The 60,948-nt window shown below is 34.0% G+C and overlaps 5 protein-coding genes, 2 long non-coding RNA genes, 1 other non-coding gene and 2 pseudogenes across 26 annotated transcripts; 7 read left to right on the forward strand and 3 right to left on the reverse strand.

Annotated features, from left to right (window-relative positions):
• Window positions 1-2,348: 2,348 nt before the first annotated feature.
• Window positions 2,349-5,586, reverse strand: LOC146910621 (protein RGF1 INDUCIBLE TRANSCRIPTION FACTOR 1-like). Of its 2 annotated transcripts, none has more exons than XM_085725611.1 (5): window positions 5,398-5,586; window positions 5,104-5,289; window positions 4,614-4,829; window positions 3,432-3,609; window positions 2,349-2,773 (listed from the first exon to the last, which is right to left on the reverse strand). In XM_085725611.1, the coding sequence occupies exons 1-5, from the start codon at window positions 5,398-5,400 to the stop codon at window positions 2,703-2,705; spliced, it is 654 nt and encodes a 217-aa protein (XP_085581737.1). In that variant the 5' UTR covers window positions 5,401-5,586; the 3' UTR covers window positions 2,349-2,702. The 2 variants fall into 2 exon arrangements, with proteins under 2 accessions (XP_085581737.1, XP_085581738.1); XM_085725612.1 differs by having other exon boundaries at window positions 2,497-2,768.
• A 757-nt stretch (window positions 5,587-6,343) lies between these two features.
• LOC146910622 (uncharacterized) lies at window positions 6,344-12,708 on the forward strand. 16 transcript variants are annotated; one of them, XR_015018575.1, is made up of 16 exons: window positions 6,344-6,702; window positions 6,799-6,868; window positions 7,213-7,341; window positions 7,905-8,071; window positions 8,187-8,280; window positions 8,431-8,562; window positions 9,327-9,410; window positions 9,860-9,893; window positions 9,987-10,042; window positions 10,271-10,309; window positions 10,622-10,776; window positions 10,918-11,013; window positions 11,415-11,463; window positions 11,909-11,981; window positions 12,143-12,231; window positions 12,319-12,708. It is a non-coding gene; the product is annotated as an uncharacterized LOC146910622 (long non-coding RNA). The 16 variants fall into 16 exon arrangements; XR_015018569.1 differs by having other exon boundaries at window positions 10,933-11,013; XR_015018577.1 differs by lacking the exon at window positions 11,909-11,981 and adding an exon at window positions 8,370-8,430 and having other exon boundaries at window positions 6,344-6,685; window positions 8,503-8,562; window positions 9,155-9,410; window positions 10,933-11,013.
• A 3,830-nt stretch (window positions 12,709-16,538) lies between these two features.
• On the forward strand, window positions 16,539-20,535 carry VPS37-1 (Modifier of rudimentary (Mod(r)) protein). Its single transcript, XM_085725610.1, has 7 exons — window positions 16,539-16,683; window positions 16,828-17,016; window positions 17,110-17,197; window positions 19,537-19,576; window positions 19,672-19,718; window positions 19,981-20,101; window positions 20,210-20,535. The coding sequence occupies exons 1-7, from the start codon at window positions 16,667-16,669 to the stop codon at window positions 20,368-20,370; spliced, it is 663 nt and encodes a 220-aa protein (XP_085581736.1). The 5' UTR covers window positions 16,539-16,666; the 3' UTR covers window positions 20,371-20,535.
• A 1,529-nt stretch (window positions 20,536-22,064) lies between these two features.
• On the reverse strand, window positions 22,065-22,965 carry LOC146910624 (Pollen Ole e 1 allergen and extensin family protein). The gene is made up of 2 exons (XM_085725614.1): window positions 22,754-22,965; window positions 22,065-22,591 (listed from the first exon to the last, which is right to left on the reverse strand). Exons 1-2 carry the CDS (start codon window positions 22,929-22,931, stop codon window positions 22,221-22,223), a joined length of 549 nt encoding a protein of 182 aa, XP_085581740.1. The 5' UTR covers window positions 22,932-22,965; the 3' UTR covers window positions 22,065-22,220.
• A 1,340-nt stretch (window positions 22,966-24,305) lies between these two features.
• On the forward strand, window positions 24,306-25,759 carry LOC146910625 (protein PELOTA 1 pseudogene; annotated as a pseudogene).
• Window positions 25,760-38,115: 12,356 nt separating this feature from the next.
• LOC146910626 (small nucleolar RNA R71) lies at window positions 38,116-38,222 on the forward strand. Its single transcript, XR_015020812.1, has one exon. It is a non-coding gene; the product is annotated as a small nucleolar RNA R71 (small nucleolar RNA).
• Window positions 38,223-42,122: 3,900 nt separating this feature from the next.
• Window positions 42,123-47,380, forward strand: LOC146910627 (aspartic proteinase 36-like). 2 transcript variants are annotated; one of them, XM_085725605.1, is made up of 10 exons: window positions 42,123-42,416; window positions 42,509-42,638; window positions 42,933-43,183; window positions 43,435-43,662; window positions 44,646-44,808; window positions 45,848-45,921; window positions 46,014-46,110; window positions 46,224-46,287; window positions 46,603-46,674; window positions 46,754-47,380. In XM_085725605.1, the coding sequence occupies exons 1-10, from the start codon at window positions 42,178-42,180 to the stop codon at window positions 46,927-46,929; spliced, it is 1,494 nt and encodes a 497-aa protein (XP_085581731.1). In that variant the 5' UTR covers window positions 42,123-42,177; the 3' UTR covers window positions 46,930-47,380. The 2 variants fall into 2 exon arrangements, with proteins under 2 accessions (XP_085581731.1, XP_085581733.1); XM_085725607.1 differs by lacking the exons at window positions 45,848-45,921; window positions 46,014-46,110.
• A 2,684-nt stretch (window positions 47,381-50,064) lies between these two features.
• On the forward strand, window positions 50,065-54,498 carry LOC146910628 (polyadenylate-binding protein 7-like). The gene is made up of 10 exons (XM_085725603.1): window positions 50,065-50,399; window positions 50,625-50,743; window positions 50,842-51,035; window positions 51,192-51,451; window positions 51,552-51,658; window positions 51,739-51,928; window positions 52,833-53,122; window positions 53,347-53,502; window positions 53,821-54,006; window positions 54,096-54,498. Exons 1-10 carry the CDS (start codon window positions 50,210-50,212, stop codon window positions 54,291-54,293), a joined length of 1,890 nt encoding a protein of 629 aa, XP_085581729.1. The 5' UTR covers window positions 50,065-50,209; the 3' UTR covers window positions 54,294-54,498.
• Window positions 54,499-55,003: 505 nt separating this feature from the next.
• Window positions 55,004-56,413, reverse strand: LOC146910629 (feruloyl CoA ortho-hydroxylase F6H1-3-like; annotated as a pseudogene). Its single transcript, XR_015018565.1, has 2 exons — window positions 55,879-56,413; window positions 55,004-55,730 (listed from the first exon to the last, which is right to left on the reverse strand). The product of XR_015018565.1 is annotated as a feruloyl CoA ortho-hydroxylase F6H1-3-like (transcript).
• A 952-nt stretch (window positions 56,414-57,365) lies between these two features.
• LOC146910630 (uncharacterized) lies at window positions 57,366-59,583 on the forward strand. Its single transcript, XR_015018850.1, has 2 exons — window positions 57,366-58,123; window positions 58,851-59,583. It is a non-coding gene; the product is annotated as an uncharacterized LOC146910630 (long non-coding RNA).
• Window positions 59,584-60,948: the final 1,365 nt, after the last annotated feature.

The following is a 60,948-nucleotide window of genomic DNA, read 5'->3' on the forward strand; positions in this document are numbered from 1 at the left end:
TATGCAGAGGACCACAAGCACTTAGTGTGAGATTTACTCATTATTATGATTTTGAATTATCAAGGGACTTCGATCCATTGTTGTAGGTTGCAACAATTTTGTATGCTTTTCCGGTCTTAAGATTATAATTGTCAGAATTGTGAAATGTTTGATTCAAGACATTTGTGTTTACTTGTATATGGGTTTTTTTCATCGCATATAAATTAAAGATCAGATTTCTCACTTTTGGAAAAGGCATGTAGTAATATTTATCACTATCATTTTGAAGAGCACTGGAGGCAGCTCCAAAACACACACATATATATCATTGCTACCTACGTACGGTTTATTGTTCTGTCATTTTCCAACTGACAATGTAGCACTTGAGGTCCTCTCGAAAAATAAATAGAGCACTTGAGGCAGCTCCTATAGTAATAGATAGAGTTTGGCCAATAAAAGTTTGGTTTTTATCTATGTTTTCTTAAATTATGAGTTCATTTTTTTTTCAAGCTCTCCTAATTTTTAATTAATAGTTGATTGCACGTAACTTTAACTGTTGCCACTGAATTAAGCTACTTTTGTAATCTTCAACTTGAGTTGCATATTTAGTAAACAACAAAAAAACTTGACTTGCATATTTTAGTTGCAATAAGACTTATTGCTTAAATTTTTAATTCAATTGTTGACAGGAGTTGGAATTTCTAATTCATTTGTTGACGGGAGTTGGAAAACAAGAGAAAAGAAAGTGCTGTTATAATATTCTATAGAACTCGTAACTGGGAGAAAGGTATAGAAAACTAACGAACAGATAAATATTATTGATGATTTGATCAATTTGAATTACAATGAATGCAATGGAACATATTTGTACATATAAGTCCATATGAAAAAGAGGACAAGATATATAACAACTACTTAAGATAAGTAACTTAACTAACTATGAACAACTGTTAACAAACTTATCTCTCTCTAATAAGAACCATTAGCGTATGAGAGAAAGAAGCATTTTACTAAACTTAAGGTGATAATTTATTGGAAAATTCAAAATAAGGCAAATAACTTATCAATCAAGTGATAATTTTTCTGTTTTTTTTACCAATTGTTTACAAATAAACTTGTTTAAGATAGTTAAATATGAGCATGTTTGTTATAGACTAAAAAAAGGGGTTTTTACTTTATACTTCTAAAAATGGTTTTTACGAAAACTTATTTAAAAATAGTATAAGTTATTTTGAACTCATTTTTTATAAAAAAATTTTGAAGCGGCCAATTTTAATTAATTAAAAGAGTAATTTTGACATTTGGTAACTTGGCTAAATTTTACACAACCCCTCACTTTTTTTTTTTACCAAAACAAAGTTAACTATTATCATTAATCATCCAATGTTCAATACAAGAAGGATAAGAATCAAAAATACGGTGACTACCCCAAGAACAGGCCGCCCTAGCTAAACACAACTCCTCACTTAAACACATCGGAAAAGCGTTATATGCTAATGAAATACTTACCAAACATAAGCAAATACCCTTAAGATTAAATTACTTTTAAAAAAAAAATATTTTATACCTTTTGTTAGAGATAAAGAAATACTATTAACTAGTGCCATTAAGAAAGGGCTTAAAAATAATGTGTTTGATTAGGTATGCCAATGTAGTGGGGGCAGATGTTGTCTTTGATTTGGTATGACAATGTTGTCTTTGGCCAAACATTGTTTGAGTATAAATTTTTTATTTTTATATATTGAAGGGAAAATTTTATCGTACAACCATAAGACTTGCAATGTTGTGTGTGAGGGGGTGTTGAACAATGAAGAACACAAGGTAAAACTAGTGTGGCGGAGATGAGTTCGTAAAGAAACACTAAGCACGAATGCTAATACAAAATAAATCATATTTCAAAAAGCAAACATTGTCTTATATAGCCAATTTTGGATAATTTTGTTCAGTATTATGTAAAAACTTAAGTATTTTCTTTTATGAACATATCTTTGACAATTTTCATATACAACCATGGAAATTTTAAAAAAAATTAATTAGTTTCTTTCGTTTCTCCTCAAAAAAAAAAAAAAAATTCTTTCGTTGGACTTACTTAAGTTACTCGCACTATTTATTGCTTACAAAAAAGAAAAAGTATCGGATATGGTGGAAAGCAATCCTCCTCTAATTTGATATATTCATTGTTGTATAACCAAAGCCACTTGATGCAGATTCTTCTTTTGTATTCAATCACTTGTTTATTTGAATAAATTTCTTGAATTAAGGTTAAAGGGAGATGCATCATGCATTGGTTAAGCCTGTATATTTTAAGCACTTGTGCCTAATTGCTAATTGGCTGATTGGTTCAACAAGTACATAAAGACACCAAACAATTCTGAAGTATCCACCGAATAATCACTTATTCACGTAAATTTGTTATCCCAGTTATGTTACTTGAACATGAACTAATCACTTATTCTCTTAAATTTGGTATCTCAGTTATATCATTTGAACATAAATACAGATACCATACTTGTTGACTTAAAAAGATTGATGTTCAAAATCATATATCTTAAGAGTCGTGCTATTTAGAGCGAAAAAACCTCAATAGGCAATTTCCTCGCATGTCGTTGAGTTGGGCTTCACAACAAACGGTATTTCTCTAAAAGAAATTATCACAAACCGATGTAGAGATAGATGGCGATGGTTCTACAGCCCCCCATATTGCTCAAAATGCTGTAAAACACCTATCGGAAGACGAGTTCGGTGGATAGGGCGCTAACAGAGTATAGTGATACAAGAGGCCGGATGAACTGCACTAGAAAGAGATAGGACGAACTCAAAACCATAAATGGCAAACATAGAGACAATGTGACCAATCGTCCAATCCATTGAGATCTCCAAAATTGGTAACGATAAAATAGGATAAATTGAAAGTTGATTTGTCCTCATTATTAGTTTTACATGCACACGTATTAATAAAATTAAAAATATATTTAAAAAGGTGTGGTTACCTTTATGTAAACGGCCCATGTGAATGGTGGGACAATGAAAACTATAAAACGGACTCCACAAAGACTTGCTTTTTAATTAATTAATTTCTTAATAATGAAATGTACACCCCCCAACTATTAGATAATAATTAAACAAATACTATGCATTATTGATTCTTGGACAAGGGAGGATTTGTTTTTTTTAGGGACCCAAACCGGAAAAGAAGGAGTTTTCTTTCCTATATACCCTTTCCTTTACTTTTCCAAATCAAGAAGTACCTTGGACAAAACCCCCTCCAAAGGCTCCTAATCTTTTTCACCTTTATTATTGTAAAAAGAATTATATAATGACTAGGTTTTTCCCACCAAATAGGGTTGTATTGTATTCCAAGGGAAAAAATTGAATATTGAATATGTACCAATTTTGAGTTTAGAAGGAATCCCATTAGAATGAGGAACCAAAAGGTGCCCTATGAGGTATACCTTTTCTTCTCCTTGCATTTAAAGGAGGTGGAGGAGGCGTGAGAGGATACATATCTTGTGTTGAGCCTTCACGCAATTCTTCTTCTGATCTACTACTTGACACTCCTTCCATTGTCAATCCTTCATTCTTACCCTCCAAAGCAAAGCTTGCATCTCCATTTTTCTTTATTCTTTCAAGCTAATTAAATTATTCAACATCAAATTAAATAAATAATTAATAAACTGCATGATCCAATTATTTGTATATGACATGCCATGTTCCCCTGTCAATGCAGCAGAATATATATCTATGTGTGTGAGTGAATTTAATTTATATACCACGTTGGTGTAAAGGCTTTTAAAACGGTCAATGATAATTATGTAAAAATTGTCTAACTTTAATCATAACTACTTTTTTGTTTGACAGAATCATAACTACTTCTAAAGTCGCGTGTATGAATAGTTATGATTTGTTGACAATGTAAAGTTTTTAATATGACAATGTATAAAAAATTAAACTATATTTAGATAAAGGGATTAATATACCGACTTTGTAAATCATTTTTACACTTTCATCCAAGCAAATATTATATATTATCCACATCATCATATTATTTTTCAAAATAATTTAACTAATAATTAGATCAGAAACTATGAGATTTGATTGGATGATAATGTACAAAATTTATTGGATGTTGAATGACAATGTGAATTTAATGTTAAAAATCACAATGCGTCAATTAGGAAGCCAAATGTCCTAATTATGATAGATAAACAAAGAAAGAAAAAGAAAACTCAAAATGTAGGTGCATTTCAATTAACCCCATGTTTATAAAAACTCATAATATTACAAGATTCCGTAAAAAAGAGAATATTATTATAAGATTAAAAACATGAATTTGAGTAATTAATCGAAATGTGAATGGTAAATGTACTAATTATGAAGGCATGATGAATAATTAAAAGCGGTGGGAATATAATTATGATGTTGAATGATGGAGATGGGCTTTCAAATGTAGGTGATGATGTATGGGTGGTGGGTGTTATACCCATATGATGAGTATAATTGAGTTGTGAATGATGTGCATGTTGATAATGATATGGACATTGGACAATATTGTAAGAGCATCATAGAGATTAAAAATAATAATAATGAAAATGAAAATGAAAATGAAAATGAAAATAATAAAATATCTTCTTTACCTTACAACCCAAAGAACAGAACCGAAATGAATCCAACAAGCTCCTTCCACAAATCTCACAAATGTGAGCTACTCCTTTCCCAGATTTTGGTTGAGGCCTAACATTCAAGAACAAGACTCTAGCACTGTTTATCACATATGTTTGCACTCCACTAATGTCCAACACTTTCTGAATCTCTGACACACGAACTACATCATGATATGAAGATCTTCTTATCTAATTCACCAACAAAAACAACAAACAAATCTTTGTTAAACAAGAAAAAAAAAATACAAAAATGCAAAATGTAGATGAATGAGAATGACCACCCTTACATTACATTATACATCAAACATTGTAAAATCAGCTAACCCATTTCACCAAATACATTAATAAATAAAAAAAAACCCAGAAAATTAAACATTCATATATGAAATGGGTACCCATTTTTTGAATCTGCAATGCCTATATTTTGCCGTTAGGTTTTCAATAAAGAAAAGCACTTTACTACCTGAATGACTTGATGGTCTTTGTGTCTTGAAGAACGACAATAAAAGCAAAAAGCACCATCACCATTGTTGCAATCTAAGCAATACATGTTACACTCATTTCTAGCTGCATCAGCGTGAATCCGACAAATGTTGAAAAACGGTGTTTTCAACAATGGTTCAAGCCAAGGAGGCACCAACACTGTGTCCTGTTTCAAACATTTGACCCATTATTCTTAAAAACATCAAATAAATCTGAAACCATAGTATACCACAAAAAAATGAAGAAAAAAATATATAAATAAATACTTAAATACCATTGTGGTTGATAATGTGGCTCAATGCGGTGGGATTTGGATTCAATGGACGGAGATTTGGAGAGGAAGATGAAAATGTAGAGAGAGAGAGAGAGAGAGAGAGAGAGAGAGAGAGAGAGAGAGTAAACGGCCTTCAACTTAGAATTCAACGACAAAACAACGCAAAAGAGAGTGTAGTGTAATAGGGACGAAAAAGGGTACTCCCTCCGTCCTAAAATATAAGCAAAAAAATCTCATTTTCTTTGTATCAAAATATAAGCAAAAAACACCAACTTTTATGTTATTATTGTGTTTTTTCAAACAAATCATCTTTTCCAATATAAAATTAAATGCATGTTGCATTCAATTTGTTTCTCTTTTTATTTTCTCCATAATTTTTAACCAATGAGAATTATTTTTACATCTTTCCATGAAACTTATTCCAAGGAGAACACAAAAAATTATACATCAAATCACTAAGTATTGGTTTTCTTAATAAGTGTGAATTAGTGTTTTTTGCTTATAAAAAAAGACGGAGGGAGTATTAAATTAAAGAAGTAAAGGGAATGGACGGATGAGATTGAAAGTGGTGGCTGAGGGGGAATTATGGACGTTGGATGAAGGAAGATGAGATTGGCGCTTACGCTACTTTGGATCTGTGTTTGAGTTTATAGGGTGTTGCAAATTGCAACATAAATCCGTGGTTCGGTTCACTATTTGTTGGATACGTGGCACCATTGATTGGCTACATCATAGCTTGGTGGCTACCTACGTGGCATAGCATCACAAAGTAAAGAATCTTGCGTCACCTATGTATCTACTAAACTAAATAAGAAAATTAATGTCCGTGGAAATTACCATTTTGCCCTTCTGAGGGCATTTTGGTAATCCTGTAATTTTTGAGAAGGGCATTTTGGTAAAATTAACGGGCATGGCATATATATCTGGGTTTGCTCACACCGTACACAGTTCTCTTCTTCCTTCAAAATTTCCACCCGTTTTCTTATTCCTCACACCGCGACCTCGCCGTCTCCGCCGTTTCTTTTTTGACAAAATTTCTGCAGCATGCAATTCAAAGATCATGACCCATGCAGCCTCAATTATCTTATGCAAGTTTTATTTTTTTAATCTTCCACTCTCTTGTCCCTAACTGAACCTCACCACCATTCTCACCATTATTGAGATTTAATCAAATTCAAGCTTCAAGAGTTATGCATGGGTGATTTTGGAACTGTTTGTGTGTTGTGTTGGTGACCAAAACCAATTAATTGGAGGATGGTACAAAGTAGAGGTTTGGCTGTTAAGGGAGGTAAGGGATTAGGAAAGGTACTTGCTTATTCATTTTCTTCTTCCATTTTCTTGATTATCAATGGTGATTTTTTTACTTTTTTTGGATTTGGGTTGTTGTTTGGTTTTGTGCAGGAAAATTGATGTAGGGATTTCGTAGAATTCAACTTTTGGTGAATTGATTGGTGAAAATAGAGAATGTCAGGTATGTGGCCTTTTTAATTGATTTTTCTGAAGATTAAATTTTTATATCTGGGTTGGAAGTATTTATTGAATTTGATGATGGGTTTCTTCTATTTTGGTGATTGATGAATTTTTATTTTTCTGTGAAAAAAAATGATTTTGAAGTGTCAGAATTTTTTTATGGGAATTTTTTTATGTGGGTCAGAATTATTTGTTGAATTGAATAATGGATTTCTTCTGTTTTGATGATTGGTGATTTTTTTTTTGTTACGAAAAATTCAGTTGTTTTGATGATTTTGGTGTTTTTATGAAAATTTTAGTTGTTGATGATTTTGATTTTTGATTTTTTGTTGTTGAAAACTTCAGTTGATCGACCCTGCTGATAGGACAGTAGATAGAGACTTATCACTCATTCAAGAATTGGGTTTGAAGTTTGTGTATGCTATGAATACACATGTACATGCTGATCATGTTACTGGAACTGGCCTCATCAAGGTATGTAGTATGAACCTGATGGTAAATTGTGAAATGAAGTTGTCATAATAGGTGCTTTTGTATATACAAAAACAGTTTCACAGAAATTGCGAAAAATCTTAATTTTATCAAAATACATACCTTGATGATTACATTGGTCGTTAAGTTGTCATAATAGGTGTTAAAAATAGCTTATATTGTGAAAAAACTTAAATTGTGTATGCTATAAGCTATTTTGATGACATTGGCTAGGATAGGTCCTTAAATCTAAATTGTGAAAAATCTTAATTTTATCTAAATAGCTTATAGAAATGGTGTTTTTATATATGCTATAAGCTATTTTTATAAGTTATATTGTAGAACTTATGAAAATAAACCAAAAAAAGCTTGTGAATATTTTCATAAGCTTTTTTCCACAAGTTCTCCCAAACAGTCTCACAAAACATATCTCAGCAGATAAGCTACAATAAGTCAATCCAAACTAGCCCTAAATAAATCAAGGGTGTATATATGCTTAGTGTTTGATGTTATGTGTTGTTTCTTTATTTTAATTAACAATTCATCTCTAAATTTCACTGTTTCAGAACAAAGTATTGCAGTGGGCTGCATAATGGCGACACGGTGAGATGGCTTTGCAAGACGGCGAACAAGCGGCAAGACAGAATAACGATTTGGGTTCTGACCATTAGAAGGGTTGTTATAAATTGGTTCAGCAGCGTTTCAAGGAAGAGAGACAAAAACGTGCAAGGAAGTGAATCGCCCTCAATCTTTCTCTCCATCTTTTTCGTTGAATTTGAAATCTTTGAATCAAATATTTCTTGCAATCTGATGCTCAATCAGTCGTTGAACTCGAATCTCTGAAACAGGATTCGCTAGCCGCCGTAAACTTCCGGTGATGATCATCCTCAATGTCGCCTTCCTTTCATTCGTCATGACCGGCTTGAAATTGAGTTGATGTAGGTAAGCTTTATCTTCCGGTGACTTCTGCCGATGTTTAAAAATAAGAATGTATGTAAGCTTTAACATGTGTGTCTGTTATCATTGATCAGTTGTGATCATATCTGTTATGTAACATATTTGGAGGGTATGCGTTATCCCTAGCAACTTCAGGTTTATCCCCTCAGAGGTCTTTCTTAATGGCATTTGTTGAGGTTATTGCTGCTGGAATAATGTGTATTGCAGCACTATGTTTCCAGTGGAACTGGTATGGAAGTATAGAGAAGTGGCACAAGCAAAGGAAGTGTAAGTGTCTGTTTAATTTTTAAAAACATTTTGTTTTCATTTTCTAAAATTTGTTGTCAGTTTATGTTGATAAAAATAAGATGGAAGACTCCTGTAATTGTAATGAAAATTCAGGCTGGTTATAGATAGGGTAGTAAATATCCAGTTTGCTCCCTTATTTTTATAGGGTGTGTCAATTTGGTCCCCTGCTTTTATAAAATGTCACGTCAGTCCCTCACTTAGTTGTCACTGGAGTTACATACTGAGTATCAAGTTGTCCCTGAAATTTCATATTCTTAGTCCATGAAATTACATACTTAGTGTCTATGAAATTCAAGCGATGAGCAAATACATGACAAATGGACTAATTTGACAAACTTTCTGCAAAGTGAGAGACCAGCTTAACATTTTATGATAACAGGAAACTGAATTGAGTTAATTATTCAAATAACTCCATCTTTCAGAACCAGGTAAATTTTAAAATATCAGTTTGAAACGATGAAATTATTTAAGAGACATACCTCTTCAAATTCCAATATTCAAGTTCAAATATTGATATGTTACATACCTCTTCGGGATTCACCACACTGACAAAGAAATCCCTCTCTGCCAGGTTTCTACAATGATTTGGAATCATAGTTAGGCATAAAAAATCATGAGAGATGAGTTTCTCCCACAATTTTGATTTAAGCTTGATATGTTTCTCCCATAAAAAATCATGAGCGATGGGTTTGTTGTGTTTTACACGGTAATTACTTGCTATAATTTGGTTGTTACCTTTTCAGGTCAGTTAATGGTGCTCTTGCTTAACTGAAATTGCCAGATTGTGACTACCAATGGATACTGAAGCGCGGAAAATTCTGCACGATGTAAGTAGAAACCTCGATTTCGCGACTTTTATGAACTGTGGTTTATTTTGGTCGCCGTGATTTTTATTTTGTTTGATTAGGTTTATTCATCGCTGTTAATTTCTCATTTAAATATTGTTTTAATGATTTTTGGTTTATTCTGTTACAAATGCACTCTGAGCACTCATAATAATTGTATGCAAGTGTTAGCAACAAAGACTGTGTATATTTTTTTAGCGTCATTGTCTTGATCTTGAACATTAAAGGCTAGGATTAATTATATTTTTAGTTGCAGTGTTTCTATATTTCTAATGCAGTTCTTGTGAATTTAGATTATAAAACATAAAAATATTTTTAAAACAAAATCTTAAAGATGATAAATGAATTCAAGGCCTTACATTAAGATAATATTAGCTTTTGAAATTACAAAAAGAAACTTATAGTAATTTCACTTACCCTATTCTTGGCAGGTGCTTGATGAAATCGGTGTGGATATTGCCTCAGGTAGGAATAAGCTTTTATTAATCTCTGCACTTATATCAACTGACAGTGCTTTTGGTCAAGCTAATTTGTATTTTATTTGTACTCTTTTGGCAGTTATCAGCAGCTCCCAAAGGGGGAATCGCAGCAAAGAATACTGAAAATGTTGACAGGTATCTTCCGTGTAACTCTTTCGGTATTCTCTAAAAACAAAAAGAAAGTAAAGAGAAAGGAATATATACACTTCTGTATAGCTTTCTCTAATATTCATTTTCCTAAAAACTACAAGCGGTTCTGGCTTTCAGGATCAAGAAAGTCCCTACACCTGATTTTATTTTTTTATTTTGTTGTTTATGGCAATAACTAGAAAAGGTCTGAAGGTTAATCATGTGAACTTGCAGGTCCTTATCAGAAAATTCATTGAGCTCCATGACAAACAGGTACTAATATCCATTGTAGTTGTATTAATGAATTGAGGTTATAAAAGAACAATCTCAAGATTCTCAACCAACTTAGTGATTACATATAGGAAATAATACACCATTACTTGCCATTTAATTGTGAGTTATCAATTTTTTATGTGTTTGCATTATTTTGGTTATATCTTGGTGCTTGAAATTTGCAGTGGCTAAAAGATATGAACTGAATAAAAATTCAAGCAGAAATTTGCAGTATTTTTTGTTTGATTATGGACTTGACAATATTAACACTATACAACTTTGAGATATTTATCTTTCAATATATGATTTCAGCTTCTTCTCTTGTGAGCATGGCAAGTCTAAGCCAACAAGGATGCTGAACAGCAAACTCCCAAAGTTATGATATAAAGTATGTATGTGGACTCAAGTATGATGCTTTTGTAGTGGTTTGAAGTGACTCCAATCACCAAGTTTGCATGTTGTTTTTAGTATGTACTGCTCCCTTTTCCTTTTTGACATATTTTAAACTCAAATTTCATATGTTGATGCTATCTTCTTTTTAAATTAACCATTGCTTCAACAAAATAATCGGAAGTAGCACAGTGAAGTTTGAAATATGGTTGAAGTAGTTTCGATTGTCTCAGGAATTCTGTCATTGTGAGGTTTTGCAAAATTGAGGAATGGTGTTTCTAGGTTGTATTCAATGTAATTCGGCACATTTAATGGTAAGCGTGTTACCTTTGTGGGATAAGAATAGTTTATTCTCCAATGAGAATAGTTTATTTTGGTCCAAGTTCTCTTTAGATAAACAGATGTAGTGAAATTGGCAATTTAGAATTTGATGAATCAAATCTGAATATATTTTGTCATTGTTTTGCCCTTGATTTTACTAAGAAACCATGTCATGCGTGTGTGGATTTAACAGAGTATTTTGAAAGGAAAAAAATATCTTGCCAAAATTTCTCCCTTCATTTGTTATGATATGATTTATTCTTTGTTTTTACTTATTATTTTTTTATTTAGGTTTTTTGTGTATAATTAATTTTGTTTAATGTTTTATACCTCTGATTCTGTTTGATTCAATGTTTTTTGTTTACAAATGAATACCCTATTTTATGGGTCCAAGTGAGGAAGATGCGATTTCAGACATTGGTGATGGTGGTCATGCTTTAATGGTAAAGATAACCCCAGTTTTTCTTTATATTTTGCACATCCATTAAGTTGCTTTAATAATTTGCTTGGTTTGGCTAATAGTTCAAAATGATCAATATGTAAAATCAGAACAAGTGATTGCTGAGATCCGCGTGGGAACTTATACTTTTAATTTGAAAGAAAGGGTTCGAAAACATATTTATCTTATATTTGGTTGTGTGCCATTAAGTTGCTTTAATAATTGATAGTTTATATTGAATTTAACAACTTCATCATCACTAATTTATAGTTTCATGTGAAAAGATGTAAGTAATAGGGAACCCTTCCATTTCATATTTATCTAAGGTCATTTAGAATGACTAACAATTGAAGTCTATCATGTGAGGAAATTTTGTTGGAATTCATAGAGAAAGTGAAAACATTGAAGGAGACAGGGCCCAAAGCTAATGCTATTTGGTCTGATTTTAGCCAGAAATGGTTCACTCTGATGCACTCCATAAGGCCCTTCATTTTTAGACATTATCAAGAGATTGCAGATCATGTAAGCCTATTTAGTGATAACACTTAAAAAAACCTCTTATAAACAGGCAGTGTGTTTATTTTTCGTAAGTTGCTTGGAACGATATTTAACCTACAATATAGATATATTGTCCTAATAATTCATCATTTTCATTTCTCTTCCTTTATGTGAAACATTTACAGATCTTTTTACTAGAGGAATAAACATCGAAGCGGTTAATGTTGTTATTAACTTTGATTTTCCGAAGAACTCAGAAACTTATTTACACAGGGTATGTTTGGTTTCTGCTCATTTTGAATCCAATTTGCTTTGTACCAATTCCGTGTACATATTCTGATGGATGTTCTGCTTTTCATAGGTTGGTTGGTTGGTCAGGGAGGTTTGGTCACCTTGGTTTAGTGGTGAACTTGATCACGGCCAAATCTTTTATGTTATTCATACCAAGAATGAAGAGCCTGTACATATGCTCAATTATTTAAGTATTTACTCTTACAATAGATTTTGCAAATTTGTAATTTTTTAATAAGCGAGGGTAGATAAGGCATTGAATTTTGAGTCCTGAAATCATCTTCTTAAAAGAGAATGCGCCCTTTATACAGGCAAACGGGATCTAACATTTTCTTTGTTAGATGGTGTGAATAATTGAAACACTAATTTTATTTTATTGGCATCTCATCTTGTGTTGATTGAGTATGCATTTCGGTCAAGTGACGAACATGCGAATGAAGATTAAGTGTTTCTTGGTTAAGTTTTCTTTTTTCTTTTTTCTTCATCACTAGACTAGCATTAGACAATGAAGAACCAAAATTCTTATTATGCGATCTTCGTTCTCAAAATTACGAAGAATGACAATGTTTCGTAATTTAAACATCTCTCCTTTAGAGCAATTTTTTTAAAAAAATACGTAATTCAACCCGTGCTAAGGCAACAACGATCTTAAGGGTTAGCATGGGTTGAATTACGTAGAGGTTGCATGTTTCAATGATAAATCAATGCTAACCCCGTTCAAAACGATAAATCAGTTCAAAGAAGAGAAATTTGTGCGTAGAGGTTGCATGCTGAGGCAGTAACAATAATGCATATAGACAATGAAGAACCAAAATTCTTATTATGCGATCTTCGTTCTCAAAATTACGAAGAATGACAATGTTTCGTAACTTAAACATCTCTCCTTTAGAGCAATTTTTAAAAAAAATACGTAATTCAACCTGTGCGAAGGCAACAACGATCTTAAGGGTTAGCATGGGTTGAATTACGTAGAGGTTGCATGTTTCAACGATAAATCAATGCTAACCCCGTTCAAAACGATAAATCAGTTCAAAGAAGAGAAATTTGTGCGTAGAGGTTGCATGTTGAGGCAGAGTAACAAATATAACGTTCTCTTGGTATAGCATGGAATCATATTAACAATAATGCAGGGAGAAATTTGTGCGTAGAGGTTGCATGTTGATTACAAGATACGTAAATTTGAGGTTAATGCCACTCAACATGCAACCTCTACTTTCTGCCTCGCCGTCTCGTGCAGAAATTTGAACACCGCAACATAAATCATGCAGTAAAAGGTGGATAGAAATTAGATATGTGGAAATTTGTACAAATGAGTGTTGTGTTTGTAGTTTTGGATTGATTTTGCTTCAGTTTTGTTTTAGATATTTTAAATATTTGGATTCAGTTTTGTATGAAAGCAAGTGTTGTTAAATTCTGATTCATAGATTGCTATACTACAACTGGCAGAGTATTGGGTTGGACTGAAAATATAACATGTTATAACAATTAACCAGAATTTGTTTAGCAGACATGCAACTGCTCCATAAAGCTTGTGATTGATATGGCTATAAGAGTTATCCATCTAAATTTTTATTACTAATGAAAACTAATCTATCATTCTAATCCCTTTGATATTTCATGGCCTTTTTCTCTATTAAAACCCACAATAGTGGCATAGCCACTTTCAATTTGACCCGTAAATTTCTGCTTTGTTATTCATGCTCTCTCTTTTTGTTTCTGAACAGTTTTAGTGGTAATGAGTTTTTTGAACCCTGAGCGTTTACGCCGACAGGTTCGTTAACATGTTGTACGATTCAGATCTCATGAACACGGAATTCTATCTTTTGGATATTGAAGGCTGGCGAACGAAAATGCTGCTCAATCCGAATAGTTTTGTAGGTAATGATGATTAAACTGGTTTGGGCTGTTTGGGGACTGTTTTTGGATGAATTTTGACATGTTTCATGCAGGAAAATTGGGTCAAATCTGCAAAATTGTAATTTTCCACGGAAGCTGGCTCGAAATATTTGATCTTAGGTGCATTTTCCTCTGGAATCTAACTGTTTGGGTACGACCGGACAACTACCGATATCTAAAAATATCCTTTCTTAGCTTAGAATGTTTTATATATCCTTTCTTAGCTTAGAAGGTTTTATATATTTGTGTTTGCCAGTTTTATATATCCTAAATTTCGAATCAGTTTACTTTTAAGCGTATTAACAAATATGTGTTTGCCAACAAAATTATCCGAAAAAAAAGCAATCCACCCCGTGCGAAGCACGGGTTGACAACTAGTTTTTTAAATGAAAATAATTTTTGTTGTATAAATGAACTCGCATCCGGATCGATAAATCCCAAAAAAAAAAAAAGGTTTTCTTTTCCATATTCAACGGAAATGATTCTTAAAAATGATGTGTGAAATAGGAAGTTTTGTAATTGTGTAAGTAAAGAGTGAGAGGCTAAGTTTTGTAATTGTGTGAAATAATGTGTGTATTGTTGCAGAAGGAGGCTTATATACAACGGTTTAGGGGAGTAGTTGAGGAGTAAAGAGCGGTTGTTAAGGACAGTGCTCGGCCGTTAAGGCTTGGAAGGTATTGAAGCCGCTAGGGCGTTAGAAATCACATAGATCATATGTTTAACGTAAATTGTCTCTTTTGCGTGTGATAGCAAATGGGTCCTGATGCTTTAACTTAATGGACCCTTGAATTCAGTTCGAAACAAAAAGTGAAAAGAGGAAAATAGATAAAACCCAGTGTAAAAATATTAAAAAAACAAAAAAAATAAAAAGTGAGAAGAGGAAAATATATAAGACGCACGTAAAAAGATTAAAAAAACATGAAAAAGACGATTTTGAATTTTTTTTTTTGAACAAGAGAAAAAAAAAAGAAATGAACAAGATATAAGTTTTCATTACTTTTTAAAGCACAAAATAAATTTAGTAAATAAACAATAGTATAAATAAAAAGTTAAGTGACAAATAATAATTTTCCTTCTCTTTCTCTCCTATTTTGAAAAGTAGTGAGTCCATCCTTTTTGTTCAACTTCTCACTCACCCTACTTTCCCTTCACTATCTCTCTTCAATCAACCTCAACATTATTAAATCCACTCTCATTTTCTCCTTTCTTCTCCTATGTTAAAACTCTTCATATAATTTTTAATCGCTTGAGACTTATGAAGTTTAAATATTTCAAAATTGAAAATGTATTTGTGCATATTCACGAATTATATATCACGAATATAATTCATTTGGGTTTGAATTATACATCATATTCGTAAATATGCACAAATATATCTTAGAGAAGATGATGGATGTAAAAAAGTGAGACACTCAACTAACATCATTCACTACAAGATGATGGTAATCTTATTGAATTGTTAGAGATGTACGTTGATGAACCAGATTTAAATATTGTACTTTTTTTGGATTATGACAATGAAAGTTGTATCATTCATTATGTTTTTACTTGCTTTTAGGATATCTGATTCACACATGCCATTTTTTATTTATTTTTTTTACAAGAGAAACACTTTACATTTTGATCATAAATATTATTTTATGTAAATTGTGATCATATTAATGAAAAATGAACAATGCATTTTTTATAAAAAAAATCTACATGTATATAATTTTTGTTAATGCTACTAGTTGTATCGTACCTCAATTTCATAATTTTCACGTGTTTGTATCATATCACACCAGTATTACGAATTCATCACATAAAATCAACAAAATTAACAAAAATAATTTAATCATATTAAATGATATCATTTAGTTTTTTCTCTTTTAATTTTGTTAATATCGTGTGAGTGTGCCCAAATAATATTGATTCCGGTATATATCCATGAAAGACTTTCTCTCACCACATATATGTTCTTTATATTATTATATACCAAAACAACAATCTTTCTAGAAATTTTAGTGATCTAATATCCAGTTGACCAAAAATGTTACTCCTATTTTTTTCAAAAAGAAGTTGACTTAATATAATGTGAGTTTTTCATTGGACGATTTTCATAAATGAAGCACCAATCAATATTTAAAATAATTAAAAATTTCAACAATGATCGACCATATTATCTCGGGTCTCATAAAGAAGAAAAAAAATTCTTTTTTTAAGTTTATTAAATAATTAATGTAGCTTTATCTTCATTGTAAATTAGATACATTAATTTATTCAATAAACTTAAAAAAATATTTTCTCATATATGAGACAGAACGAGTAATATTGAAAAATAAAAAATTGATTACCCTTTTCATATTCACGGCAAAAAAAAAGTGATTTAATTGATATCGTATCAATTGGAGCAACAAGGTGTTTCGTTTCCTCTTTCCTTCTCCCTTTGTTTCTGTGAAATTTCGAGGGTTCCCTTTGTTTGTATCTTCGCCTCTTCGGTTGGCGTATCATCGAATTCAGAATCAATCAACCACGCAACCAAGATGTTTCGAGGATTATGGTAATTAATTATTCATAATCATATTTCATATCTCTATAACCTTTTCAATTTCCAATTATTGCCAAAATTTCACAATAATCAAATACGAACTTTGATGTTAATATTGATATTGATGTTATTGCTGTTGTTGTTGATTACGCGCAGGGGATCACAAGAGCAACAACCACACGAAGCTTCATCGCAGCAGTCATGGTATCCACCATCTATCATGAGTTCATCCAGTTCATCAAGGCCTGCTACACCTGCTTCCTCTTCCGCTTCACCGAGGCCGCCTTCTTCTCATGTTCCGCCAGCAGAAGCCGCCGGAACCATTGCTTCTTTGAAGGATAAGAGGTTTAACATCAATTACTTGATTGGTTTTTCCGTTTTCTTAACTGTTAACATAGGATGATTTTAATGATGTGTGTTTAACTGTTTATTGATCAGTGTTGATGAGTTAAGGAAGCTTTTGTCTGATAAAGATGCTTATCAACAGTTTCTGAATTCGCTTGAACAGGTCAAGATTCAAACCAATGTAAGTTTCTTATCCTTACTAATCTAGTTTATTGTGGTTTATTACCTTGGAAATTATCATTCTTTTTCGTTGCTGTGCTGAGTATCTAGTTAGTTAGTAGTAGGTTGTTGAGTTTATAGATAGGAAGCATCAGATTCTGATGTCTTTAGGATGTATGGATTTGGGAGTGCGACGATGCCTATATTTAGTAATACTTAGCTACAGCTTATGCCTTCTTACGTTGTGATTATGAAGCATATATTTGAAATCTTTGTTTGCTAATCCTTTTTCCTTGCGAGTCACCCCTAATATCTAAAACTAAAATGAAAACAGTCATGTATTTCTAGTGATTTTGGATGTGAGGAAGAGGACAGTTGTTGATCTAATCCTTCCAACCTGTAGCTAGGAATCCCAATCTGTAGGGACAGTGCCTATAATGCAGGCCGATGCTTAATCCTTCCAAAGAATTCACATATTTATGCCACTAACTGCAGGATCTATTTTTTGACAAAACTATGCAAATTATAAATCGATAAAACTCAAATGGTAAAGTCAAATTGTGAAGTTTTTTTTAGAGTAGTTGAGCGGAAATTAAGACAAGAAACTCACATTACAGAAAATTAATTTGGTTTAATGCTGGGATGGTCAACCATGGAAGCTGTATATTTGATTTGAAGATTTATGCAATAAAAAAGAATTACAAGCATAAACTTGGAAGATACATATATGAAGTTACCTAGACGTGCTGCGGGAGGCCCCATAAAATATAGAAGTTTGGATTGTGTATATTCGAATAATAAAAAATATGTATGAAGGGTTAAAACTAATGTAAGAGCACAAGGTGGAAATATATGTTTCACTATTACTATAGGTGTGCATCGAAGGTCAGTTTTGAACGTTTTTGTTCTAGATGTGTTTATCGAGCAGACACAAGAGATGGTGCCATGATACATGTTTTTTCAACAAACGGTATACTTTTAAATTAGAAATAATTAAATTAGAAATTTGGAGTATCGAGAGATTCATGGAAAAATAATTAAATTAAAAATTTGGAGAATAGAAACAGGACTTCTGCCCAAGTTGGAGTAAATAAAGCATTTAAGTTTAGTAAGAAACACTCAAATACCAGCAGGGGTGAAAATCAGAGAATACACTATACCGCAAGGTAAACATTTTTAGTGCTTCAAGCCATCAAATCAAACAAAATGATGCTAAATAGAGGGTGTTGTCAATTATAGGATTTAATTTGTGATTGAACAGTATCACTCAAGCTTAAAGGGAAAAAAAAATTGCCAAAAAAAACAGTATTCTACCAAAAAAAAGGGAAAAATTTTGGTACAACTTTAATATCTGTAATATTGTATGAAATTGAATGTTGGACTTGTAAAAGTTAACAATAAATTACATATATTAGTGTTATTGAGATGAGAATGTTACCATGGATTTTTTATCATACACAACAAGACAAGATTATAAATCATATCACTCGAGAAACAGTAGAGGTAGCTCGTATTGTAGAAAGATGGTTTGCTTAGGTGGTTTGGACATGTGTGCAGCAGACCCAAAGAAGCACTGATGAAGAAGGTTGTAGAATGGAGGATAATCTCTATTTAGAGGTAAAAGCCTAAAAGATGGGCATGGAAAACGATAGGTCAAATCATTAAGAGATATTATAGTTAATGATATATCTTTAAATATGAATCATGACAGGATATCGGAGCGTCATTTGATCCATGTACCTAACCCCACTGGTGTGGGAAAAGGCTTTGGTGGTTGTTATTGTTGCAGTGATGGAACTAGCTCAGAATATAGAAAGAATGTTGATGTGTGTTGATAGGAAATCTCTATCACTGAATCTGTGTCAATGGAATATAAGATCGGACATGCGGAATCTGTAGATGCAATAAACCCCCTGTTCTAGGCATTTGAGGCACCTGGTTCTTTCCATTCCAATTTCCTTTTCACATGTCTCAACCGACCTTAACTAACGCTTCATCTCTCCTTTTATGTATCATTATCCATGCGACTCTCCTTTTATGTATCATTATCCATGTGACTATGGTAACAAACTTGGGTCCTAACAAATAGTTGCCATACTGAAAAGACTATTGAAATGACGGTATGACATCCCAATACATGTCTGCGGACTATTGAAATGACGTTTAATCACACTAGTCAAATTGTCACAAGTAATTGACTGTGCTCTACTGTACAGTTGGTCCCGTACGAGTGTGCTGAAGTTTTTTTGTTGTATTACTCCTATGCTTAACCTTTTTTAGCAGTGTTTTTGTTTTTGTTCTGATGGTTGAGTTTGTATCTGCTTGTGTTTTAACTATTTTATGGCCTATGGATATGATCAGCTGAAAGATGAACTTGCCAAGGAAAATAGGCAGCTGGCAGGTGAGATATTGAATTTCTTTTATTTTCAATGCTTGTTTTAAATAGTTTGCCATCAATAAGTGTTATAGAACTTCTCAAATTTGTCTTTAATACAGAGGAAAATCTACAAAAGGAACCTCGCATGATGGAACTTAGGAATCAGGTAAGATCACGGCCCGTGATTAGTTTTTTCCCCTGATTGGAATTTTTGGAAAATGAGTTTTCTGCAGTTAAGGATCATCTGCATTCACGTTGTCAGCAGATATTTAAAAATATTTGAACAGCTCGCTCATAATCTATTAATCAAGATTGGACGGTGTTGATCTGCTGACTGTGTGAATGCAGGAGATCACTGGCTGCAGGGGATTAATATCCAAAATCTTATGCAGATTACGGAACTTATATCTTTCCTTCTTGTGAAACAGTGTAGAATAATTCGTACAACCGAATTAGCTACTGCTAATGAGAAACTAAACGAGCTTGAGAAGCAAAAAGAAGAAATGTTAAAGATGAATTCCCCTGCATCCCTTCTCCAAAGAATTCAAGGTATGACTTGAACTTACACAATTTATTGCAATAGTTCTGGTGGTAACAATTTTTTCACTATTACGACGAAGGCTAGGTCATACATATGACGAACTTGTAATTTTGCAGAATCTGTGAATCAGACAGATGAGGAATCTGAAAATCTGCACCAGCAACTCCTTGACAGAGAGATTGACCTTGCAGCTTTTTTGCAGAAATACAAGAAGCTACGCACCACTTACCACAAGAGAACTCTTGTACATCTTGCTGCTAAAACATCAATTATATGAGCCTTGACATATGGAATATGAAAAATAATAATGTAAACCAGTTTTATGAGTTGTGTGGATAGAGCTATCTCTGTTGATTGATTAACGTTTATATGTACAGCTTGAAAATTGAGATTGTTCCCTGTAGCGACTAGTATTCATAAATACATCTATTTTCCCTGTTGAGTAGTTATGCGCCATATTAAGAAGAGGTACGGAATTATCTGCACCATATTTTAGTTTTGTTTTTAATTTACTACATTCAACGGTATTTTTCTGAAGGCTTATTTCTAGTATCATCATCTCTATTATAAGATTTGTTTTGGATTTGAAACATCTATATACTTTACTTATTACTTATGTGGGAAGTTATGTTTGAGCATCAAAATGATACATAAAAAATAGTGTTCCTTTCTTTTGTGGAATATATTTCAAATCAGTGTAAGGTGTAAAGTAGATGAGAAGTAAACAAGAGAAAAAGATCGAGGTATACTGTGTAGTATAAAGCATCTCAATTCTATATTTTTAAATAACAGAATTGTACTTGTTTTTCTCTGGTTTGAGAATCATTGATCTTTAGTACTATACGTCAGTGTCCGTCAATTGCAAGCAAACCCCTCAATTTTGCAACATTCTTCTATGTTTCTCAATCCTAAAATCCTAAATACCCATCTGTCAATCTTCACCAACAACACCCTCTTCCTCATCATCACACACCCTTTGGTTGGTCCTCTTATGATAATATCTATGTTTGCAAGGGGTGATGATGCGTTCGGATATAGTTGTGAAAGGGAATTGTGACGTTTAGGGATTTTTTTTTTTTGTGGTTTCAATGTGATGCAATGGGAAGTGGGTGTTTTTCGCATTTGATCGAGGTTTTTCCCCTTTATCTGATTGTCTGTTATCTGCTATTGAACGGTTTCTAATGTGAAACTGCATAATTATAAATAGTACAATAGCAACAGGGTTACGAGGCTTCAGGCTAGTTTGTTAGAGTGTTGTGGTAGTTGCTGTTGTACAAGGTGTTTTGTTTGTTCTTCTAACCAGCTTTCATTCAACCATGTACCAAGCTTAGCAGGGACCTCTGGTGCCTAGTATTGTAGTAAGTTGCTTATCTGATAGCAAACACCATGTCCCATTCCCATTGTTAAATCATTGGTTACGGCGGAGATTGACTGCATAATTGTGATGAAAGAGGGGGAGATTTTGGTTTTTAGATTGGAAAATTAGAAAAATGTTGCAAGTTGAGGGGTTTGTTTTCAATTATTTGACAATTGTGTATACCGTAACACTTACAAAGTGATACTGAGGATTCGGCTCATCTAAAGTGAACAACTCACTTTAGAGTGTAAAGTGAGCAATGTCAACCATTAATTAATAAATTAAAGATAGATATTGTATGTACATCATAAAAAATCACGAGTTTGTTACAAAATCATTAATTCTCACTTTACACTTTACTCACTTTAAAGGATCCTTACCCCATACACGAATACACCCCTAGTACTTGCCAATATTTCCACCCTTAAATTTTTTTGTTTGATTTTGCATTTCTATAATAATTCATTCATTTTTTTAGAAGGATAATAATTCATACATGATTAACATATCTTATTTTTGGAACAAAACTACCATTGAATATTCAACACACGATTGCATGAGATTGAGAAATTCAGTTTTTTTTTAGAGAAATTTAGTTATTGATGTGCACTATATAGTAAAAACATGTTCAACATACGATTGTACGAAGGAGCATTACATGTTGACATTTTTCCTCCAATAAAGTTGATACAATTTGTTACAAAATTTAATAAAATGGGAAATGGACTAATCATAACCATGAACCTTAAAGCCAAGCGAGAACATTCACACTAATAATATCCCCCTTCTCTTTCTTCTTTGGGAACTTTGGCTTCAGACTCATAGGTATCAGTATCAGGCATATCACACATAGGAGTGGTATAATAAAAAGGGGTAACCATATATTTGATTAAACCACGATACACTGATGTTGGGTAGTTGAGTTTGTAACCAGCCTTTCCACCACCAAAGTCAGTGAGGATGTTGCAAACATTATCAGGGGATGACACTAACCTCACATAGCAACCTTTTGCATCCAATTTTTTGCCGTAGATGTATTTGTTCACTATCATGTCGTATAGTCCTAACTCATCTGTTGTGTCACTTGTATAATACATAACCCTGTTTCTCTTGTCCATGCATGTTAGTGACACCTTAGCTCCTGATAGTGTTTTGCACAATTAGTAAGCAACCAAAGTATATGCTTATATCCATTAGAGTCTACTTGTTATGGACTAAAAAAAATTGAGTCATTTTATTATAAAAAACTTCTAAAATGTTTTTATTTTATTTTTAAATGTAACAAAATGATAATATTACATACCTTTAATTGGCTTATCACCAGAAACCCATTCGTTCCAGCCCATGCTGCAATTCTGGCACAACACTTTTCCACCCACGTGAATGACTTGTGCTGGTTCATCCCAAGCTGAGACTAATATGATATTGGTTGTGCAACACACTACCATTGCAGTGATCATCAATGCTACTGCAAATGCCATCTTTCTTCTCAACTCACAAGGGTTTATGGCTACATTGACTTGAATGAAGCAAATATATATAACAAGCTAGCTAAGCTGGGGTTGGTTAGTGTGAGTATGAATTGGGAATAAACGTGGTGAAGCACTCCTAAGTCCTATCGGTTCTTGACGTGCAATCCACTATTCAATTCTTTATAACAATAATACAAAATTAATAGATTATCATATTAGTTTAGAATTCTGCTCTTTACCCATCAGAAATTGCTCGCTCCCAACTGAAAAGACCAAAATGCCCCTGCGTGAGTTAACTCTCACTAGTGTAAATTTCTGCGTGAGTTAACTCACGCTAGTGTAAATCTCTGCTTGTGTTAACTCACGCAGAGGTATTTTTGGAATTGCAGTTGGGAATGAGCAAAATGTGTTGGGTAAAGAGCAGAATTCATTAGTTTATCTCACTTTCTTCTGGTCAATGTGTAACACAAAAGGGCCCTTGGCCCAACACATACAATCAGAAGCAAGCTCAGTCCGATGAAAATTGCTCTTCTCCCTTTTGTTTTTCTCATTCCCTTAATTCAGCGTGAGTTAACTCACACTAACACTTTTAAGATTGGTTCAATCACTTTTTAAGTCTGTTTAACCGATCTTAAAATTGTCAGTGTGAATTAACTCACACTGAAAAATGCCGAGCGTATGCTGAATTAAGGGAATGAATAAAAACAAAAAGGAAAAGAGCAATTTTCCAGTCTCATGGGGAGGAGATAAATCTCATTTAAGGGTGCTACTTTTTTGGTCAAAAAAAATGCAACTGTTTACCCCCCACATTTTCTATAAAAAAAAACATACATTTATTGAAAATGCACTTTCGAACAACATAATTTATCTAAAAATACATTTTGAGATGGCTCAACGTTTGTATTTTTTTTTTCTCTATATGTACCCCGGACATGTGTTTGGTTCACACAAATAGAGAGAAATATTTAACATATTATGACATAAATGTTAGATACTTAAATCATTTAACTATTTGATATCCAATATTCGCGTTGGAAGAGATCAATCCCTTTTATTTAATTTCAATTACCTTAAAAAATTAGTCTTCACATTTTTTTTAGGTTATGTCTTCACATTTTGTTATCTGTCAAAGTATCATAGGGAAATGAAGTGTGGAAACAAAAATATCACCCACAATTTTACAACACACTGAAAAATTTCCATTGATCCATATATAACTCAAAACTAAAAAGTATGGGAACCACATTTCAGTTTGAAGGACGAATCCAATCCAAAAAATGCATTATCTAGCTTGTACCCAAAATAAGGAATTGTTTCCACGATAAAACAGCACCACATAATCCAATCCAAGGACTCCAAGACTCCCAATAACACGCAACTCTAACCTACCCAAAATACTATAGCTACATAAAATAAAACATTTGAACTCACACACGCAGCCACATAAAAATCTTGCGACAACGCTAAATCTCCGTAACATCTCATTCTTACCACATACTTTGGAAATAATTAATTAAATTGATATGAAGCTCTTGGAAAAGGATTTTGCTCTTAACCAAAGAGGAACTGTTAAATTAATTGCAGAAGAACCCGATGATGTGTGGCTCCTTTACAACCTCATCACGATCGGGGATGTTGTCACATCCGATACAACACGTAAAGTTCATCTCGAATCAAACAAAAACACTGCGTCACGTGTCAAACTCACCCTTCATCTCAAAGTCACGTGCCGCGACTTTCACAAAGACTCTTCTACCCTTCGAGTTCACGGTCGCAACTTTGAATCCAATATGTCGCCGCTGGTTCTTTCCACACATTAACCCTTGAAAGAAACAAATCCTTTGACCTTGAAAAAAAGTTGTGGGGTCCAAACGCCGTTGAAGCCTTAACCGATGCCACCGAGAATTCATCATCTTCTTCGGATGCCAATCTTGCTGTTGTTGTTCTTCAACAACACCAAGCGGAGATTCACTTGCTTGGAAAAGGGGTCACTACTCGTTGTTCCAAAATCGAAGCCTCAGCACGTTTATATTCACATAAAAAATCTTCTTCTTCTCCCTCCTCTAACGTGTTTTTTCGTGATGTGTTTGCAGCTTTTGTGAAACATGTGGATTTCAAAATTGTGAAGAGTGTAGTAATAGCAGGGGAAAACGATGATAATGCATTGCTATCCCCAACTATTTTTCGTAGGTTTCTTTTATTTTATCTGAAGCAAGGAGGTTAAAGATGAGGTTTATTGAAGAGAACAAGTCACGTATCGTAGTTGTGGGATCACGGTGTAATAACAACAAGAGTAATCGTAACTTCGATTTGAGGGAAGTTTTAAATGACTCGGCGGTGATGAATTTAATAAAGGACAGTAACTTAGGATTAGAAATTAGGGCTTTTAAGGAATTATGGGACATGGTGTGCAACAATTCAGATCGTGTATGTTATGGACCAAAGCATGTGGAGAGTGCACACGAGATGAATGCAATTGAGACCCTTATGATAAGTGATGAACTTTATAGGAATGAAGAGATGAGGAAAAAATATGCGAGTTTGGTGAAATCCGTGAGAGATGGTGGAGGAAAGGCTTTGGTGTATTCCTCTATGCATGTTTCGACACCACAACTGAATCAGTTAACAGGTGTTGCAGCCATTCTCAGATTTCCATTACCTGGTCTTCAAGATATGGATGATGATGATGATCATCATGTTTAGACTTACATGTCTATGTTTAATGTTCTTTTTAATCCCTCCCATTGTTAGTGTTCTAGAAAGTAAATTATCATTTGTACATAAATGACTGTATATATGTCTTATTCCCTTCAATAAAACTAGAAGTATATGTTTGACTCGTGTGATCTACAGATAATTTAACAAGATTCGACATTGCCAGAAATTTTGTCTAGTATATATAAAAAATTATATTAAGCAATATCGTTTAAAAAGTATCATGCATATATACAAAAATGTGTCTAATATATTAACGCAAAAATATCATGCATCTATACAAAAATGTGTCTAATTAAAAATCTTGAACATTAATAAAAATGGACAATTCAGTCTTTTGACAATAATTAAAAAGAACCAACTGAAATTCTCTAAATAATTTTTTCTTCAATTAACACTCATTTTTGTTCTTTTTCTTCTTTAGCGTTCAATTATAAAAGATATATCGTTGTAAGTTGTAACTATGAACTAAAATAATCAATACTTTGTTTTTTTTGGTTTGTTACACACCTTTGATACCATTTTTTTTTATATGTTATGGATAATTTTTAAAATTATCAAGTATTCTGAAATGGAAGAAGAGCGTACACCTTCAACCCTAACACCTTTATTCTCTATGGTTTTCATGAAATCTCTAAACACCTTTATCTAAATCAATAAAAATTAAATGCAAGTCTTTTTGTTTCATTTGATACAACTTCATCATACGATATAATTGATTTACTCCATCATACTTCTCAAACATAAAACCAAATTGATTTTCATTGACTTGAATCTCTCCATTCAATCATACTTTTAAGCAGTGACGTATCCAAGACCCTGGGTCGGGGGTGCGAACAATTTAACTTCATTTAATATTTATTTTATATATTTAACTACATAAGTAATAAAATCATAAAGTGTAATGAATACAATCAAATTGATTACATAACGCTATAAGGTTGAATACATTATAGGTTTTTAGACATTTCAAAATGATGTAGAAAATGACTATTGCATGTGCACACCATCATCATCATGTAAATCCATCCCGGCTTTTAAGACGTGTATTGAATTATGATTCTAAAGGATTTCAAAAAACTTTTTAATTATAATCATGTTTATTGTTTGATATAAAAAAAGAAAAAAGATTTTCAAAATATCCTGCATCATAACTGGTCGTCATCTATAACTAATATAAAAAGACATGTCCCTTGAAATTACCATTTTGCCCCTAGAAGGGGCATTTTGGTAATTCATTTATTAGTGAGTTTTTTTTTTAAACCAATGGCCTATGAAATTCCATTTTTGCCCCTAACCAATTTTTTTTTATTTTCTAATTTTTATATTTTTAATAACTTTTAATTATTTTCCAATTTTTATATTTTTAACTATTTTCCAATTTTTTCTCCCAAATTCAGTTGCTTCTACGTTGTCGTTGTGGGAGATTAAGGTATCGTTTGACCCGACTTTTTTCAAACTTCTCTAGATTTTTAAGGAGAAGTTAGGCCAAACACATTATCAATTAAGTACTTACTAAAAAAAGTACTTTTCTTGAACGCATAAAATTGAATGGAATGAGCTTTGACCAGAAGTTGTTGAATGTTACTTTAAAAAACTACTTCTCGACAATTTATTTCACAAGCACCTTTTTTCAACTTAAGCTGAGAACCTTTTCTTTATTTCTTAATATTATATTTCAATATTTTTTTTCTTCCATTTAACTTAATTTTTTTTAACCATTCCATTTAATTTTTTAAGGAGGTTCCATTTAATTTTATATTTTTTTCAAAGAAATTTTATTATCTTTTTATCACTTATATATTTAATTTCAATATCGTTTAATCATCACAATCTCACAAATATTTTTATTCACGTTGTTATTTAATGATCCCAAATATTTTTATCTCCTTTCTTCAATCTCGCAAATATATACACAGATTAACGTTTAGAGTAATATTTTATGTCCGTCTGTCTGTTTTTTTGTTACGCTAATGCATATAATTTTTTTAGTGTTGCTTAGTTGAGTGCTACCTCACCAATTTTTTTTAACTATTTTCCAATTTTTATATTTTAATTTTTTTTAACTATTTTACAATTTTTTATTTGTAACTATTTTCCAATTTTTTTCTCCCAAATTCAGTTGCTTCTACACTGCCGTTGTGAGCGAATAAGGTACCGTTTGACCCGTTTTTTTTTTAACTTCTCTACATTTTTAAGGAGAAGTTAGGCCAAATACAATATCAATTAAGTACTTACTAAAAAATGTACTTTTTTTAATGCATAAAATTGAATGGAATGAGCGAGCTTTGGCCAAAAGTTGTTGAATGATACTTCAAAAAACTACTTCTCGACAATTTATTTCACAAGTATCTCTCTTCAATTCACGTTGGGAACCTTTTCTTTTATTTTTTAATATTATATTTCAACCATTTTTTTCTTCCATTTAATTTTTTTTAACCGTTCCATTTAATTTTTTTTAAGGAGGTCCCATTTAATTTTATTACCTTTTTTCCAAAGGAATTTTATTATCATTTTATCACTTATATATTTAATTTCAATATCGTTTAATCATCACAACCTCACAAATATTTTTATTCACGTTGTCATTTAATGATACCAAATATTTTTATTTTCTTTCTTCAACCTCACAAATATACACACACATTAGCGTTTAGAGTAATACTTTATGTGTGTCTGTTTTTTTTTTACGCTACTGCGTATAATTTTTTTTGGCGTTGCATAATGCTTATGATTATTTTTATAAAATTTTGATTTTAATTAAAAGTAAAATTGTAGATGTCTTTTCTTCAAAAAAGGTCTAGATGCCTAAAAAAATTATACTTATATATATATATATATATAGGGCATATCAAATGAGGGGAGTGTTAAGAGTAAATTGGCTTTCTCCATTTCCCTTATCCCGTTCTCTCTCTATTGCATAAGTCATAAGTGATTGCTCTTTTTACCTCTTCTATGTATTGTTCTTCCTTGATTTTTCTCTCTATAGAAAGGATCTCTTCAACGTTCTTCTGTTCCTTTCTTTCCTCTCCCTCAATTTAGGTTCAATAGAAAGAAAACATAATAAGATTTTGTCAAAGAAAAGAAAGATTATGATAGCTTTGGGAGAGAAATTCCAATTAGTTAAAGTAATTTCGTAGAAGACTAACAAATAATCACAAGCTGATTTGGTTATGAGTGAAATTATAGTTTAGTTCTACTATTGTTCAAATCCAACTTAAATTAACCCTTTTTGAAAAATTCAATCAATTGATAAAAAACAGGTCACGAAAATGGAAAATAGAAAAAAACATTCAGTTGGGGTATGTATGATTTAGGTGGCCATAGAAATCTTCTAACAAAGGCTGTAAACACCGCATCGCCATCGCCAGCTAAAGGGTTCTGTACAAGTTGCATTGAGAAGCGTGTGCAGAGGAAAGACGAAGAGCCGTGTTTTTTGTTTTAATTGACTGCATATATAGCTATTGATGAAGTAACATGATTAGTTTAGATCCAATGGTTATTATTAAGTCCTCTCATCTCTCATAATAACCACTCCTCTCATTTGAAATGCCATACATATATATATATATATATATATATATATATATATATATATATTGCACCTTTATATTGTAACAAACTGTGCATATCTTTTTCTTATTCAAAAAAACTAAACATATAAGTTTCCATGACACCAACAATGTAAGAAATATAATCTCATATAATATAAATTCCTATCTTTTTTTAAGACACCAAAAATATGGTATTCTTATACAAAAATATGGCATTAATTAAATTCCAACATTTATAATAATAATATTTTTTTAAGAAATCATCGGGCTTCTTCATGAGATTGTCAAGACAATGCCAATTGGGACTAGAAAGAAACTGTGTACGAACATTGTGTTGAAAGATAAAAGGTATTATTTTCTAATTTGTCAGCATCAGATGATAGGATTTTGTATAAGTTTGATAATGACCTGAAATATGTCTTTCCTTATGCAGTGAGAATATAGTTGATGTAACACTATGGGAAAAATATTTCATAGCTTTATCATTTACCATCTATTTACCTTGAGTTCTTTGCTTCCATTTTGTAGTCAATTGCAACCCAGATATATGTAACAATTGGTCAGGTTTGAGGCTGCTCATCAACCTACATTATCCGGTTGTTGAGAAGTTTAAGACTTAGTAAGTTTGCATTATGATTTCACAATACAGTGTTAGAGTAACTTATTATTTCACAATCTGATTTGATTGTTTTTTGACCATGTTTCTTGAATTGTTGTCGTGACCTTAACACTTCTCAAGCTCAGAGTCAAAGCATCAGTCAGAACTTAAGTCAGAGTTCGGCTTCTTCTCAATGTACTTCGTACAACGAACATCCACATTTAAGTAATAAAAGTACATAATTGCATAAATTATTTAAATCATGCTGAACAATGTATTTTTTATGTCAATGTAGGGTACAGTCTGTATTCAAAACCAGTACTACAACGAACATCGCAGAGAGATCAAGATCAATGCTCCTGGATTGCTTCTTTCTGATGAAGGGGTATACTATGTCAATCATTTTGGCAGGGATGAGATGGGGATATATATGGTTAGTGGAATCAGAATTGCTAAGGAGTTTGGGTTTTTAGTTTCAACAAAGATTAGACTCGACTACGAGGGCGTGAATAATATATATAAGTTGACACAACTAGGAGCAATTCACATTCCAAATGTTTTCCCCATGCAAGTTAAGTAGGAACCTATTGAGATTATCTCGGACGATAAAGTTGAGATTGAACAAATAAACAATGAGGATGAAGTAGGAGCTGGAAATGAAATTTAAGCGAATGCAAGTGTTGTCGACAACGTGGAAGAAGCTGGCGGCGTGGATCATCATCACTTTGAGAAGAATGTCACAATAGTTTTGGCTTCCGTTGAAAGGCCCCAAGCTTTGGTATGCAAAAATCTATTTTTTATAAATCTAATATCATCTTCTATTATCAAATAAATATTTCCATCTGTTAAGAGTAACAAATAACACACAGATAAATATTTCCTCCAAAAAATTGTGTTGAAGCATTCTATCTAAGTTAACAGTTTGATTTTTGATTTTATGTAGCATTTTCCTAATCAAATATCCAAAAGGGTCTTGAAGAGGAAATATCTAAGGATGACTTTGGAAGATGTGGAGACACATAAGACATATAATTGCAAGGTTAGTACTGCTGACAGGAGGAATGCTGAGAAAAATTTGGATGGTGAATGGTTTGACTTCGTCATAGAACGCGGCTTACAGGAGAATGACTTATTGATCTTTGATTTGGAGGATCCACCGACCAAAATGTATGTCAAGCATGTCCGCATCCAGTAAACAACAGGAGGGAGTGGTTAGTTATGGAATTGAAGATGATCAGGTAGTTTTGGAAATGTAATTTCGTAATCTGTAATGCATGAGTACTTTAAAATCTGTGTTGTAGAGCTTGTGTTTTGATCACAAAATCTGAATATTTTGGTTTAGTTTCCAACCATATTTTGTACTCTAAATTAACCATCATGGTGGACACATCTTAAATTTGGTATGTTATTACTATATTAGTTACAACTAAGTTGATGTATATAAACATAAAATTTGCCCCAGGGAGGGGCATTTTGGTAAATTAATAATTGGAGAGTTTTTTTTTGAAGGTTGGCCTATGAATTTCCATTTTTACCCGTAACCAATTTTTTTTAATTATTTTCTAATTTTTATATTTTTAATAACTTTTAATTATTTTTCAATTTTTTCTCCCAAATTCAGTTGCTTCTACATTGCCGTTGTGGGAGATTAAGGTATCGTTTGACCGGACTTTTTTCAAACTTCTCTACATTTTTAAGGAGAAGTTAGGCCTATGAATTTCCATTTTTACCCCTAACCAATTTTTTTAATTATTTTCTAATTTTTATATTTTTAATAACTTTTAATTATTTTCCAATTTTTATATTTTTAACTATTTTTCAATTTTTTCTCCCAAATTCAGTTGCTTCTACATTGTCGTTGTGGGAGATTAAGGTATCGTTTGACCCGACTTTTTTCAAACTTCTCTACATTTTTAAGGAGAGTAAACAACTACATTTAAAAAGTTGGTAGTAAGAAACATATATGTGACTTTATGTTCTTTTTGTCAAATACTGACTTTTTATTGACTTTTAAAGTAACAAATAATTATATTCAACGGATGAATATAACTATTAATTTTAAAGTATATATGTGACTTTATGTCTCTTTGTCAAATACTGACTTGAAAGTTTATGATAAAGGATTTTATTTTTGCTCAATTTACATTGTTATAAAAATACCATATATGTGCCAAACAAAATCATGGTATCTACTTTTAGCTATACTTTTGTGGAGTTTGAACAAACAAGTTAATCTTATACCTCCAAGCATCAAACATTTGCAATTCGACCGATGATAGGGCCAAACCGCAAGTGCACGGCCTATCGAAGTAATAGTAGTAAGTAGAGTTATCGTTCCGCTAGGGAGTTGGTCAATCCAATTAGCTTTTAGAAATTGATTAGAAGAGAAAGAAATAAGGAGTGGGAGAGTGCAGTTTTTGAAGGTAAATAACAATAATATTAAAAAGCCTTGGGATCATTGGTTCATCGTAATAACGAATCTTTTCACAAGCAAGCCTTGAACTTATAATTAAACGTTAATCCTAATTACTAAGGACAAGTTTCTCTTTAGCATATCACAGCTCCTCTCGAAGTCAGTGAGTGTATCCCTCCAACAACCACACCTATTCTCATGGGTGATTGCCTTTGGGACCCTTGAAGATCGAAACTTTATGTGTCCCAAGGTTTGCTAGACTATTCTCATGTTTCGCAAACCTTGTCTAAATTCACTTGTTCGGATATCAAAGCTCCGCGTTCGCTTTATGAATTGATATCTGTGATGATGAATTAACCATTATCAAACCCTCCGCGTTCGCTTCCACAGTTTGATAATAATTAATTCATGTTAAAACGGTGAATTTAGATTAGGAATTAGGGTTTAAGACTTGGCTTGACCCGGATTACGTCATTAGACTTATCCAACGATCCCAAGACAAAGAAGTCTACTCACTCATGTTCATCGTAGACATGGGGGAAGAAGAGAGAATGCGATAAAAGTAAATTGCAAAGAAGAAAGTAAAACGAAATAAAGACTTTATTGAAATAGCAATTGAAATAAACAAAAGTAAAGATGATTGTTTATGGTGGAGAGCTACTCTATTTATAGCTTTACATCTGACTTAGAAACTAAGCAACTAGAAGGATAAAACGGTAAAGCTGCAACAGGGTAACTTGGGCCCGAAGAAAAGCAGCAAAACAGGATCCTGGGGACGGGCACGGCCGTGCCACATGTTGGCACGGGCCGTGCCAAGCTTCTGAGTTTGGGGGAACTTATTTTTGTCTCGTATCTTCGTATTCTTGCGCTGTATTTGCTCCAGTCCTCTTTCTTTTGCTCCAAGGCACCTTCCACCATATATTTATTCCTAAAATAAAATAAAACACAATTTGAAGTAAAATATTCTAAACTAAAATAAAATGCGATGAAATAAAATCAAATCTAAAATAAAACTAAATTAAATAAGGCAATAATTAATACTATCTATGACTCATCAAACTCCCCCACACTTGAATCTTTGCTTGTCCTCAAGCAAAAGGCAACAAACATAGTAGCAACAAAAGATTGATTATGGCAATATTAAGAACAATGTGTCTCAAAAGAAAGGCTTTGCTTCAAGTACACTAATTACAACTTCAAACACTTCTCACGAACCTATTCTACCCAACATCAAGTCTCAAGTGAGTGTGTGTGTGTGCAGTCCAACCCTTTTCTTGCTCCTGTATAAGACAGATATTATGAGGAACAGGTTCTATCCCTAGTGCTAAAGTAACCGAGAAAAGTCCTTTCTTCATTTCATATAAGAGTGATGGGAATTTAAGTTAAATTAGATTAGATTAACAATTAAGCACAAGGGGCTGCAGATGCTTAGGGGCTATCTATCCTCGTAGGAAGTCTTCTCGGATGTAATTGTCCTTTCCCCCTAGATTCAAAATCACCCTAAGCAGTGCTGCAAAATTATTATTTGTTTCATCTCCGCGTAGGAAGTCTTTTTGGATGTAATTGTCCTTTCCCCCCAGCATTGATGAATTTGTTTCACATTAAGTTCAAATTAGGGAGTCACCACCACAATTAGGAAGTTAGGATGTAATTGTCCTTTCCCCCACATGTTGGTGCCATTCTCCCGCCCCATTTAACATTTAACAAATTAATAAGAATATAACAATTAAGAACAATTCGATTAATTTTCCCACACAAACTTATACTACTTTTACTCTTAAGACTTTAAAGGGTCTAAGTTAACACTAAAGATAGAACGTGCTCCTTAAAATACCTATTCATACATTTGCTCAAGGATTGCAACCGGGTGCTTTTCTCATTGGAGAATTTTCACATTAAAACAAGATATGGGTATAGCAAGAACACAAGAAACACTAGAAACTACTTTCATGTACAAGAAGCAACCTAAGGAAAAGACAAAACAAAAATTTTCATGCCATATTTACATTAAAAACAAGCTACTTTAGTTATGCCTCTTGCTATAAAAACAAAACAAAAGAATAAAGTTCAAGGGAGTTTGGGAACACTACGACTCTAGACACTTTATTAGGCCCCCCCCCCCACACTTAGGGGAAGCATTGTCCTCAATGATTCAAAAGAAAAAGAAATTAAAAGAGAAGAGGTAGAAGAAAGAAGGAGTAGAAGAAGAGTAGGAGAAAGAGATGAGTAGAAGAAGAATGAGAGAGATAGGAAGAAGAAGAAGGGAAGAGAGGAAGAGGAAAGCTCACATTTGTTTATTGAGGTCCGTAAGGGGGACCTTGAAGCTGTAGGTGTTGCATCATCCGACGGAGCATCTCATTATTTTCATTATTGACACGGTTGCCCCTTTGAACTTCATTGCGAAGGCCGGAGATCTCAACACCTTGCCTTTGTTGCTCGGTGCTCATCCTCTCGATTTCATTATGAATCCATGTCCATCTTTGATTTTCATTAAGCTCACCGGCTTCATGGCCATGGTGCCCCTCTTGGTGCAAGTTAGCACCTTCTTCCTCATCATGGTGCAAGCTAGCACCCTCTCCTTCATCATCTTGTTGTTCTAGAACTTGCACATCAACATATAACCAATTTTATTCCACCTCAGTGGTAGTCCGAGATGGGTTAGGCAATAAAAACACAATTGGCACATTTAGCTTAAGTTGGTAATGGAGAGGTGGACGATGTTTGATGAAATTCATAGCAATAAGGGTTTCTATGTTAAGCCTATTGTTTCCCTCAATTGGCTTGATCCCCTCATTTTCACCTACTCCAAAACACCTAGCTATATATGTAATGATGCCACCCACCACTATGTCTCCTCTACCGGCCGGTCTAGTACCGACAAAGTCTAGGTAATCAATCAAATAAAAACAAGTATTGACGGGGTGGTTGTGGAGCATTGCCCATAGCATGAACAATTCATCGGTTCTAGTGTTTCCTAGCTCGGTTCTACCCCAAATAGTGCAAGCCATTACCCTTTGGAGGTACCTAAGTACGGGGTTGTGGATGTTGCTAGCTTTGTTGGCTCTAGGAACATAGTTGGAAACGCCGGTGATACGTGTCCAAAAGGCAGTTGGGTCATAGTTATCCGGTTTAAGGCTAGGATCCCAATGATCATGAATATATCCCTCATTTGCAAAACCTAAGGCCTCACAAAAGTGCTGAAGTGACATGTCATAATCAATATTCATCAACCGAAAAACAACTCTATGGTTAGGGTTATCAAAATTCAACTTATCTTTAGTGAAAACAATTGAGCTTAAAAATTCATAAGTGAAGTTTTCATAACCCCGCATAGGTTTCAGCAGATCAGTCCAACCTAACTTTCCTATCATCCTAGAAACATCATCAAACAGCTCTAGCACATCTAAAGTATTAGGATCAGGATAACGAGAAAGATGCAAGTGTTTAGAGATTAGAATTTTATACCTGTCCCGTTGCTTGTTGTTCTTGAAGCTTATTCCATGATTCTTTACTTGTGCTTGCTTCTTTGGGGGAGGTCCTCCTTGAGAGCTTGCTGGTTCTTTACCACTTCTTCTTGAAGCCATTGACCCTTGTTGGAATTGGTTTGGAAGGTTTAGGGTTTGGGAGGATTTGTGGTGGAAAAGATTGGTTTAGGGTTGGGGTTGATGTTTAAGGAAGGTTTGTTGGTTTGGATGTGGAGATTGGTTAAGGTTTTGTGGTGTTTGGGTTAGGTTTTGAAAGATTAGGGTTTTGGTGAATTATGGGTTTGAATGGATGAAGGATGTTTTTGATTGGTGGTCTTTGTTTTGGGTGAAGTTTGTGGTTGATTGGTGAAAGAATGGAGTGATTTGGTTAAGAATTGAGGGAGATATGAGGGTTTGAAGTTTTGAAGGTTATGGAGGTTTAGAGAGAAGTTTGAAGGTAGAGAGAGGTTTGTGGTTTGAGAATGAATGGGGAAGAAGAAGAAAAGTTAGGTTTATAGTGGCTAGAACACGGGCACGGCCGTGCCACCTATTGGCACGGGCCGTGCCATCTTTCTGTTGCTTTAAGCCATTTTTTTTTCTTCAAATACCTGGCACGGCCGTGCCATACTTAGCACGGGCCGTGCCACCTCTCTGGTCACAAGGCTTCAATTTTTTTTCAATTTCTTGGATCTCTTCAAATCAAACTTGGACAATTACCTACAAAAGAACTTAAAACAAAGAAAAACAAAACAAAAGCAATTAAATGCGTGGGTTGCCTCCCACGAAGCGCTCTTTTAATGTCATTAGCTTGACGGTTAGAAAGAGTCCTTAGAATGGATCAAAGATATCATATTGTGTAGATGACGCTATAAAACGTTCTTTCACAACATGATCGTTAAGCATGCAACAAGAGTAAAGCGCGGGACCTTTCATAACGTTTTCCAACTCAAATCCTACCATCTTATCACTCACTTGAAAGACTATCCTACCAAGTTTAACATCAATGAGAGCTCCTGCAGTTGCAAGGAAAGGTCTACCTAGGATTATGGGGACGTCATCGTCCTCTTCAATGTCAACGACCACAAAATCAGTTGGGATGTATATCCCTTCTATCTTAACAGGTATGTCCTCGACAAATCCTACAAGTTTCATGGTAGAACGATCAGCAATTTTCAATTCCATCTCGGTAGGTTTCAATTCTCCTTTCCCTATCATTTTAAGAAGAGACAAAGGCAGCAAACTAACACTAGCTCCTAAGTCACATAAAGCTTTGTTTATGGTTTCATTCCCAATTTCACATGGTATGGCAAAGCTACCTGGATCTCTAAGCTTAGGGGGTGCTTCTTGGATGATTGCACTAGTTTCCTTAGCCAAGGCTATTGTCTCATTATGCTCTATAGCCCTTTTCTTTGAAAAAATTTCCTTTAAAAACTTGGCATATAGAGGCATCCTAGACAAAGCTTCAGCAAAGGGAAGTTTAATGCAAATCTTCCTAAGTATGTTAACAAATTTTTCAAACTTACCCTCTAGTTTAAGCTTATCAGGATTTAAGGGGGATGGAGTTTTGTTTTCTTCAAGTAGTTTTGCTTCTTCTATCACAACTTTATCACCTAAGGGCTTGACATTTTCTTTCCCAATGTTTTTAACCTTAGCAAAAGTTTCGCCTAACTTACTACCCCCAAAAGATATGACATTAACTTGGCCTTTGGGATTGGCTTCGGTTTGACCAGGAAAGACTCCCGGTGTTTGGGAAGAGGTAGCCACTTGTTGGGCTATTTGAGCGATTTGTGTTTCAAGCATTTTAGAGTGAGTAGCAATAGAATCGACCTTGGTATTGAGCTTGGAAAGAGAATCATTCAGAAACCCAGTTTGGTTTTTAAGTTCTTGAAGTTGTTTGTTTTGGTTGGCAATAGAATTTTCCAACAAAATTTCCAAATTGGATTTCTGAGTGAATCTTTGGTTGTTTGCATAACCGGGTGGTGCTACTTGTCCATAGGGATTTTGGTTTTTATAAAAATTTTGATTTTGTCTCATCCCTTGGTTGTATTGAGCATAATTCATTTGCTCAACACCGTTAATAGCACTACCTAGTTGGCAATCAACACCAGCATGACCAGTTATACCACATATTTCACAAGAAAGAGTAGAAGCAGAATTGATAGCACTAACGTTGAGTTTTTCGAGTTTTTCAGTTAGTGTATCAATTTTAGAAGCAAGGTGGTCATAGTTAGAGACTTCGTGTATACCTGCCTCCTTTTTGGAGGGTGAAGAACTAGTGATGGCTCTCTCGTCGGTCCACTTGTAGTGATTTTGAGCCATGTCTTCGATCAAGGCATACGCCTCCGTGTAATTCTTGTTCATAAGTGCTCCACCTGCAGCTGCATACACAGACATCTTAGTGGTATAAGACAAGCCATTATAAAAAGTGTGGACTATAAGCCACTTCTCTAGGCCATGGTGGGGACAAAGTCTTAGCATTTCTTTGAAACGCTCCCACGCCTCATAGAGAGATTCCCCATCTTTTTGGTTGAACCGCGTGATTTGGTCTCTAAGTTTAGCGGTTTTAGATGGTGGAAAGAAACGGGCAAGGAATGCTTGCCTCATCTGATCCCATGAAGTAATGGAACCGACTTCGAGGGAATGGAACCAAGCGCTAGCTCTATCCCTTAAGGAAAAGGGAAAGAGATGAAGTCTTACGGCCTCTTGGTTCTCCTTCATGGTTCCACTAATTCGTAGGAAAACAGAGATGTGAAGATTGGGATCCTCAGTGGGGGATCCCGAGAATTGGTTTTGCTGCACCAAGTTAAGTAGGGCAGGCTTAATTTCAAAATTGTCATCCTCAACCGTTGGGTACACAATAACAGCTTGTGGCTCAGCCGTAGACGGCGTTGCATACTCTTTGAGAGTGCGATTGGCCATGGCGGTGTTATTTTGTGCTGCTCTCCTCCTTCTATGTAAGAACCTTTCGATCTCGGGTATGAATACCGCTTGATTTCTAGTTCTTCGCATACAAGGTTGAGAACCCAAGAAGTTAACGATAACAGAAAAATAAAAAGTTAAAAATAAAAAGAAAAGAGAAAGAAGAGAGAATTCTAATCACTAAAAAAAAGCTAATTAAATTAGTTAACTCCCCGGCAGCGGCGCCAAAAACTTGATAGGGCCAAACCGCAAGTGCACGGCCTATCGAAGTAATAGTAGTAAGTAGAGTTATCGTTCCGCTAGGGAGTTGGTCAATCCAATTAGCTTTTAGAAATTGATTAGAAGAGAAAGAAATAAGGAGTGGGAGAGTGCAGTTTTTGAAGGTAAATAACAATAATATTAAAAAGCCTTAGGATCATTGGTTCATCGTAATAACGAATCTTTTCACAAGCAAGCCTTAAACTTATAATTAAACGTTAATCCTAATTACTAAGGACAAGTTTCTCTTTAGCATATCATAGCTCCTCTCGAAGTCAGTGAGTGTATCCCTCCAACAACCACACCTATTCTCATGGGTGATTGCCTTTGGGACCCTTGAAGATCGAAACTTTATGTGTCCCAAGGTTTGCTAGACTATTCTCATGTTTCGCAAACCTTGTCTAAATTCACTTGTTCGGATATCAAAGCTCCGCGTTCGCTTTATGAATTGATATCTGTGATGATGAATTAACCATTATCAAACCCTCCGCGTTCGCTTCCACAGTTTGATAATAATTAATTCATGTTAAAACGGTGAATTTAGATTAGGAATTAGGGTTTAAGACTTGGCTTGACCCGGATTACGTCATTAGACTTATCCAACGATCCCAAGACAAAGAAGTCTACTCACTCATGTTCATCGTAGACATGGGGGAAGAAGAGAGAATGCGATAAAAGTAAATTGCAAAGAAGAAAGTAAAACGAAATAAAGACTTTATTGAAATAGCAATTGAAATAAACAAAAGTAAAGATGATTGTTTATGGTGGAGAGCTACTCTATTTATAGCTTTACATCTGACTTAGAAACTAAGCAACTAGAAGGATAAAACGGTAAAGCTGCAACAGGGTAACTTGGGCCCGAAGAAAAGCAGCAAAACAGGATCCTGGGGACGGGCACGGCCGTGCCACATGTTGGCACGGGCCGTGCCAAGCTTCTGAGTTTGGGGAACTTATTTTTGTCCCGTATCTTCGTATTCTTGCGCTGTATTTGCTCCAGTCCTCTTTCTTTTGCTCCAAGGCACCTTCCACCATATATTTATTCCTAAAATAAAATAAAACACAATTTGAAGTAAAATATTCTAAACTAAAATAAAATGCGATGAAATAAAATCAAATCTAAAATAAAACTAAATTAAATAAGGCAATAATTAATACTATCTATGACTCATCAACCGATTTGCCAAAAATGGTAAAGGTTTATTATGCTTATATATACGAAATGGATGTCATTAATTTCTTACCAGAGATATACTTCCTGGGGATATTATAGAAACAAATTGTTCAATGTTATTTTAGGTTTATACACAAATTTGGCACGTCAAATTTGTCTTAGAAATTTATTTCGTGCTACTCCTTTTTCGTTCAAATTGGTAGTTCCATTGATTGTTCTTCCCGTTTCATTATTGTCTTGCAGGTATTCTATTACACTGGCTGCATCATTAGCTGCACACCACGGAGCAACATCCGTGGCTGCATTTCAGCCTGCAGGTTTGGTTGGCAGTGTCCCTTCTTGCGGATGGTCTGGTTGTTGTCGGGCAGGTGAGATATGATTCATTACTCTCTCGGCTTCTTTTAATCTGCTAAAAGTCTGTCTTTTGATCTAGACAATCTGATAAATAAATATAATGTTTTCAAAAGAAACTGCTAAAAGTCTTGGTTATAGTTTGATTTTGATCTACTTACTATTAGGTTATCCCCAACACTAACTGTTTTGTGTTATTCGTTGTCCCATGCCTGTCTTTTCGAGTTGTTGGGCAACTCAAAGGGAATTATAATTTATGTCAGCGTCAGTCTTCCCCTCCTCAGTTTGGTCTGAGAAGTCTTACACTAATATTCCACCTATTTTTTCACTCAATATAACACCTACCTGTTGAGGAGGGGGGTTGAGGTTTGGAAAGAATTTAAGTTTGTGGGAACTCGGGATTAGGCATGAAACATTAATCTTGCTGAAAGAAAAATAGGGAAAGGGTGTGAAATTACTTGATGTGTGGTGGAAAGCAAGATTTAGACTTCCGCCGGAAGTAACTTTTAATTTTGGCATGATAAGACGGGTCTTTTCCAGTAATTGAACGCCTATTTTGTAGTAATTGGCCAGTGTAATAAATTAAGTAAATTACTAATATATCTTTATATATCATATTTTATTACTTAAAGTTGGTACCTTATTGAAGAAAATTTTACCGCCCACCTAAAAATCCTCAATAATAACCTATTTTTATTTTAATTTTTTTTAATTCATCTTATTAAGTTCATCGTTTCCACTTCATTCACATCATAAAACATATAGATTATATAAGAATCATGAATTTTCTATGAATTATGTATGATTTATGAAATTTTGAGTGGATTATATATGAATGTTTAAAAGTTGAAGTTTTTTGGTAATTAAAAAAAGTTATTATTTGTACAAAAAAATAAATAAATTCAAAACTCCATGGATACCCATGGATACCTCAATACCCACGGGTACCCGTATAGTGGGTATCCACGAGGATATGGGGCGGGCACGGGTATCATATTTATCCAACGGGGCGGGGACGTATATCATATTATCCGTACCCATGGGTATAAATCATGTGAAAAGATTTATATACGTTGAAGCTAAAACACAAAATGATATAAATCAGGTAGAGAGGCTTTCAGCTATCTGTCTGATGCAGAAGTTTGTTCACCTGAAAGAACTGGATACTAAATTGCAGTTAATATCTGCCTTTGTTGTAGATCATGTGAAAGGATTTATATACGTTGAAGCTGAAAGTCAAAATGATATAAATCAAGTAGCTTTGGTAATAAGATTTTCATTGGTTTATAAATTACTGAAAAAGTGTTTCTACCGCTGACTAAATATGTTTTCATTTGTTACTCGTGATCAAGCCATTTTGAAGATTTAATTTTGTAATCCGTAATGCAAGAGTACTCTAAATATTGTATTATGGTTTATAATTATCTGTCATTTCGCAATCTATCCTTCCAATATAATATTTTGTCAAATACGTTACTGAACCCCCGTGCGAAGCACGGGTTTGTAGCTAGTACAAGTAAAAATAAAATTCAAAGTATATAATTTTTGGCATTATCCAAACAGGAATCTCTCTTGTAAAAAGGTGTGCTTTTATGTTAGCCGTGGAAGAGGGGTTCCCGACAGACAGGTCCCACTCGTAGAGAGAAAAAGAATACTCCCTTTACTGTGACTGTGAGTGGGAAAAACTAAAATTCCCATTGACTTGACTTCACTTCACCTCTCTTTATAGTTTTCCCTATTCATTTCATTCTTTCTGCAAAAGACGAATGCAGCACCATCTATTACATTACCGTTGCTATTATTAAAACAAATATGCGCGTTCCTTTGTTGGTGGCTTTGGCCGCAATGGCGGTGACGGTTACGGCCGTATGCGGCGGTTTTCCGGGGAGTTATCTTTCTCTTGAACGAACCATCCCTCTTAACCACCAAGTTGAACTCACCACTCTCAAAGCTCGCGACATAGCTCGTCACGGCGCTCGAATCTTGCAAGATGGCGGTGCTGGCATTCTTGACTTCTCAGTCCAAGGAACCTCCGATCCTTACTTAGTTGGGTATGCCATTCTTTCTCAATCTTCATGCATTCTTTGGTTATGTTATGTTATCATCATAATATTATTAAAGACTAAGAATTAATCTTGTTCAGGTTGTATTTTACTAAAGTGAAGATGGGTTCTCCTGCTAAAGAATTTTACGTTCAGATTGATACTGGAAGTGATATATTATGGCTTAATTGCAATACTTGCAATAATTGCCCGAAATCTAGTGGTTTAGGGGTAAGATTTTCTTTTTTTTTTTTCTTTCAAATTTTAAGCTTCTATTAACTACTTTTATGTCAATTATGCCCTTGCTATTTTAAGTTTGTGTAATTAGAACATGGAGTATCAAGGTTAATTATAATTGGAAGAAAAAAACTCTAATAATGTGGTCGAATTTATTGTTTTTTTTTTGTTAGTGTAGATAATAAACCTTAAAAGATGGTTAAAAAGGGATTGAGGGACTATTTTATTTTAGATTTAACGGTGTAATAATGCTTAATGTTATTTTGGTTATGTATTGCATTTATGTAGATTGATCTCAATTACTTTGACACCGCAAGTTCATCCACTGCTGCGCTGGTTTCCTGCTCGGACCCAGTGTGCTCATATGCAGTTCAGACTGCTACAAGTCAGTGCTCTTCTCAGGCTAATCAGTGCAGCTACACTTTTCAGTATGGAGATGGAAGTGGGACGTCCGGTTATTATGTTTATGATGCTATGTATTTTGATGTGATCATGGGACAGTCTGTGTTTTCTAACTCTTCATCTACCGTTGTTTTTGGGTGAGTCCTCAACATGATGTTATTGATGGTATGATAGGGAGAGTGTGCTCAATATAGGGCTGGGAATTTTTTAAATGAAATTACATTCTGAGTTTCGTTAATTGCAAATATTGTTTAAATATAAAATACTGTGGATCTAACTGACTGTTACTGCATACATATTATATAGGAAATCTTGTCAATAGGTGAAATTTTGAAATATTGGTAATTGGTTTTAATTGATCTTATTGGGATGATTGTTCTGGAAATAGGTGTAGCACCTATCAGTCTGGGGATTTGGCTCGGACAGAAAAGGCAGTTGATGGAATTTTTGGGTTTGGTCCTGGTGCTTTGTCTGTTATATCACAAGTGTCATCACAAGGCCTGGCACCCAAAGTGTTCTCTCATTGCTTAAAGGGACAGGGCAGTGGAGGAGGCATACTGGTTCTTGGTGAAATTTTGGAGCCAAATATTGTTTATACTCCACTTGTCCCATTACAGTATGTTCTCTCTTCTTCACTTCCTTCATTGTTTTCTTCTCCTATCTCAGTTGAACAAATTTTTCCCTAATATTGCATCACATTGATATTAAGGGAAAGTATGAGAGAACATACTTGTTTTTCCCTAAAAAATTTCCCTAAAATTGCTTGTTTGGAAACTATGAGATAATCACTCTGAAATTTATCAAGGGAAAGTATTTGCATCATTTTTAAAGATTTATTACATCACTATGAGATGACGCGAAACATAAAGCACTGTTAGTTGTCATCTAAAAACTTGAAAATTAGCTAATGAACCACCATTTTGTACCCGTAGCTTACGTAAAGTTTCTAATTTTGTTTGGTACTGTAAATCGATGTTTGGAGTGTTATTAAACTGTCACCTTTTAATCTCGATTACAATTTTCTGAAAGGAGACCTTCCATTTCACTGTACTAACTGTTTAGGGCAGTATTCTTGTTGCAAAGTAATAGGTCTGGGTATTTGTATGTTTGGGTTAGTGCCTCTTGCCAAGAACAAAATTTTCTACATTTCTCAATACAGTATTTTTATGAAGCCAGCTCCCCTCTCCTAACACAAATGTTGGTTTCTTACCATGTTCTTCTCTGATACCCTTGGTAAATGAAAGTGAATCCTTGAAGTAGTAAAGCATTTGCATTCTATTTTCTCTTTTGGGTGTTTTTCATTCCCTGGCCTTAACAATGCATTGTTTTCTTAGCAAAATGTAAATGCATGGTTTTGGTTTGTTGTTATAAATTTCTCGAAATGAATATAGATGATATGATACTAAACACAATTGTTTTAATTTAATGAAAAGTTTTTGAATTGAATATAGAAATTGGTATGGTTCACATGCTCTCAAAAAAATTAAGTTCTTAAAATGCTTGTCATGCCATTATTCCCATTGTCAAATAACTTGCAGTTTATATCAATATATTGATCTGTGATATCAGACATAATGCCTGGTGTTGATCGAATTTCAGGCCTCATTATAATTTAAATCTTCAAAGCATTGCGGTCAATGGACAAATTCTCCCAATCGATCAAGATGTATTTGCAACAGGTAATAATCGAGGAACTATAGTTGATTCCGGTACTACATTGGCATACCTTGTTCAAGAAGCTTATGATCCTTTTCTCAATGCTGTAAGTTCTGTTTTACCTCTCTTAAACTTTTGAAACACTGCACTTCGTTGTTTGTAGCTAAGTCTTATGATTTTATAGCCGTTCTCCAAATTTATTTATTAGGGAACATAAAATCTGATATATGACCGTCACTATTTTTTCTTAATAAAATAAACTGTAATGACTTGGAGTAATAGGAAAAGCTTTTCTGTCTCAATCAGAAGATCAGATTATTAATTTAAGGCTTTCCTCAGTATTAAACATGTTCTAGTTAATTTTATGTCCAGTCCTCAAAGACGGTTTAAGGTCTATATGACAAGTCTTCTTTATGGGCTAATTACACAGAAATAAATCATATATACCGAGGTACTCATGAGTCACGATAATCAATTGCTTACCTCACAAATTGGGGAGTATTTTTCACACCCACAAAACTCTTTGTTTTGTGAAAACAGGGGAGTCCTTGCCACTTTTTCACACACTTCAACTAACCAACTAATAATATTAAATATGAAAATGGTAACAATAACCATCAATCTAGACAGTAAAGAGACACTACTATGATGAAGTTACTGTAAGGCTTGTATTAAAACACACTGCCATTGCAGTAAAGCTGTATCTCCATGAGTGAACTTTATTACAGAATGTGAATCGAGAAAATGTTTACCTGAAAAATAGTGGACCCCTTTCTAATGTTTCTGCTACCAGGATCCAGCATCCACCCAAGAGTCCAAATAATAGCATTGAATCTTGAGACTAGACACCTGGATATATGTGACTAGCCGCAAATATTAACTGTAATTTTACGTTAACAAAAAAGAAGTGGAACTGCAACGTAAATCAATGTCTGGATGTTACCCCGTCAAAAAAGTTCTGGATGTTACATTATGCATTGGACATTGAAGAATGAAAATTTAATTTGTTGTCAATTTTTTTTTTCTTTCTATAGGGTGTGTTTAACAGAGGCGAACAAAATGTTATTTATCTTGTGTTTTAAATCATTAAGAAATAATCTTGACCTTTCCTGTGCACTGATTTACATATCTCAATGGTTGTGTAGATAACTACCACTGTGTCACAATTTTCCAAACCCATTATTTCCAAAGGAAACCAGTGTTATCTGGTCCCAACCAGGTTATGTCAATTCTCTGATTCTCTTTGATCATAAAAAATATATTTTGTTCTAGTATGATTTCTGAGATGTCATTTGGATTTTGCTCATTCAGCCTAGGTGATATATTCCCTCTAGTCAGTTTAAATTTCATGGGTGGAGCATCCATGGTTTTAAAACCAGAACAGTATCTTATACATTATGGTTTCCTGGTAACTATGTCTTTCTCTTTGTTGATCACATTCTTCTTCTTGCCTAAGTAGGAGTAGTTCTCCTTAATTGCATGCCACTGATAATTGTCTAATGCATTACTTGTTTTTTATAGGATGGTGCTGCAATGTGGTGCATTGGTTTCCAAAAAGTGCAGAAGGGATACACAATTTTAGGAGGTTAGAAGCTGGAAAAATTATTTTAGCAGAATAAAATCTACCAAGAGTTTGAAGAAATTAGCTCTTTCTCTCATTTGATTATGATACGGGCTCTTAAGTTTTCCCCCCTTAAGAGCAACATGGTGCTATACAGTTCCGGTGGTCCACTGCAGGGGGATCTAGGGAAGGATAAGACCCATTTGTGGGCCTATTGAATAGTGGATATGTCTTCTGTGTAGTAAATAACATTGCTAATCACTTTAATAGATCATTACTCTTGTTATCCGGTAATTTTAGTATTGATTTTTATCGACTAAGTTATTCGTTCATTTGCAGATCTTGTCCTCAAAGATAAGATTTTTGTATACGACTTAGCTAATCAACGAATTGGATGGACCGACTATGATTGTGAGTTAACCATCATTTCCTTTATTGCTTATATGCTCCTTTACATTGTCATAATCTTAAATTGGTGCTCGCTGCTCAGGTTCCTTGGCTGTAAATGTCTCTGTGGCTACGAGCAAGAGTAAGGATGCATACCTCAGTGCAGGACAGATGAGTGTTGGCTCCTCACACATCAGCGTTCTCTCCAAGTTGCAACTTGTAAGGATTGTGGCTTTTCTTGTGCATATAATAGTTTTCATGGAGCCCCAGTTTTTGTAGATAATGTTCAAGAGTCAAAAGCTATTCTTTGGAAAACATACTGGGGTCAGTCGATGTTTATTTATTGTCGGCATACCCTTCATAATTAGGAACGGGAGTTAGTTGCTGTTTTCTTCTCTACATTTGATCATATTGCAAATCTTTTTCCAATTAGTATGTGGAAACTGCGGATCTCACTGTAAAAGAGCTCTGTTGTTGAGAAATGGCAAATTTGTATATTGATATACTTCTGAAGTTGATGGAAATTATACTATTTATATAAAGTTTACCAGAGCACTTCCACTCTACCAATCAATGTTGTGTTGTAACTGTAACTCAGTGGTAGTTAGTGACAGTTAATGAAGTTAGTTATGAATGTTATATGTATACTGGCTCTTTGACCATCTGATGTCAGACTATAAACAAAATGTATATCATTGTGATCAATACAATTCATCTTTAGTCTTTATTACCCTTTTCTTTTGCAATTGTGAGATTAACTGAATGTATTGTTCCCCAACAAACTGTTATCTATAGCCTTTTCTCTTCAATCCAAAAATAGTTTGTGTGCGCGCGCTCGCCCGCGTGCCCGTGCAAGTTGTGCTGATGTAATGACCAGTTCCAATGGACACTTCATTTGGTAACTTGTCAATTTTTTATGGCAAAGATTTGTATCAAGATGAAGGTCCTTTTGGCCTTCCCCGAAGTGATGGAGTAGTCAAAAAGTTTCAATAACTTGGTGATGACCCAACTGATGCACAACGAAGCCACCTTTCGAGAGTCAAAAGTTCTCCCTATAGTTTTGGTAAAACAAAAACCTTTTAAAATGCAACTTGTTTTTTAGTTTTAATTAATTCATTTTTTTTTAACACAAAATCATTTGATATTTCCTTTTCTATTGATAGTTAAGTCAACAGATTTAATCTTTGATGAGACAATTCCTTCAAAGAAAAAAACTTTGATGAGACAATATTAATCTTAGATATTACTTCGATAATTTTAATAGAATATAAGACATTTTTATCAAGTACATTACATTGTTGTCAATACAAAAATATAAGATATTTTTATCATGTAAAGTTTGTTTTTTTTAAGACTAAAATGATGGCCTTATCCTTAGGTCGGTCCGTTAACATGTTACTTAATATGTGACAAGATCAACTGTGTCACTTAATATGGGACTATTTTTTTCTTCCAAAATTACCCATCTCAATTTTTTTCTTTCTCCTTCTATCTAAATTAGTGGTTTTCACAAAGTGTTAGTTTTTCTTGGTTTTCTCGGTGGTTTCGTCCCTCAAGTGCGACATTTTTGTTATGTTCACAATCTTGTTTTTAAGAAACTAAACTAAACCACCCAAATTGAAACCAGAAAGAATCAAACATGAGATCTTGAGGAGGAGCATACTCAATGTTCCAAGTCAACACCATCAAGTTGACCTAAGTGTGATGTTATTTGATTTTTTGTCTTACCGCCGTGTTTGTTGTGTTCAGATTGAGAAACTTTCTTCATATGGTGTTAATTACAAATGCAAGAATGACTTTAGTATCACCTTACATATTCGGAGGCATGAGTACTCGGTACACTTTATTTTGTTAGATTTGTAAGCATTTTTTACGTCTTTTTTATTTATAAATTGAGTGTTGCGAGTTTATTCACAAAATCATCTTTTTTTTAATTTAACGACTTTGAGATTTGTATTATTCTTCATCAATGTAATTTTTTTATCAATTTGAATAATGAATAATTATCGTTTTGTTTGTCAAAAACAGTTATTCATATCTAAATCACTTTTATTTATTTTTTTATAAAAAAATACCACTTTTAGTCGCTAATCTTGTAGTTGTATGTATGAGTTTAGATTGTGATAGCCACCAAATGAATTTAAGATGATTGAGGATTTCTCTTTTGTTTTTAGCAGACGCAGAAAAACAAGGGGGTGTGTGTGGCGTTTTCTCGTACTATTTGTTTGAAACAGTCTCTTTTTCATTCCGCAACGCTCTTATTCCCGTTTTTCTCTCCCTCCGTGTCATTTTTTCATTTATTTTGGTCACTAATTTCATATACCCACGCGCTACTATCTCATCTCAATCTCATTATTTCAACCATTCACCAACTTTATGTCTAAATTTGGACAACATTTGGTGCCTTAATAGGCAACGTTATCTTCATCATTAATAACTATACTACCTTAAATGTGAATGAAAAATAACTATAGCCCCTTAAATAGGTAACATCGCGCCCCAATAGTGAGTAGAGCAGGGTTGGAAAAGCATGCTAGTCTGCTAGAATGCATTACCATAGAAAAAAGGATAGCACCAAATGCTACAACTGTCCTATTTGTCAAATTGTCAATGCGTTTACATCGTTAATAAGATAAAACTACAATTTGAATAATTGCGTACCAATATTAATTACATGCCAATTGAATAAGATCAACTTCGGAAAGAACTTGTTTGTTAGTGACACCAAGAAATATCTTTGAAAAAAGTTAGAAAGTGCTATTTAAATTACATTATTATAACCCAATAACACTTAAATGGGATGAAACATGTATCTTTTAGTTTAATTAAGGTTCTGGTTCGAATCCATTTTTGAACATGCACCGGCGTTAAAACTCTTAGGAAGAATTTGTTACGTATTTAGATTTCATAAGGCTTGAGGGATTAGTCTCTACGGTTACGTGTGGAGAATATCTAATTTACGGAAAAAAATTACATTATTATAGAAGCTCCATTGTAAATCCAATAAAGACAAAAAAAAAAGACCAACAAATGACTAAAATGGATCCATAACAGAGTGATTTTGAGGCAATGATCTCGAGTATTTAGAATAGAAGATGTGGTAATATTCGACCTGTCCAAAACATGTTGACATATGATGAAGCATATTTGAGTGGTTAAGATGAATCATGTGTATCGTGAAACTTATTTTAGTGAAGATGGAATTGTTAAAGGGTGGGAGAGGTGCTTTGATTATTTATGATGTTTGTCTTGATCGAATATGATAATTAATTAATGAACAAAAAAGAAAAAACACAAGTCAAAAGAAAAATGAAGAAGAAGCGAGTGAAAAGCACGTAAGTAGATAGCGCGTGAGAGTAAATGTAATTTGGATAGTAGTACTACCTGAACGGCCATGCATGCCGAGTCCTTCCTACACTCACTCACTCACACACATCACCACCATCCTCTCATTCATATTCATTCACACACATTCTTTCTTTATTTCTCTCTCTCTCTCTCTCTCTCTCTTTCCATTTTCGTTTCTTTCTTTAGAAACTTTCACTAACTCCATCAATCAATGGCGGTTCCTCCCTCCGCCACTCCGGCTTCTCTTTACGTCGGCGATCTCCATCCCGACCTCTCCGACTCTCAGCTTCACGATGCTTTCTCCGATTTCAAGACTCTCGCTTCTGTTCGCATTTGCAGAGACTCTTCCTCTGGTAAATCACTCTGTTATGGTTACGTCAACTTCCTCTCTCCTCACGACGGTAACATCACTTTCCATTCTTCCTCTTTCCCTTTTACCTTTTCTATTCTTGCGCATTTCTTTATTTAGATAATCATTATGATTATGATTCTTTATTTTCTTTGAATCATGAGATCTTGATTTTGAATTGCATTCTTTAATTACTGTTTTCTTTGATTTTTGATGAAATAAAATGAAAGATCTGAGTGTGTTATTAATTTTAATGTTAATTTGTTTGATTATGAAGCAATTCGTGCGATTGAGGTCAAGAATCATTCTACATTGAATGGAAAAGCGATAAGAGTCATGTGGTCACGTCGTGATCCTGATGCAAGGAAAAGTTGTATAGGGAACGTGTTTGTTAAGGTATCTCTCTCTCTCTCTCTATGCTTAATTTCATTTTATACTAGTGTTTTGTTTAGGTTATTGTTTCTGAAATGGGATTCTTTTTGCTGTTGTGACAGAATTTAGCTGAGTCAATAGATAATTCTGGATTAGAGGATATGTTTAAGAAGTTTGGGAATATTTTGTCAAGCAAAGTTGTAATGTCTGAGGATGGGAAGAGCAAAGGATATGGCTTTGTTCAATTTGAAACAGAGGAATCTGCAAATGCTGCTATTGACAAGTTGAATGGATATCTTGTTGGTGATAAGCAAATGTAAGTCAAATTATGCATTGTTTTTGCTGACTTTTTTTGTGGTCCGTAATATGTTTCTGCGTTGAATTCTATGATTCTTTGGCGGCTTTACGGTTAGTTTAAGTAGATTAGCTGAATTCTATTATTTCATGAGATTGATTTTAATTCTTGTCCCAGCTATGTTGGAAAGTTTGTCAAGAAAAGTGACCGCGTATCGTCTGGCCCGGATACTAGATATACAAACTTGTACATGAAGAATTTGGACTTAGATATTACAGAAAAATTTCTGTATGAAAAGTTTTCGTCTTTTGGGAATATCATTAGTTTGGCTGTTGCAAAGGACAGCAGTGGTATGTCAAAGGGTTTTGGCTTCGTGAACTTCGATAACCCAGAAGATGCTAAAAGGGCAATGGAAACAACGAATGGATTGCAACTAGGTAGTTATTTATTCTATTATTGTGTAGGTTTTTGGCTGGCAAAGTTGAAATTTATTGATGTTGATCCTGTATATTATCTGGTTTTCATTTATATCAACAGGTTCAAAGATTCTGTATGTAGCCAGGGCACAGAAGAAGGCTGAGCGTGAGCTGATCTTGCACCAGCAATTCGAAGAGAAACGAAAGGAACAAGTCTTGAAATATAAGGTAATTTATTTACCACTCTCCAATATTTAACCAGCCAATTTCTCTGCAGTTGTCTTATGGAGTCATCCTTTAACTTCCAGGGGTCAAACATTTATGTGAAGAATATTGATGACAATGTTGGTGATGAAGGACTGAGAGATCACTTTAGTGTATGTGGCACTATAACTTCTGCAAAGATTATGCGAGATGACAAAGGGATAAGCAAAGGATTTGGTTTTGTGTGCTTCTCCACTCCTGAGGAGGCTAATAAAGCTGTGAACTCTTTTCATGGTAAGTGAGTTAAGTTGTTGGTGCGATGTGTTTCTACACGATACATGCTTCAGAGTAGTTAAGTTTTCTGGTGGGGATATAAAATAGGAAAAAAAAAAAAATGCATGATGTTAGTTCCAATAAAAGAGTTGTAAGAATTGCATGATATATTTTTATTGGGTAACAATTTGAGAGATTGTTCATCATGCATCTATCCATCAAGTGAATATTGACAAGTGTCTGCCCTTATAGTTCTTTGTATCTGTTCATTTTATTCTATAGGATTTTATAATTACCATGAAAGATTAGTATAACTCTCCATCTTATCCTTTGCCATCACTAGGGTTCCATTCCATAATTGCATGAGTTCCAGCCTAGTCCTTTTCAAGGGTTTTATTTGTGATTCTTTGTTTCATTTTTCTATACGTGTGCATGAATGTGTGTGTAAGTTTTTTGCCGGTGGTTATTGTTGAAGGTTCACTTAAATGTGTTCTTGGGTTGATTTTGAAAATTGAATTATTCTGTAAATGAATCCAAGAGAATGTCGCGATTTGGTTTATGGGGTAAGACTCCTAAAAAGAATTTGTACATTTCACAAGTATGCATAAACTCTTGATTCAATCTAAATCACATTGTGATCTTAACTCACTTAAATTGAAGGGTGAATATATCTTTATCTGGATCTTTTAACAAGATCATTTTAGAGGAGCTTTTTCCAGGTTTATGATATGAGATACAATCAACCTTTGCATTGTATGTTAATGCAAATAAAGGATACTCGATAAGTCTGAAAATATTAATCTTATATTACTTTTTGTATACTATTTTGGAACTGAAGATCTTGCAAAGCTGCTTATCTTCCTCTTCAAGATTTATAATACTTTAATGCAAATGATATTTACATTTAACATCATTTCATCTGCAGGATTCATGTTCCATGGTAAACCACTATATGTTGCTCTTGCTCAGCGGAAAGAGGACAGACAAGCACAGTTGCAGCTCCAATATGCCCAGCAAATTGCAGGACTCGCTGGGCCTTCAACTGCCATTGTCCCTGGTGGATATCCTCCTTTCTACTACACAGCTACTGGTGTTGTTTCACACGCGCCTCCTCGTGCTGGGCTCGTGTATCAGCCTATGGCATTGAGGCCTGGATGGAGGGCTAATGGCTCTGCACCTCCTGCCAGATCATTCCAACAGTCACCTACGCCTGTGGTAAGTAACAATTTGGTTAGGAACCCAATAAGTATTTCATTCACTCTTTCACGAATTTGTGTAAGGATTTTGAGAAATTGCAAAAAAGTAACTTCAGGAAAAAGCAAAAAAAAAAAAAATTACGACGAAAGAACTTAATAGCGACATTCATTTTATTTGGAGAAACTGCTACTGTTTCAATGGGAGTTTAACGAGTCATTGGTATTAATTCCTTTCATTCACAGGTTTCTAACAATAATACTAGGCAGCATAGGCAAAATAGGGGCAGGATGAATGGCCATGCAGTATCACAGGGAAATACTCACTCCGGTACATATATGCCACAAGCCCAGCAGGCTTCTCAGTCAGCGATCTCTTCAAGAGAGTCAAGTACTCAGCAGGTTTTTTATTTCTTTCTTTCTTTCTCGAGCCCCTCTTTTCACTTATAGAGCATGTAAATGCCTGTGCATTGCACATTCTCTACACAACTATCAGGTGTCACAGAGATGCCAGTGCTACTTGTTTTGCTGAACAACATTACGCCTTAAAAATAATTTGAAACCGTGCTTGAACTTAGGACTAGCAAATTTTGTTTAGTCTTTTATATAAAATAGTGAAGATGTTTGTATTTTATTTCGAAACTTGTGCTTTAATCCCTTTCTATACATTTATTTCATACATATTTCTGTTCTGTTTTCTCACGTTATCATCATTTGCAGAGAACCGGGCAAGCAAAGTATGTACCTAGTGGGCGCCACCGTGAGATGGAAAAAGGATCTGGATTATCATCTAGTGGAGGATCCCTGGGACCAGAAGTGCTGCATAGCATGCTTGCTAATGCTACTCCAGAGCAGCAGAAGGAGATGCTTGGCGAGCATCTATACATGCTTGTCCAGAAAATCAAGGTATAACTTTGCACTATTCTCTTTTTTTGGGTATTTAAGATTGGGCTTTTGAATTCTTAGAAGTATATTTATTATGCTATCTTGAGCAGCCTAACCTAGCAGCAAAGATTACTGGGATGCTTTTGGAGATGGACAATGCTGAATTGCTGGTTCTCATTGAGTCACCAGAGTCTCTTTCTGCCAAGGTGGAAGAAGCTTTCCAAGTGCTGAAGAACTCTAAAGCTAAAGTTTCTGGTCAGGATGTACTTCATTCAAATTTCCTTTCAGCTGAGGTTGCTGTGAACTAAGTGACGAAGCCTCCAGGAACGACAACCTTACAGTTTTCTCTACAGTATATTTCCACATGAAAAGAACTTTTAGTTTTATGTTTTCCTTCCTTAGGGATGACGAGAATTGGTAGTAATAGTAAGATTTAGGGTCTACTTTGTTTTGAATTTTGTTTACATGGATTAACTTCGATGAATTTTGGTTCAATATTTTCATTTTCATTAATATGCCGCAGCATAAATAGGGTACGCACACTATTCCGATCTCAGTAATATGCATGCACGTCAACGCTTTTATACAGTCTTTATAATTTAATCATGGGAAATTTTGCTTCGATTTTTAGGATCTAGACAGTTAAATGTCCAAAGTCACCATGGATCCTGACCTATCAAAGTTGGGTCATGTAGATTCATATGAAGGGGTAAAGCTATCTTAGCACCTAGTTTCTTCAGTCACAAAACTTGAATACAAGTTCTTATTTATGGAAATGTTAGTCTTTGCCACTTAGAACATAATCGACGTTTGTTTACTTGGTGTTTTTTTTGTATTTACACCACTACTTATCCCTAATTCTAGTGTCTTTAGTTGTGTGAAAACATTAATCTCTTGAAGCCTAAACTTCTGTGAAAAATATAAAATAGAAAAATGTTTGATTATTATAGAGACTAAGGTAGTAGTTGATTATTATAAGAATGCAAATATATAAAAATTACCTAGATTCAAGACACAGTAACCCAAAACAAAAGTATCTTGATTTAAGCACACAAAGTAGTGCTATCAACACACACTCTCTTCATGGTCCTCATATCGGTTGAAATTAAATTTGGTTCCACATAAATTTAGTGGAACTCGTGTCTATTTCAACCAATATCCATGATGGACGCAAATCATATCTTTGCAAATTCAATAGTTTTCTTCCCGTCATGAGCTTTGCTGAAGAAATGGTTGAAATAGTTAGAGTACACAACTTGTTTGTATAGTGGTTCATCTCCATTCTTCAACATTTTTGACAGAGGCCCAATGATGGCATCAGGTGGTTGACAAAGATAGGCATGGAGATCCTAGTCTTGTTTCTATTAGCAACGACTCTATGTTCTATACTTTTGTAACATTCATTGCTCATTATCTGGAGCACATCCCCAATGTTGACAACCAATGCTCCATTAACAGGAGGAACATTGATCCAACCATCACTATCTTTGTCTCTTACATAAAGTCCACCAATATCATCCTGTAGAAGGACAGTGATTGATGTTATATCAGAATGAGGACTTACTCCTGATACTAGTTCAGGTTCAGGACAAGCTGGGTAGTAAACAAAGCCTAATGACATCGTATCCATTAAGGCGTGTTCTCTTTCTTTGCCCAACTCCTTCACATTCAGTTTCTTAAGAAGCACTTTTAGCAATTTTCTAATAAAAGCTTCAGCATATTTCATATATTCTAGTGCTTGATCCCTGCAAAAATGATAGTCAATGAAGACTGATATAAATATTTGTTGAATTTACAACTTAAATTGTTAAATTTCATGAAAACATATCACTTCAAATAAATTACAAATTCAGGGGATACACAAAGCAAATCATAGATAAATATATTCCTTACTTGCATACAGGAGGCCAATATGCATGAATTTTCTCCTCTGAAGTATACACAAGATGCAGGTGATCCTTCCACTCCAATACTGACTCGGCATGAGGGCTAAAACTAGTGGCCAACCTCACAACATCAGGTGGTGAATTCTCTTTCAGTGATTTCTTCTCCTCAACTGGTAATTCAAAGAACTTATGGACAGAAGCTTTCAGATCGTCGACGACATTAATGGGTATCCCATGATTCACAACTTGGAAGAAACCCCATTTAGTTGCAGCACTAAAAATGGAATCTTGGACTTCCATGTCTTCCCAGTTTGTGAAATCAATGATGGGTATTGATTGCTCCGAGTCTTGGGGAATAATTTTGCATTTGTCTAATCTAGCTTTGACAGGTTGGATATATTGGTGAGGAACATTGGGGAGATTTAGGTCAGCAAGACCTTTTACACCATTGGCTTGGTTAACCAAAAAATCAATGAGGTTTGTAGGGGTGGTAGGCATGATTTAAGATAATGATGGGAATCTGAGAACTTGGAATAAGAGCAAGCACTGAAAGTAGGTATATAGGACTATATTTATGAGAATGAGATAGTAAGAAATGATTTTCCCTTGAGTTGTAATCAATTATTTATACTACTACATCGATGATCATAGTAAAATAAGCTAGTCCAAATGTAGGGGTGGTAACAACTAACTAATTATAATTAACTAACTTCCCATAGGATCTGGGAGCTACAAATTGCCGTACAACGTCAATGTCGTGTAGTAGTTTGTCTTTTAAAATTGTTTCTCTCACTCAAGACACGGGTGGCACTTTGGTGACATAATGTCACCGTAACATTAAATCTGGGCCACACAACACACACCTTTGTGTGGCCCAGATTTAATGTCACTCATACAACACATCTGGGCCACACAACACAACCCTTTGTGTGGCCCAGATTTAATGTCACGGTGACATTATGTCACCAAAGTATTATCCCTCAAGACACTAGCATGACCAAGCCAGACCAAGGGTTGTTAAAGATTTGGTCTTGAGATGCATTGCGTTATGTGAGAGAATTTAGCATGAAATTAAAACGAACTATAATATAGGGCCTTTTTATATTTTTCATGAGTTTAATATAGGACAAAATTAAGATATCATATAAGACTATAATACAGGACTGTAATATGGGACTAAAATAAAAGATATCATATAAGACTATAATAAAGGACTGTAATATCGGACTAAAATAAGATATAGTAGAGGACTATAAATCTATAATATACGACTAAAATAAGATATAATATAGTTAATTTGTTCATATTCACTTCAAGAAACAGGCCGTGAGAATAGAAGGGAAACTTTTACGATCAGACCAAGCTGCCAATAATTTGAAGTAGGGTTGACGGCTAGAGAGAAAAGCACTATTTGAAGTACAGTTTTCTCTACAGTATATTTCCAAATGAAAAGAACTTTTAGTTTTATGTTTTCTTTCCTTAGGGATGACAATAATCACTTACTCTTAAAGCTTATTAAGTCATGCTATCTATTAACCTAATATTTTCCCTCTATTTCTACTGCATTAATTGCTAATCACTATAACCCTAAAAAAAATTCCCTCTTTCTATTTGTTAAGTTTGAATTTCAAATTTTGCCTTGGAATTTGTTATTTTCCCTCTACTTCATGTGCATTAACGGAGGCTTTTAGCACTATTTTAGTTGGCTTTTTCAATTGCAAACCAAAGTGTCCTCGTCCTCTGCTTTTATTCACGTTTTTTTGAATTTCAAAAAGAATTCCAATAATTGAATTTCAAAAAATGATGTTAGGAATCAGAGAATTTTTCTCCTATTTTTCCTCCACTTTTCAACGTGCTACTATATTGATACAATAGACTGCATTAATTTCCATCCTTTGCTATGCCGCCTAGAAAACTACAAACTCTCCACTCACCATATCTGTTGGCTTTCCCATACATATATATCATCCTGCTGCTCATATCATCCTGGTTGTTGGTTTCATCGTAAGAAGCGTTTCTTCTCTATTTTCTCCTCTAACTTGATTGCTGCCATAGCCAATTTCCCCTGTTACTTGCAAGAGGTCGATATGTCCGGGCTTCATGGTGGTTTGAATCTCACACGACAATCTTCTTCTTCCAAGCTAAATTTCTTAACCCTAACTCTATGATTATGGACCTGTGTCCGCGGCTCATCTGCCTTCGCAGCTCACATGCTGTCGGCAAATGTAATTCATTATGTATACAAATTGGAGGTATGTTCCTTTCTAAATTATGTTTCTGATTTTTTGCTTTGCTTTGGAGGTATGTTCCTTTCTAAATTATGTTTCTGATTATTCGTGTTCGCATGCTTTGTCGGTTTCTATGCTTTTTCTGCTTATTCCATGCATGTAGGTTTAAGTAAATTGCATCTCTATTTTGTTATTAAGTTGCTTTGCTTTTTTTTTTTTTTGCATAATATTATTGAGTAAATTGAGATTTATGAGTTGTTATAGATTGGTCATAATCTGTTTATTATGTATTATCACAACTACTTTCCAGCAAATAGCATCCAAATCCATATCTTCTAAAGTCACAGCTTTATGTAAACACTATCAAAATCTTTGTCAATAGTGAATCAAAGTATATTTTATATTTGTTGGGTTTATGTATACAGTTATTTTCCTCTTCCATTTATTCACTATTTTGCGTCGTTATGTCATATCTCAAAATGTAGTTGAATTCTGTCACATTTTCTTCTATCAGATTGTATATTCTCTATTCATTCAAAGCCTTTAAATTTGATTTTCTTTTTCATTAAGAACTAGATTATAGGTAAGTGCCACCTAATTTGTGTGGATTTATTGTTCCTAGACTTGCTAACAATATTAGTAATAGTGTGATTTTCTTTTTGGTTGCTCTCTAGGTCTCCTTTATCTCAATTTAGTAATAGTTTGAATAAAATACAATATCTTTTCAGGCTTTTCTTTTATTTGTCCACAGGTGGAGGAACAATAACACCAAGCAACAAGTATTGCACCAATGAAAGTGAAAATCCAGTAAACATAGAATTGATCACATGTTATGCAAAGATATGATTAATTGATGGTTTGATGAAAGCGTAATTAATAATCAATGGCACGGTGGACATGGCCATCAACAAAGTATTTTACTAACTAGCTGCAATGCTGCAAAAGGACAAATCGACGAAGAGAACAATATAAGTCATTCCAAATGTTAATACTTACATCTACTACATTATGCAACACCTCCATTTGCTTCTCTCTTTCTCTCAGTTGGTGCCTTTATTGCATTAAACTTCTTTTTTATATATCTATTGAGGAAGTAGTTGGTTGTGGAGTTTTTTTTTTTGTTGATGTTTTCATTTTGGTGGACTGTCATAACAGTTTGTGTGTGGCTGTTATGCGGGAACCATTGCTGTTTGGGAGTGTACTGCACAGTTAGGCTTAGAAAGGATGGGTTAGTTATGGCAGTGCCTATGGGCTGTTATTAGAATGGCTTTCCTATTTTCCTTGGTTGCATACTCTAGCATCAGATTAGTGTGGAGCTTTTTTCTTGGGCAAGGTGGTTTTTGGTGTACCGTATATATGTGGCACCTTTTGTATGTTTCGTTCTTTTCGTTTTTATCCGCAAGTGGTACGGCTTTCATACAACTTAGCTGATTAAAAAAAAATTCTTCTCAATAATATCGAATCAACAAAGGTTTTTCGGTTTTTTTTTCTTTTTGCATTCTTTTGTATCTTTCATTGTGAATTTTATTTTTGCGACAATTGAGAGGGAAAAAAAAAAGCATAAGGAGGTTTGGTTTTGGATATTTTAAGCACATGTTATAAAAATTCAAGGTGTGATAAGAAAAATGGACCTGTTGCCATATATTATAGTTGTTGGTGATTTCATGTTTACACTTTGATATATTTTCTCAAAAGATGTTTCCAGGCTATTTTTTTTATAATATTAATGAAAGAAATTATTTATGAAGATATTTCCTGCAACGTTATTTTTGTGGTTCCACATGAAGTAGCTTCATGTCTTTGCGCAAATGGAGCAATTTAAGGCCTCTAATTTGTTGAACAAAAAAATAGCTGGATTTACTTGACATTGCATCCATATTTTGTTGTGTAAAACTATAATCTATTGGTCTCAAATAAAAACTATAGTCTATCGATGATGGCCTAACTAAGTTGACAGGTTTTACTTGACATTGGCTCGAAAAATCAAATGGATAATTGTATGAGAAAATTATTCATTTGAAAAAATGGAAGTATATAACATGCAGAACAATTTTGCCAAGGGATTAGGACTTCATATGGAGATTAGTCGATGCTATAAGCTGCTGCAACAATTTTGGGAATCATAACAAAAGTGAATTTTAATAGAGTTTAAGCCATTTATGCAATGCTCCATAAGTTGTTTACTTTTGGATGTCTATATTTGTTGGTTTTTGATGAAAAAATATGAAACTATTGGTTAAGGGGAATTACCACACTTTTTTTTACATTGTACTTGAGTTCTTTTTTAACAAAACTAAGTATATAAGTATATTTTTAAGATTTGGTACTTATTAGATACCTTCATAGGAGAGAATAATTTTTAGAGAACTATTGCATTTTACTAATAGTGAATGTATCACAACTCATAAGACCCGTGCGGCGCACGGGTCATAAATCTAGTTGGAATTAACAGTAAGATTTAGGGTTTACTTTGTTTTGAATTTCGCTTACATGGATTAACTTCAATGAATTTTGGTTCAATATTTTCATTTTTCATTCAGAGAGGTGCTATACATAGCGAAAAGATTTTCGTGTAATTTCCCAAAGCTTATTAATAGTGTAAAATTGATATAGCATGACTCCTTTAATTTCGGTAATTGGCAGAAAACATGGGAGGGTGGTGTGAAACAACCAATCACAGATATTCGCTTGGTATTCGGGAATACATATTTCGGGATGTATAGCATTTTTGTTTCATTGACTAGACCATCGACCCGTGCTATCACACGGATGTAACAAAATAGTTTAGTTGAATGTCATAATTGTTCTAATTAAATTCATAATATTAGTTATCATAGACGTTGGTATTG

Source organism: Medicago sativa, chromosome 7 (assembly GCF_051527215.1).
Source record: "Medicago sativa cultivar Bolivia chromosome 7, Bolivia_mono, whole genome shotgun sequence".
In the NCBI taxonomy this organism is placed as follows: domain Eukaryota; kingdom Viridiplantae; phylum Streptophyta; class Magnoliopsida; order Fabales; family Fabaceae; genus Medicago; species Medicago sativa.

Coding starts and splice junctions, on each gene's coding strand:
- LOC146910624 (XM_085725614.1), bottom strand. CDS start 22,931: ATGGCATTTGCAGTAGCATTGATGATCACTGCAATGGTAGTGTGTTGC. Junction 22,592..22,753: donor TGGTGATAAGCCAATTAAAG/GTATGTAATATT, acceptor AAACACTATCAG/GAGCTAAGGTGTCACTAACA.
- LOC146910628 (XM_085725603.1), top strand. CDS start 50,210: ATGGCGGTTCCTCCCTCCGCCACTCCGGCTTCTCTTTACGTCGGCGAT. Junction 51,659..51,738: donor AACAAGTCTTGAAATATAAG/GTAATTTATTTA, acceptor TTTAACTTCCAG/GGGTCAAACATTTATGTGAA. Junction 53,123..53,346: donor AACAGTCACCTACGCCTGTG/GTAAGTAACAAT, acceptor TTTCATTCACAG/GTTTCTAACAATAATACTAG.
- LOC146910627 (XM_085725605.1), top strand. CDS start 42,178: ATGCGCGTTCCTTTGTTGGTGGCTTTGGCCGCAATGGCGGTGACGGTT. Junction 42,639..42,932: donor CGAAATCTAGTGGTTTAGGG/GTAAGATTTTCT, acceptor GCATTTATGTAG/ATTGATCTCAATTACTTTGA. Junction 46,288..46,602: donor GGGATACACAATTTTAGGAG/GTTAGAAGCTGG, acceptor GTTCATTTGCAG/ATCTTGTCCTCAAAGATAAG.
- VPS37-1 (XM_085725610.1), top strand. Junction 17,198..19,536: donor AGGTCAAGATTCAAACCAAT/GTAAGTTTCTTA, acceptor GGATATGATCAG/CTGAAAGATGAACTTGCCAA. Junction 19,719..19,980: donor TGATGGAACTTAGGAATCAG/GTAAGATCACGG, acceptor CTTGTGAAACAG/TGTAGAATAATTCGTACAAC.
- LOC146910621 (XM_085725611.1), bottom strand. Junction 4,830..5,103: donor AAGACCATCAAGTCATTCAG/GTAGTAAAGTGC, acceptor TTGGTGAATTAG/ATAAGAAGATCTTCATATCA. Junction 3,610..4,613: donor TCTGTTCTTTGGGTTGTAAG/GTAAAGAAGATA, acceptor TAATTTAATTAG/CTTGAAAGAATAAAGAAAAA.